At 40.8% G+C, this 64,117-nt stretch overlaps 2 protein-coding genes across 3 annotated transcripts in view; one reads left to right on the top strand and one right to left on the bottom strand.

Annotated features, from left to right (window-relative positions):
• Positions 1-4,745: 4,745 nt before the first annotated feature.
• Positions 4,746-55,176, top strand: LOC111960492 (complement C3-like). The gene is made up of 41 exons (XM_023982500.2): positions 4,746-4,915; positions 6,739-6,934; positions 8,916-9,084; positions 9,742-9,812; positions 11,908-11,996; positions 12,085-12,167; positions 15,303-15,390; positions 15,553-15,655; positions 15,821-15,941; positions 16,042-16,157; positions 16,351-16,503; positions 16,594-16,803; positions 18,041-18,235; positions 18,471-18,626; positions 23,055-23,184; positions 28,092-28,160; positions 28,533-28,727; positions 28,910-29,021; positions 29,134-29,216; positions 29,305-29,444; positions 29,662-29,874; positions 31,492-31,549; positions 31,787-31,873; positions 32,746-32,949; positions 33,639-33,714; positions 38,129-38,288; positions 39,780-39,881; positions 40,032-40,182; positions 40,385-40,548; positions 41,692-41,850; positions 42,155-42,214; positions 42,365-42,455; positions 42,672-42,720; positions 42,902-42,989; positions 46,280-46,369; positions 46,492-46,597; positions 46,922-47,011; positions 47,337-47,420; positions 49,071-49,154; positions 50,005-50,140; positions 54,860-55,176. The coding sequence occupies exons 1-41, from the start codon at positions 4,842-4,844 to the stop codon at positions 55,002-55,004; spliced, it is 4,950 nt and encodes a 1,649-aa protein (XP_023838268.2). The 5' UTR covers positions 4,746-4,841; the 3' UTR covers positions 55,005-55,176.
• Positions 55,177-57,099: 1,923 nt separating this feature from the next.
• Positions 57,100-64,117, bottom strand: part of LOC111960436 (nidogen-1) — a 58,432-nt gene continuing 51,414 nt past the window's right edge. For both annotated transcript variants that reach the window (XM_023982486.2, XM_023982473.2), the window contains 6 exons: positions 63,246-63,372; positions 61,224-61,395; positions 60,786-60,943; positions 60,295-60,418; positions 59,198-59,310; positions 57,100-57,637 (listed from right to left, as the gene is read on the bottom strand). In XM_023982486.2, the coding sequence (XP_023838254.1) occupies positions 57,519-57,637; positions 59,198-59,310; positions 60,295-60,418; positions 60,786-60,943; positions 61,224-61,395; positions 63,246-63,372 (813 nt within the window). In that variant the 3' untranslated portion in view covers positions 57,100-57,518. The remainder of the gene's footprint in view (positions 57,638-59,197; positions 59,311-60,294; positions 60,419-60,785; positions 60,944-61,223; positions 61,396-63,245; positions 63,373-64,117) is intronic.

Raw genomic sequence — 64,117 nt, 5'->3', positions numbered from 1 at the left:
GTGTGAGAGCTTTTCTTTGACATCTGTTGGAGAAAATTACTGATTTACAATTCATGAGGGTTGCATAATCACACATTTAAAGTTTTGGAAAGATCTGACTTTTTTAACCCTTCGAAACAGCACCTATGACCCCATTTTAAGGCACTTCCGGTTGGCACAGGAAGCTATAAGTAAATACATATCCTGATCGGGGTATGCTTTTACAGAATCCTGAGTTTTAAGTCTATACGTTAAGAACTGACTGATTTACACAGGGTTGAATGCACTATATATCACAAAATGCTGGTTTGTTATGGAAAAACACTTTTAGGGTGATTTTAATAACTTCCGGTTGCTCCAGGAAGCTTAGAATCAACACAGGTAGACCTAATAGTGGCCTGATGGATTGTCATCGAAGACAGGTTCATAAGACATTCATAACCCACATAGGCTTCAGGTTGAATTTAGGGTGCAGGCAATGGTTCCTATGGGGAGAGATGTCATTGTAAACTGTTTGATGTAAACACCTTCTTTTAACTGTTTAAGGGTTAATGCCACACGGTCATGGTTAGGCTTGCACAGATCGGGAGGACCTTATGAACGTTCCTGAGGTCAAATTGTGCTTCTAACCTTGACGGTTCTCTCTCTGTCTCCCAAAAGCAAAAAACTTGAAATTGAGGTCAAGGTTCATTTGGGTCCTTCTTCTTGTCATCGTCGCTGCGCTCAGACCGAGCGAGCTACGGTCAATTGGGGCATCTCCGTTGGTAGAGACAGACAGTGCCTGCAATAGTTACTTTTGTTTGAACTTTTAAAGAACCGTCAGACCTAGAGTTCTGAAACTTTAGAAACCTGTTCTAGAGCTCAGGTCGATAGTGCACGGTGAGTTATGTGGCTCTAGAATGTTCTCAGACCGATTAACAGCCTCGTACATTTGCAATGACTTCAATTCATTTTGACCATTACGAAAATGGCGACAGTTAGAAAAGTCCCAGAGTCGCAAGACTAGGTGCATTGAAACCGGCTCGGCCCATAGAGACGGACCCAACGTTTCTGTCTGACAGCTCATTCAAGCACCCCGTAGCAAGGCATGGAAAAAAATGGATTTTCAGCACCAATTAAGGTCTTGCTCGGGCACCGAATGACCTATTGAGCCGAAACTTGGGATTCGAGGTCGCCTCACATAGGGCTACACATAATGTCAGAACTGGACCCGCAGCTAGAACATAACTACGTATTATTTGTTTTATTATGGTTTAAATAGAAGGCGCTGTGAATTTTGGGCCTGCTCTGAAATATGTGATAGTTGGCTTCTAAACGTGTTGGAAAAAGTGGGTGTGGTGTCTGATGGTATGACATTCTGAAATCAACACCAACGAGCGATGGAGAGGAACCAGAATCACTGCCCGACCATCCCGAGTTCATCGGCCCAGTCAATTTCGCATTCCTGCAGTATTTTTGAGCACATCAAATTCGTGATGGTATATGCCCATTGAAACATATTGCAAATGCACGTTACATTTGCAATATGATGTGATGTTTTTCACCGTTGAATCATATTGCAAATGTAACGTGCATTTGCAATATGTTTCAACAGTGAAAAACATCACCAAATGCACATGATGAAATCAACACAACGAGCGATGGAGAGGAACCACTATCACTGCCCGGCCATCCCGAGTTCATCAGGCCAGTCAATTTTACATTTCTGCAGTATTTTTGAGCATGTCAAATTCGTGATGGTAATTGAAACATATTGAAACATATTGCAAATGCACAGTAATTGGTAATGGGTAATTGAAACACATTGAAACACATTGCAAATGCACAGTACATTTTTTGGCTATGTTTCATGTTTTATACTACGGCCCCAAATCAATGGGTGCTGGCCTGAGTGATTTATGGAGGTTTTCAAAAAAGTCAAAAAATATTCTGTTTTTTCTTCTCGAAAATATTCTATGTTTTTTCTTCTCGAAAATATTCTATGTTTCATGTTTTGGGTTACCATGCACGATTTTCAATACGGTTTTAAATGCTTCATTTTGGCCTTTTTTTTATTTTTTATGTTATTTTCGACTTTTGACTTCCTATGAAATCATATTGTCCTTATGGACAAGTACAAAAAAAATGATAATAATAAAATATGACAAAAGTATGTTCATACAGTTCTTATACATGTGAAATTGACATAAAAATCGAAAGAATTTCGAAAACGGTACAGAAAGCACTTTTTTAAAGGGGGTGATACGTTTTTTCAAATGTTTTCATATGTTTGACTTTTGACTTCCTATGATATCATATTGCAAATGCACAAAACATATGCCGTATGTACAAGTAAACATTTCAAAAAAAATTATGATAATAAAATTTGACAAAAGTTTGTTCATACAGTTCTTATACATGTGTAATTGACATAAAAATCGAAACAATTTCGAAAAACGGTCTAGAAAGCACTTTTTTAACCTTTTGGGGCCAGGGGTGCCGCTAGCGCCACTCCTCCCACATTCCACTGAAAAGGCAGAGCGGCAAATTCAAAAAAAACTTTTTTTTWAAATATTTAACTTTTACACATTAACAAGTCCAATACAGCATATGAAAGGCAGACATCTTGTGAATCTAACCACCATGTTCGATTTTTAAAATGTTTTACAGGGAAGACAAAATATGTAAATCTATTAGCTAACCACGTCAGCAAAAGAGAGCACTTTTCTAACTGCATCAGTTTTTTACTCCGTCACTAGCTATCACTAATTCGACCAAATGAAGATATATATAGCCACTAACCAAGAAACAACTTCATAAGATCACAGTCTGATAACATATTTATTGTATAGCATTTTTTTTTTTTGAAAAATGTGTATATTTATGGTTATAATCATAAATTACATTTCAGCTACAATCAGAAAGCAGCCATAACATTACAGACACCAACATCAAATACCTAATTACTCCTCATAAAACATTCTGAGAAAACATACTGTGCAGCAATGAAAAAACAGGATTCTTGTGATTCCAGACAATATATTCCGATTTATTAAATGTTTTTACATCGAAAAACTAAATGTAGCGCTAAATTAGCATAGCCACGCCAGACAGACACACTTGGGCGCGCGCGACCAGTTTGACATGCACGACAGATATATGAAATAACATTATAAATTTGGTCTTACTTTGGCGATCTTTCATCAGAATGTTGATCAAGTTGTCCTTAGTCCAGAAGAGTCGTTCAATCCCTTCAGAATGGCAACTTTCCATCTTCATTTAGCATGGGTACTCGTCGAGTGGCACGGAACTCTCCAACGTAAACAAAAGAAACATTACGGAACACGGCAAAACTCCCGAAAAAATTCAAATAATCTGATTAAACTATATTGAAAAAACATACATTACGATGACATGGTCTCATTTATCAAATCAAATCGAGCTGGAGATAGTTCACATCCGAAACGGCAGCAAAACAAAACATGATCTCTCCCAAGTCGCACGCCTTCTGACTTCCTGAAATTGACGGTCACGTCAAAGAAATAGGTCTATTTCACGTCAGAACAAGATAAACGCATGATTTCTCCTCTGACGTACTTCTGACACCCAGAGGAAGGCGTACGAGGTGTGTTTCGGGTCATTAAGTGGCATGACCATGTATAGGCAGAGCGTTGAAGCGAGCATAAACATCTTGCATTTTACTTCCTGGTCGGGGAAAGTGCTGCCAAAGGACTTGTGTTCCACTCAGAGAAAAAATTAAAACGKTTTTAGAAACTTGAGACTCTTTTCTATCCAATMCTATTAACAATATGCATATTGTAAGAGCAGAAATTGATTAAAAGGCCGTTTGAAAATTTGCGCATATTTTCCAGTTTTTCCAATACGCCCCCTATAGCCCAAACAGGTTAAGGGGTTGATAAGTTTTTGCAAAAATGTTAAAAATTTCAAAATGTTACTCTTGGGTCTTGACTTGTGTTACATTTGCAATATGAAAAGTTACGGTAAAGCCATCTATAGGATTTTTGGAGTGTTACAATTGGCATTTGCCATATGACATTTGCAATCAACTTTGGATGAAACGCGGCCGAATTGAGTGGTATTGTCCATCGTGTATATGTTTTGGATGGTGCCAAAGACTTCCCATTCTATTTTGTCCATTTCAGGGGGGTGTTCCCTTACATAAATGGGAGACATTAGGGATGTGAAAAAACATTTGTATTTTGTTGTACCTTGGGTAGGGTTATCTGAAAAAGATTGGGGGTATTTCCATTTGCCCATTACATAACAAACACTGTTTGCAGAGAGAGAGAAAAGCTGCCAGGAAATGTCATTGAAATGATCAATCAGTAACCCACACACACATCAGCTAAATCATAAAAAATGTACCAGTTATTGGTGGGCAAGAATGGCTCAAACATCTATTTGGTCAAAGTTAAGTAGAAACAGAAATTTTGCATCTATCAGAAACCTACTTAGCCTATTGTTTTTCATTAAAGAGTCTCTCAGTTGAACTCCTTCACACATTCATTTAATTTATCTAGCCAACCGGTTTCCCAAGTTCTCGTTTTTTTAAGATACCCACATGCCATCTTAAGCACTGACATGCATAGGTATAGACTTAACAGCAATAAATAAAGAATTACACACAGTTAAGAGGAGTCTCATTAATTAGGTGGCAGAAGTAGGATTTAAGGGGTGTCTTGTATCTCGCTGTCCTGGGAATTCCCAATTCTGCTAAGAACAAATACAGGGAGGGAGGGTGAGCATGTTGTCTGGCACCCGTCCCAATGTGGAGGGTCAAGAGCAGTTACGGTCAGGAAAATGCAACGATAAAAGCTTGAGCCTGGGTGCAGCAATTTAATTTGGATTTGAATCAGACTCACATGATGCGGGTGGAGCTGGTGTTGCTGGCCGCTGTGGCTCTGTCTCTCCCTATGCTGTCCAAGGGTGAAGTGCTGTGAGTACATCATAAATAAGATAGTTTTCAACGTGGTACAACATTTGGTCCCACAATTGTAAAGGCAATTCATCAGCCATCATTCCAAGAATTGTCAGGGTAAACTTATCATAGAAACATTGATAAATAATAAGTAGTACTTCTAAAAATTGTAGTATTAATAGCTAGGTTTCCATCCAATTGGCAACATTACGGATTTGTTGCGGATAAAATTGACTAGTTGTGGATAAATATCTGTGTGTAATGATGTAGTGCATTACAATGACGATAATAATAACAACAATAACAATAATGACGTAGTGCATTACACACAGAAGTTCAATGTGTTTCCATCGCATTTCCAACTTGCGTTAAATAGCAAATGTGCCTACTCTGATCTTGGCAAATGCGCTCTAGCCAACCGCTCGCAGATACAGTGTGGGTAGGCTAATCTAGTAGATGAGATTATTATGGATAAGAGCGAGAGAGAATATTTGTATTTGTCAAACGGCAGTCAAGCATCGATCAGCATATTACCAGAATAAGACCCTCAATATTTATTGGAAAGAAGTATCAAGATCACTGTGCACTTTTAACCACCCTGTGAAGTTCATCATAACTTCATAATTGAATCTGTAGCCTAATAAACTGAATGGTTTCCCAGATCGTAGTGGGAGGACCACACACCATATCATCGTGTGACTCACAAATGTAGCTCGATATGATGGTTATTATATCAATATTTGTGCATAAAGGAGTTTCCACAGATATTCTCGCATAATTAATTTTACAGACACAAAAAGATGACATGTCAAACAAACAAATTATCTGTCTGCATTTATAAAATTGTACCGAAATGTATAGTTTCCATCACAGCTGTCGTGATTATTTTTTAGTTGATGATTTTTACACTGTGGATGATACGTGGCTAGCGCCATACAATTTATTGTTTACCAGTTACTGTGCATGCTTTGTGGATTTATTCATGTTTTGTTTGCATGGTCACTGCGGGTACCATAATGTTATGACACACCAGTTGAATGTTGATCCCCTGCGATTACACCAAAAAGTACAATATATTATAAAAAAGGAGGGGGGGAATGCTGAAAGGGATTGTTCACCTTTTAAGTCAAATAGGAAGATCGGGATTTTACAACTTGATGTTAAGAAGGTTTTCAATAGTTGTTTATAATTCATTAAAAACATTTTTTTTATTGAAATATAATATTGGAATAGGAATATAACTAATAATATTAAATAACATTGGAATATAACATTTAATAACAATAATTTAACTAATTAACAAATCCATTCAGTGTAACATAGATATCTTATGCTCTGTTATTGCACAATTCTAATTTCTACATAAGCCTACTAGAACCTTGTTCAGGGGTAATACATTTCTGACACACAATGATGGTCTCTGCAGATTACAGTATTTTGCTATACTTTATGAATGGCGTGAGAAATGGGAACTAAAAAGGATTATTATGCTGCTCCAAACACAGCATGTTTCTGCAGACATATGCCCAATAAATACATATGCAAACAGATGCAAGTACACACACACGGATCAGATGTCAGTCATTCCATAACAAAAAGGTCTAGGCCGGGATTGAGTGCACTAGACAGCCAACAATATGCCTTTTAAAGGCATTTTCTCCAACATTCACGGAGATCACATTCATGGTAAATGCTGCGCATGTCAGCTCAACTGTAAATTACCTTTAAAGTCTGTTATAGTGTGACGTGCCTTGAATTAAATCCCGGCCTTAGTCAAGTACAAATCAATCTTCCACCCTCCATATTTTTCCTCTTCCTTTCTCCTCTCTTAACCACTGCAGGTATGTCATGTCTGCTCCTAACCCTCTACGGGTGGGTAGCATGGAGAGGGTCTTTGTTGAAGCTCAAGATTACTCAGGGGGTGATTTCAATGTCAAACTCACGGTGAAGAACTTCCCTGCAAAAGATAAACTGCTCGCATCTACAAGTGTGTCCCTGAATTTAGTTAACAAATACCAGGCACTTATGGACGTTAACGTAAGTCTTTATATATGTTTCCTTACCTAAATTAAATGTACAGTGGCTTCAAAGTATTCACACCCCTTGACCTTTTCCACATTTTGTTGTGTTACAGAGTGAATTAAAATTGATTATATTTAGATTTTTGTCACTGGTCCACACACAATACCCCATAATGTATTTTTTTTTTTACAAATTCAAAACTGAAAAGCTGAAATGTCCTGAGTCAATAAGTATTCAATCCCTTTGTTATGACAAGCCTATATAAGTTCAGGAGTAAACGTGCATGTATTACTCACATAATACATTGTATGCACTCACCATGTGTGCAATAAAACTGTTTAAAATGATTTTGAATGACTTCCTCATCTCTGTACCCCACACATACAATTATCTGTAAGGTCCCTCAGTCGAGCAGTGCATTTCAAATACAGATTCAACCACAAAGACCAATGAGGTTTTCCAATGGCTCGAAAAGAAGCAGACATTGAATGTCTCTTTGAGCATGGTGAAGTTACTACTTACACTTTGGATGGTCTATCAATACACCCAGTCACTAAAAAGATACAGGCGTCCTTCCTAACATAGTTGCCGAATAGGAAGGAAACCGCTCAGTGATTTCACCAGGAGGCCAATGGTGACTTTAAAAAAGAGTTTAATGGCTGTGATGGGAGAAAACTGAGGATGCATCAACAACATTGTAGTTCATCCACAATACTAACCTAATTGACAGAGTGAAAGAAGAAAGCCTGGACAAAATAAAAAAATATTCCAAAACATGCATCCTGTTTTCAACAAGGCACTGCAAAAAAATGTGGCATAGCAATCAAATCAAATGGAATTTTATTGGTCACATACACATATTTAGCAGATGTTATTGCAGGTGTAGCGAAATGCTTGTGTTTATAGCTCCAACAGTGCAGTAATATAAAAAAGTTCACAACAATACACACAATGCACACAAATCTAAAAGTAAAATAATGGAATTAAGAAATATAGATATTAGGACGTGTAATGTCGGAGGGGCATGGACTAAAATACAGTAGAATAGAATACAGTTTATACATATGAGATGAGTATAGCAAAAATATGTAAACATAATTAAAGTGACTAGTGTTCCATTATTGAAGTGGCCAGTGATTTCAAGTCTATGTATAGAGGGTAGCAGCCTTTAAGGTGTCCTGAATACAAAGTGTTGTGTTTGGGGCAAATCCAATACAACACATTACCGAGTACCACTCTCCATATTTTCAATTATAGTGGTGGCTGCATCATGTTATGGGTATGCTTGTAAGGACTGGGGAGTGTTTCAGGATTTAAAAAATTATGGAATGGAGCTAAGCACAGGCAAAATCCTAGAGGAAAACATGGTTCAGCCAGCTTTCCACCAGACTCTGGGAGACAAATTCACCTTTCAGCAGGAAAATAACCTAAAACACAAGGCCAACTATACACCGGAGTTGCGTACAGTACCAGGAAGACAGTGAATGTTCCTGAGTGGCCAAGTTACAGTTCTGACTTAAATCTACTTGAAAATACTTGTCTAGCAATGATCAACAACCAATTTGACAGAGCTTGAAGAATTTTGAAAATTATAATGGGCAAATGTCGCACAATCCAGGTGTGGAAAGCTCTTAGAGACTTACCCTGAAAGACTTACAGCTGTAATCGTTGCCAAATGTGCTCCTGGAAAGTATTGACTCAAGATTGTAAATACTTATGTCAATGAGATATTTCTGCATTTAATTTTCAATACATTTGCGAAAATGTCTAAAAACATTTTTTCACTTTGTCATAATGGGGTGTAGATGGGTGATATTTTTTTTTGTTAATCCATTTTGAATTCAGGCTGTATTACAAAATGTGGAATAAGTCAAAGGATATGAAGGCACTGTATCTGAGATCACTTCATGTAAGATATTAATTTCAGTATTTTACCTGTGGTCGTGTACTTCGCACAAAAAAATCCTCATCACTTCTGTTTTCTCAAACTTGTCAGATCTTGGAGGGACCTGACTTCTTTGATGAGGACTACACAGTGAACCAGTATGTGTACCTGCAAGCTGAGTTCCCAGGCCACAGTCTTGAAAAAGTAGTCCTGGTCTCCTTTCAAACCGGCTACATATTTGTACAAACGGACAAAACCATTTACACGCCAGAAAGTAAAGGTATGGCTGAGCCCACTGACCTAAAGCCTTCGAATTAGCATTGCTCGGCAATCACCTCTGCTCAGGGGCGGACTGTAACCAGAAATCGACCCTATTATTTCTAACGAACCGGACCATTTTTTTAAACTTGAGGCTACCATGTTTCTTTCTTGGGGCCCCCAATATTCGCCAGATAAAAAAAACTAGTTAGACAGGCCCACTGGGGTAAAAATGGACCGCCCCATCTGTCATTTGCCCGAAATGCCAGAAGGCCAGTCTACCCCTGTGAATCAGTTTGATTAATTTGGGGTCAGGTCGAAAGTCACATGAAACATTAATGGACATTTATCTTTTTTAATTTATTTTTWATTTCACCTTTATTTAACCATGTAGGCTAGTTGAGAACAAGTTCTCATTTGCAACTGCGACCTGGCCAAGATAAAGCAAAGCAGTTTGACACATACAACAACACAGAGTTACACATGGAATAAACAAACATACAATCAATAATACAGTAGAAAAATCTATATACAGCATGTGCAAATGAGGTATCTAGCTAGCTGGGAGATGAACATTGGGGTGATTTTGACCCAGAGTCAAAATTGTGTTACTCTAATTAATCCACAGATAAAACGGTGTTACACTATATGAACCTAACATCTTAAACTGCATTCTTAGTGTATTACAGAGTCTTTGCCTTAAACACCGGTCTAGAGCCTGTAACAGATATCATCAATGTGGAAATTATGGTAAGTTGTCCTTATAAAAAAATGAAACAGCATTGAGAATGCTTCCTTAGTCATGGTTGATGCATATGGCCAGTTGACAAAATAGGTATTTTCTGGCATTACTAATGTTTACTACTGTCAATCTTGAGTAGCAACAGATTAATTATCTGTGATCAGTCCATGTATTCTTTCACATATCATGTACAGTTAAAGTCGGAAGTTTACATACATCTTAGCCAAATACATTTAAACTCTGTTTTTCCCAATTCCTGACATTTAATCAGAGTAAAAATTCCCTGTCTTAAGTCAGTTAGGATCACCACTTTATTTTAAGAATGTGAAATGTCAGAATAATAGTAGAGAGAATGATTTATTTCAGCTTTTATTTCTTTCATCACATTCCCAGTGGGTCAGAGGTTTACATACACTCAATTAGTATTTGGTAGCATTGCCTTTAAATTGTTTAACTTGGGTCAAACGTTTCGGGTAGCCTTCCACAAGCTTCCCACAATAAGTTGGGTGAATTTTGGCCCATTCCTCCTGACAGAGCTGGTGTAACTGAGTCAGGTTTGTAGGCCTCCTTGCTCACACACGCTTTTTCAGTTCTACCCACAAATTTTCTATGGGATTGAAGTCAGGGCTTTGTGATGGCCACTCCAATACCTTGACTTTGTTGTCCTTAAGCCATTTTGCCCCAACTTTGGTAGTATGCTTGGGGTCATTGTCCATTTGGAAGACCCATTTGCAACCAAGCTTTAACTTCATGACTAAAGTCTTGAGACGTTGCTTCAATATAGCCACATCATTTTCCTGCCTCATGATGCCACCTATTTTGTGACGTTTTTAAWTTTTTAATTTTTTAATTTTACCTTTATTTAACTAGGCAAGTCAGTTAAGAACAAATTCTTATTTTCAATGATGGCCTAGGAACAGTGGGTTAACTGCCTTGTTCAGGGGCAGAACGACAGATAGTTACCTTGTCGGCTCGGGGATTCGATCTTGCAACCTTTCGGTTACTAGTACAACACTCTAACCACTAGGCTAACCACTCTAACCACTAAGTGCACCAGTCTCTCCTGCAGCAAAGCAACCCCACAACATCATGCTGCCACCCCCTTGCTTCACGGTTGGGATGGTGTGCTTCACGGTTGGGATGGTGTTCTTCGACTTGCAASCTTGCCCCTTTTTCCTCCTAACATAATGATGGTCATTATGGCCAAACAGATCTTCATCAGATCTTCATCTTCATCTTTCATCAGACCAGAGGACCAGAGGACATTTCTCCAAAAAGTACAATCTTTGTCCCCATGTGCAGTTGCAAACTGTAGTCTGGCTTTTTTTATGGTGGTTTTGGAGCAGTGGCTTCTTCCTTGCTGAGCGGCCTTTCAGGTTATGTAGATTATAGGACTTGTTTTACTGTGGATATAGATACTTTTGTACCTGTTTCCTCCAGCATCTTCACAAGGTSCTTTGCTGTTGTTCTGAGATTGATTTGCACTTTTCGTACCAAAGTACGTTCATCTCTAGGAGACAGAACGCGTCTCCTTCCTGAGCGGTATGACGGCTGCGTGGTCCTATGGTGTTTATACTTGCGTACTATTGTTTGAACGTGGTACCTTCAAGCATTTGGAAATTGCTCCCAAGGATGAACCAGACTTGTGGAGGTCTACAATTTTTTTAATGAGGTCTTGGCTGATTTCTTTTGATTTTCCCATGATGTCAAGCAAAGAGGCACTGAGTTTAAAGGTAGGCCTTGAAATACATCCACAGGACTACCTCCAATTGACTCAAATGATGTCAATTTGCCTATCAGAAGCTTCTAAAGCCATGACATAAATTTCTGGAATTTTCCAAGCTGTTTATAGGCACAGTCAACTTAGTGTATGCAAACTTCTGACCCACTGGAATTGTGATACATTGAATTATAAGTGAAATAATCTGTCTGTAAACAATTGCTGGAAAAATTACTTGTGTCATGCACAAAGTAGATGTCCTAACCGACTTGCCAAAACTATAGTTTGTTGAACAAGACATTTTTGGAGTGGTTGAAAAACGAGTTTTAATTACTCCAACCTAAGTGTATGTAAACTTCCGACTGTATATTGTTTACTTATAGAATCCTGATGGAATCACCTTAATGCAGAAAAATTACAAACCACAAAATGGAATGAAATCTGAAGCCTTCCCTGTCCCAGAGATCACCAGGTTTGTTTTTGTTATTCAATCATCCTAACACACTTATCAGGAAAACTTTTGCCTGTGAGCCTTCTGCTCTCATTCTCTCTTAATATAGCTATGGAAACTGGAAAGTGGTGGCCAACTTCAAGAATACCCCACATAAGAACTTCACTGCAGATTTCGAGGTGAAAGAATATGGTAAGAAGGGTATTCATTTGGGTAGTCTTTAATTAAAGGACAATTCCACCACTTTTCAACCTCATATTCATTATCTCCAGAACCATACTGTAACAGTCTACATATGTAAAAATGGCACATTTATATAATCTGTGGTTAAAAAGACAAGATGTTTTAATCTCTAATGATGCCATTATGTAGAACATTTTAGTTTATATATWTTTTTCAATAAAACCTAGAAATGCACCGTTTTCAATAAAAAGAAAGTGGTGGTGGAATTGCCCTTTAAGAACAGTCCTGGCTAGTCTAGGATTTGGAGTGTTTGTATATAATAAATAGCGCCTATATAAACTAAATGAACTAAACAAAAATATAAACGCAACTAGCAAACAATGTAAAAGWTTTTACAGAGTTACAATTCATGTAAGGAAATCAGTCAATTTAATTTTTATTTTWATTTTTTATTTCACCTTTATGTAACCAGGTAGGCCAGTTGAGAACAAGTTCTCATTGACAACTGCGACCTGGCCAAGATAAAGCAAAGCAGTGCGACAAAAAACAACAACACAGAGTTACACGTGGGATAAACAAAAGTACAGTCAATAACACCATAGAAAAATCTATATACAGTGTGTGCAAATGGSGTAAGGAGGTAAGGCAAKAAATAGGCCATAGTAGCGAAGTAATTACAATTTAGCAAATTAACACTGGAGTGATATATGTGCATATGATGATGTACAAGTAGAAATACTGGTGTGCAAAAGAGCAAAAAAAGTAAAGAAAAACAATATGGGAATGAGGTAGGTAGTTGGCTGGGCTATTTACAGATGGGCTGTGTACAGCTGCAGCGATCGGTAAGCTGCTCAGATAGCTGATGCTTAAAGTTAGTGAGGGAGATATAAGTCTCCAACTTCAGCGATTTTTGCAATTCGTTCCAGTCATTGGCAGCAGAGAACTGGAAGGAAAGGCGGCCAAAGGAGGTGTTGGCTTTGGGGATGACCAGTGAGATATAACTGCTGGAGAGCGTGCTACGGGTGGGTGGTGTTATTGTGACCAGTGAGCTGAGATAAGGCAGAGCTTTACCTAGCAAAGACTTATAGATGACCTGGAGCCAGTGGGTCTGGCAACGAATATGTAGCGAGGGCCAGCCGACGACAGCATACAGGTCGCAGTGGTGGGTGGTATATGGGGCTTTGGTTACAAAACAAATGGCACTGTCATAGACTGTATCCAGTTAGCTGATTAGAGTGTTGGAGGCTATTTTGTAAATGACATCGCCGAAGTTGAGGATCGGTAGGATAGTCAGTTTTATGAGGGTATGTTTGGCAGCGTGAGTGAAGGAGGCTTTGTTGCGAAATAGGAAGCAGATTCTAGATTTCATTTTGGATTGGAGATGCTTTATGTGAGTCTGGAAGGATAGTTTACAGTCTAACCAGACACCTAGGTATTTGTAGTTGTCCACATATTCTAAGTCAGAACCATCCAGAGTAGTGATGCTAGTCAGACGGGCAGGTGCGGGTAGCAATCGGTTGAAGAGCATGCATTTAGTTTTACTAGCGTTTAGGAGCAGTTGGAGGCCACGGAAGTGGAGTGTTGTATGGCATTGAAGCTCGTTTGGAGGTTGTTAACACAGTGTCCAAAGAAGGGCCAGATGTATACAGAATGGTGTCGTCTGCGTAGAGCTGGATCAAGGAATCACCTGCAGCCACAGCGACATCGTTGATATATAGAGAGAAAAGAGTCGGCCCGAGAATTGAACCCTGTGGTACCCCCATAGAGACTGCCAGAGGTCCGGACAACAGTCCCTCCGATTTGACACACTGAACTCTATCTGAGAAGTAGTTGATGAACCAGGCGAGGCAGTCATTTGAGAAACCAAGGCTGTTGAGTCTGCCGTTAAGAATACGGTGATTGACAGAGTCGAAAAGCCTTGGCCAGGTCGATGAAGACGGCTGCACAGTACTGTCTTTTATCGATGGTGGTTATGATATCGTTTAGGACCTTGAGTGTGGCTGAGGTGCACCCGTGACCAGCTCGGAAACCGGATTGCATATAAATTATCAGTGATTTGTTTGTTAACTTGGCTTTCGAAGACTTTAGAAAGGCAGGGCAGGATGGATATTGGTCTGTAACAGTTTGGGTCTAGAGTGTCACCCCCTTTGAAGAGGGGGATGACTACGGAAGCTTTCCAATCTTTAGAAATCTYGGCCGATACAAAAGAGAGGTACAGACTAAAAATATATTCATCAGTCCCTAATCTATGGATTTCACATGACTGGGAATGCAGATATGCATCTGTTGGTCACAGATACCTTAAAAAAAAGGTAGGGGTGTGGATTAGAAAACCGATGGTGAGTATGCAGGCCATGGAAGAACTGGCACATTTTCAGCTTCCAGGAATTGTGTAAAGACACTTGAGACATGGGGCCATGCATTATCATGCTGAAACATGAGTTGATGGTGGCGGATGAATGGCACAACAATGGGCCTCAGGATCTCGTCACGGTATCTCTGTGCGTTCAAAATGCAATCGCTAAGATGCAATTGCATTCGTTGTCCGTAGCTTATGTCTACCCATACCATAACGCCACTGCACTTTGGGTTGGGCAATTTGTTCACAACGTTGACATCAGCATACCGCTCGCCCACATGACGCCATACACGCTGTCTGCCATCTACCCAGTACAGTTGAATCGAGCATTTGCCCACTGAAGTCGGTTACGACGCCGAACTGCAATCAGGTTAGTACCCTGGTGAGGATTAGAACGCAGATGATTTTCCCTGAGACGGTTTCTGACAGTTTGTGCAGAAATTCTTCAGSAAACCCCCAGTTTCATCTCTCATTCCTACAGTGCAACGCTCCCTCAAAGCATTGTGTTCTGTGACAAAACTGCACATTTTAGAGTTACCTTTTATTGTCCCCAAAACAAGCTTCTTGATGTGCCACACCTGTCAGGTGGATGCATTGTCTTGGCAAAGGAGAAAAATGCTCACTAACAGGGATGTAAACACATTTTTGCACCACATTTTTGAGAAGTACACTTTGTGTGTTAACAAAATGTTGAGGATCTTTGATTTCAGCTCATGAAACATGAGACCAACACTTTACATGTTGCATTTATGTTTTAGTTCAGGATATTAATTYTTCCTATCTAGTTCTACCCAGCTTTGAAGTCAAATTGACAGTGAGCAAGTCCTTCTTCTACGTTGATGATGATGAGCTATCGGTCAACATTGATGCCAGGTTGGAGCCATTGTAGAATGTCAAAMTATATTTATTGTTGTTATTTCCATGGTAACTAGTAACTAGAACTGCTACTAAAAAAAATATCTCATTTACAGTACTCCTCTATACCCTCCCCCCTAATTCTCTGTGGTGGTATTGCTGTATGGTTTGGTTTTGAAGGTACCTGTTTGGGAAGCCTGTGACAGGATCGGGTTTTGTGGTGTTCGGGGTGATCCAAGAAGATGGCAGGACGAGTTTTCCCAGCTCTCTCCRGAGAGWGGAGGTTTGTGCATGTAATATGGGCGGGAGTTTATTTGGATAATTCGGTACACATATAGGTATTCACAAACATTCACCATGGGTAGTCTATGTTTGATGAGCTCTCTAGCTATAATATCACAAGAAGTCTGACAGACAGGCATCTTTGCTTTGTTTCTTACGAATGCAGCTTATTGAAGGAGTGGGCAAAGCGGTTCTGAAGATACAGCACATTAAAGAAACTTTCCCAGACATCAATAACCTTTTGCAGAAATCCCTYTACATATCAGTCAATGTGTTAACAGACACAGGTAAGTAGAGTGTCTGTGGTACGTGCATACYTTTGCATCTTATGAAGTGTGCGTTTGTGTTCAGTCTCAAAACAGGGAAGKTGTTGGTTTTATCCCTCAGGGAGTGAGATGGTGAAAGCAGAGAAAAAGGGAATCTTCATTGTCAAGTCACCGTATAGCATTCACTTCAAGAAGACCCCGCCGTACTTCAAACCAGGAATGCCTTATGACATCTCGGTACATTTAAGAACATTCAATCACTGTGTTCTACATGAACTCAATTACTATGCTATTCCAAAGTGTTGCCTAGTTATTTTAACCATGGAAACCAACCAAGTAACTGTGGTCCAGGGGTAGTATGGTATATTGGGCTTGCACTGTCTTTCCCACCTATTGGTCTAATTGTACCACTTTCAATTTGTACCATTAGGTGTATGTGACCAATCCAGATGATTCTCCAGCCAAAGGTATCGATGTGGAGGCTTTACACAACGACAAAACAGAGCAGGGGAGGACACATGACAATGGTATTGCCAAAATGACAATTAACACGGATGTGGGCACTGCTGAGCTGACCATCATGGCAAGTTCAAAACCCAAACTTGTTTTTTAATTGTGTCAAGAAGTGTTGACACCTTGTAGTCATTAATTTTGTTGCTCTATTTCGACACAGGTGAAGACMAACGTCAATGTACTTGGAGATGACAGGCAGGGCACACAGACGATGACTGYCAAGCCCTATAAATCAAAAGACAACTCACAGAACTACATTCACATAAACATCCATTCTGCAGAGGTCAAAATCGAAGATCGACTCAAAATAGACATAAGCCTCGGCAGCAGTCCTGCGGCCCAACATGACAAACATGAGATAACCTACCTGGTGTGTACCAGTCAACTTTAATCACTTAGACTTGTGCATTTGACCAAGCTGTGATGCATTGGTTGGCAACATTACAGGGTAAAAATGCTGCATGGTGTGTATCGTGTGGTATGTAAAAAAAGAAAAATAGATATATACACTACCGTTCAAATGTTTGGGGTCACTTAGAAATGTCCTTGTTTTTGAAAGAAAATCACATTTTTGGTCCATTAAAATAACATCAAATTGATCAGAAATACAGTGTAGACATTGTTAATGTTGTAAATTACTTTTGTAGCTGGAAATGCCYGATTTTATTGGAATATCTACATAGGCATACAGAGGCCCATTATCAGCAACCATCACTCCTGTGTTCCATTGGCACATTGTATTAACTAATCCAAGTTAATCATTTCAAAAGGCTAATTGATCACTAGAAAACCCTTTTGCAATTATGTTAGCACAGCTGAAAACTGTTGATCTGAATAAAGAAGCAAAAAATGTGGCCTTCTTTAGACTAGTTGAGCATCTGGAGCATCAGCATTTGTGGGTTCGATAACAGGCTTAAAATGGCCAGAAACAAAGACCTTTCTTCTGAAACTCGTCAGTCTATTCTTGTTCTGAGAAATGAAGGCTATTCCATGCGAGAAACTGCCAAGAAACTGAAGATCTCGTGCAACGCTGTGTACAATTCCCTTCACAGAACAGCGCAAACTGACTCTAACCAGAATAGAAAGAGGAGTGGGAGGCCCCGGTGCACAACTGAGCAAGAGGACAAGTACATTAGAGTGTCTAGTTTGAGAAACAGACGCCTCACAAGTCCTCAACTGGCAGCTTCAATAAATAGCACCTGCAAAACACCAGTCTCAACGTCAACAGTGAAGAGGCAACTCCGGGACGCTGGCCTTCTAGGCAGAGTTCCTCTATCCAGTGTCTGTGTTATTTTTATTGGCCAGTCTGAGATTTGGCTTTTTCTTTGCAACTCTGCCAAGAAGGCCAACACCCTAGAGTCGCCTCTTCACTGTTGACATTGAGACTGCTGTTTTGCGGGTACTATTTATTGAAGCTGCCAGTTGAGGACTAGACACTCTAATGTACTTGCCCTCTTGCTCAGTTGTGCATCGAGGCCTCCCACTCTGTTCTTTACTTAAACCAGGAACTCTCTGACTCCACCCATCACTGGCTGGCACTCTTTTCTAGTTAGTGCCAGTTTGTCCTCCCCATAGAGATGAATACTGACAAGTCTTTGTGTTCACAGATCTTGAGCAAAGGACATCTCATTTCCTCCAAAAGGTTAGAGTGGAGGAAGGGACAAGGACTGGTGACACATTCTCTGACGGTGAACAAGGATATGATCCCCTCCTTCCGGATTGTGGCATATTACCACGTGGGCCAGAAAGAGGTTGTGTCTGACTCTGTGTGGGTCGACGTCAAGGATACGTGCATGGGATCGGTAAGACTGTTGCCTCACTGTACAGAACCCATCGTCTAGTGGTTACACTCGGCTCTAGTCACATCTACCACTCTCCACCGGAAATCGGGGTTCAATCCCTGTGTCCAACCTTTCTACTGTTATACCCATTTGCCCATCTCCCCCTCTTAAAACTGTTGCCTTGCTGTGTTAGTATTTCTATGTGAGGTATTGCATTCAAGACTTCTCAAACATTACCTCCGTCTGTGTCCCACAGCTAAAAGTGGAGGCTGTCAGTCCCAGTGGCGGTCATGCACCTGGGGAAGAAGTCACCCTGTCTGTCATTGGTGATTCAGAGGCCAGGGTGGGACTTGTGGCCGTGGATAATGGGGTCTACATCTTGAATGACAAAAACCGACTTACTCAGACGAAGGTGAAGAACTGCAGACTGAACTTACCCTACTTCTGCCACCTAATTAATAAGACTCTGAGTCTTCTCATCTAAATTGTCCATAGTTGTTTATTTATTGATGTTAGTCCATACCTACAGTGGGGTCCGGAAATGATTGACATGCTTGAAAAAGATGCGCAATAACGACTGTATAAAAGAAATACTGAGTTCTATTGCATGTCCCAAAAAATTGGGAAATTATATTATTTTATACTAATACAATTGCTCAGAGAAAGAGATTTTGTTTAACAACTACAAAAAATAAGGTAGGGTTAAAAAATATTGACACCCCTAAATATTCTTATAAATAAAGTCATTAAAAGTTTAGTATTTGGTCCCATATACCTAGCACGCAATGACTACATCAAGCTTGTGACTCTACACACTTGTTGGATGCATTTGCAGTTCTTTTTGGTTGTGTTTCAGAATATTTTGTGCCCAATAGAAATGAATGGTAAATAGTGTATTGTGTCCTTTTAGAATAAAATGTGTTTTTAAACACGTCTACATTAATGTGGATGCCACCATGATTATGGACAGTCCTGAATGAATCGTGAATAATGATGATGAGATGGTCCAAGATGATACTCCTCAAGACATGCTGACCTCCCCTGTTATTGGAACTGCAAATGCAAGCTTGATGTAGTCATTGTGTACTAGCAATATGCGACCAAATGCAAAAAAAWTTGACAAAACTTTATTTATAAGAATCTTTAGGGGTGTCAGTAATTYTGACACCTACCCTTTTTTAGAATAAATAAATTACTTGTTAAACAATATCTCTTTCTCAGAGAAATGTATTAGAATAAAATAATAGAATTTCCCAATTTTGGAGTGTACAATAGTTGATTTATTATTTTATACAGTCATTGTTGCTAATCTTTATCAATGGTGTCAATAATTTCAGACCCCACGGAACGTATTTCATGTGGCTATAAAAAAAGTGACGTGGTTTAAAAAAAAGCCATGTGGGTACAGTGCATTCGGAAGGTATTCAGACCCCTTGACTTTTTCCACATTTTGCTATGTTACAGCCTTATTCTAAAATGGGTTAAATAGTTTTTTCCCCTCATCAATCTAAACACAATACCCCACAATGACAAAGCAAAAACACATTTTTAGAATTTTTTGCATATTTATATATAAAAATATTAAATATCACATTTACATAAGTATTCAGACCCTTTACTCAGTACTTTGTTGAAGCACCTTTGGCAGCGATTACAGGCTTGAGTCTTGTTGGGTATGTCACTATAAGCTTGGCACACCTGTATTTGGGGAGTTTATCCCATTCCTCTCTGCAGATCCTCTAAAGCTCTGTAAGGTTGGATGGGGAGAGTCGCTGCACAGCTATTTTCAGGTCTCTCCAGAGATTTTAGATCGGTTTCAAGTCCGGCCTCTGGCTGGGCCACTCAAGGACATTCAGAGACTTGTCCCGAAGCCACTCCTGCGTTGTCTTGCCTGTGTGCTTAGGGTCATTGTCCTGCTGGAAGGTGAACCTTCGCCCCAGTCTGAGGTCCTGAGCGCACTGGAGCAGGTTTTCATCAAGGGTCTCTTTGTAGTTTGCTCCGTTAATCTTTCCCTTGATCCTGACTAGTCTCCCAGTCCCTGCCGCTGAAAAACATCCCCACAGCATGATGCTGCCACCACCATGCTTCACCGTAGGGATGGTGCCAGCTTTCCTCCAGACGTGATGCTTGGCATTCAGGCCAAAGGGTTCAATCTTGGTTTCATCAGACCAGAGACTCTTGTTTCTCATGGTATGAGAGTCCTTTAGGTGACTTTTAGTAAACTCCAAGTGGGCTGTCATGTGCCTTTTACTGAGGAGTGGCTTCCGTCTGTCMACTCTACCATAAAGGTCTGCTTGGTGGAATGCTGCAGAGATGGTTGTCCTTCTGGAAGGTTCTCCCATCTCCACAGAGAAATTCTGGAGCACTGTCAATGACCATTGGGTTCTTGGTCATCTCCCGGACAAAGGCCCTTCTCCCCCGATTGCTCTCCCCCGATTGCTCAGAAGAGTCTTGGTGGTTCTAAACTTCTTCCATTTAAGAATGATGGAAGCCACTGTGTTCTTGGGGACCTTCAATGCTGCAGACATTTTTGGTACCCTTCCCCAGATCTGGCCTCGACACAATCCTGTCTCGAAGCTCTACGGACAATTCCTTCAAACKCATGGCTTGGTATTTGCTCTGACATGCACTGTCAACTATGGAATATTATGTAGATAGGTGTGTGTCTTTCCAAATCATGTTCAATCAATTACATTTACCACAGGTGGACATCTCAACATCTCAAGGATGAGCAATGGTAACAGGATTCACCTGAGCTCAATTTCGAGTCTCATAGCAAAGGGTCTGAATAGTTACAGAAGTTTACATACACTTAGGTTGGAGTCATTGAAACTCGTTTTTCAACCACTCCACAAATGTCTTGTTAACAAACTATAGTTTTGGCAAGTCGGTTAGGACATCTACTTTGTGCATGACACAAGTAATTTTTCCAACATTTGTTTACAGATAGATTATTTCACTTACAGTATAATTCACTGTATCACAATTCCATTGTGTCAGAAGTTTACATACACTAAGTTGACTGTGCCTTCAAACAGCTTGGAAAATTCCAGAAAATGATGTCATGGCTTTAGAAGCTTCTGATAGTCTAATTCACATCATTTGATGGTGTACCTGTGGTGTACCTGTGKATGTATTTCAAGGCCTGCCTTCAAACTCAGTGCAAATCAATCCAAGAACAACAGCAAAGGACCTTGTGAAGATGCTGGAGGAAACAGGTACAAAAGTATCTATATCCACAGTAAAACGAGTCCTATATCGACAACCTGAAAGAACGATCAGCAAGGAAGAAGCCACTGCTCCAAAACTGCCATAAAAAAGCCAGACTATGGTTTTGGAGAAATGTCCTCTGGTCTGATGAAACAGAAATAGAACTGTTTGGCCATAATGACCATCGTTATGTTTGGAGGAATAAGGGGGAGGCTTGCAAGCCAAAGAATACCATCCCAACCGTGAAGCACGGAGGTGGCAGCATCATGTTGTGGGGGAGCTTTGCTGCGGGAGGGACTGGTGCACTTCACAAAATAGATCTCACCATGAGGGAGGAAAATTGTGGCTATATTGAAGCAACATCTCAAGACATCAGTCAGGAAGTTAAAGCTTGGTCGCAAATGGGTCTTCCAAATGGACAATGACCCCAAGCATACTTCCAAAGTTGTGGCAAAATGGCTTAAGAACAACAAAGTCAAGGTATTGGAGTGGCCATCACAAAGCCCTGACCTCAATCCCATGGAAATTTGTGGGCAGAACTGAAAAAGTGTGTGCGAGCAAGGAGGCCTACAAACCTGACTCAGTTACAGCCGCTATGTAAGGAGGAATGTGCCAAAATTCACCAAACTTATTGTGGGAAGCTTGTGGAAGTCTACCTGAAACATTTGACCCAAGTTAAACAATTTCAAGGCAATGCTACCAAATGCGAATTGAGTGTATGTAATCTTCTGAACCACTGGGAATGTGATGAAAGAAATAAAAGCTGAAAGAAATCATTCTCTCTACTATTATTCTGACATTTCACATTCTTAAAATAAAGTGGTGATCCTAATTTTTACTAGGATTAAATGTCAGGAATTGTGAAAAACTGAGTTTAAATGTATTTGGCTAAGGTGTATGTAAACTTCCGACTTCAACTGTATGTAAATAAGTTATTTTATTTTTATACATTTGCAAAAAAATTATAATAATTCACTTTTCCATCATGTTGTGAGTAGATTGATGAGGATTTAGAAAAATTATCCTATTTAGGATTAAAACGTAACAAAATGTAACGTAATAAAATGTGGGAAAAAGGAATGGGCCAGAATACTTTCCGAWTGCACAAAATTCTGCTCAAATGAATTTACGAGGGAATTCAACTAGGAGAATCTTCAAATAAAAACAAATTGCTAAATGGGTTTTTGATAGATGCAACATTTCCATTTGTACTATGTCCTCTTAAACTGAAATACATTTGGACCAAACAGAAGATTGCGCCATACTTGCCCACCAACACTTGGGAATGTTTTCAGACTTAGCTGATTTGTGTGTATGTGTGTTTTTGGTTTTACTATCCTTGTGCGGACCATAAGCAGACCAGAAGTCCYCACAAGGATAGTAACATAGGAACGTTTGGACAAGTGTGGACATTTCGCCGGTCCCCAAAAGGGAAATGGCTATTTTAGGATTAGGGGTAAGGGTTAGAATTAGGGTTAGAGGTTTAGGTTTAAGTGTACGGTTGGGTTCGGGAAAATAGGATTTTGAATGCAAATCAATTGTTTTGTCCCCACAAGAATAGGTAAATGTGTGTGTGTGTGTGTGTGTGTGTGTGTACATGGCATTGGTATGTGCATGAATCCATCCTTAGATCTGGGACATAATAGAGAAACATGACACAGGCTGCACTGCAGGGAGTGGAAWRGACAGTATGGGSGTTTTCTACGAYGCTGGGCTGGTGTTTGCATYCAACASTGCAGRGGRCACCCCTCAGAGGACAGGTATGTGAAGCCCAAGTATAAGCCCTCTATATAAAAGCTGAAATACACATTCAGGCCTGCCTAGTCTTGCGTGGCCAGCCTTCCAAAGTCCTGTCTCGTTCACTTGACTATCGGAAGTCAGGCGAACTTCACATTTGGATTTTTAGTTTGAATGGGAACGGTCGGAGTCAATTGCATTCAGCGCTCGGATTCGATTGCCTTAGTAAAGGCAATTTTTCGTATTTTTTCTTGTTTTGTCCGTGTCTCTGTTTTAGTAGCCTATTTGTTTTAGTAGCATTTGTTTTGTATCTTATGCACGCTAGCTTGCTGCAAGTCAGAGGTATTTCTTTTTTTTAAACTCAATGTCTCTTTGGAACTGCACCCATTCAAAATGCTTTATTGGTTTGATAGAGGCAATGTGTCACTACCCACTGGGCACAAACTGGTTGAATCAACGTTGTTTCAACATAATTTGTCAACATATTGTGACATTGAAACTATGTGGAAAATAAATTGGATTTGAAAAAAGTCATAAACTTTTGGAAAAAGGGAAGGGAACTGTTGTTTTGAGGGTGAAATTTCAACCACAGGATTATGTCATCATGGTAACCAAATTTAATCATAGACAAACCTTTGTACCTTTAAAACAATGTCAGATCTTCAACGTTATATCCAGTATCAGAAAAAAACTATAGGCTGGGCAGGACCTCCAACTGGAGACTTGATCTATCAACAGCTGCYTTTTGGTCTCCCATCTAGGCTTTTAACCAAGCACTGCTTAGCTAGAAAAATCTCCACTTAAAAACTAAAGAGATTCACTGTTGCTATCCATATCAGGTATGAAGGTAAGACCCAGATGCAGACCACGTCAAATAAACAATAGTTTAATATTCCAACAGGGGCAGGYAATAGACAGGTCAAGGCAGGCAGGGGGCAGTAAACCAGAGGTGAGTTAACGGTACCGGGCGGCAGGCAGGCTCAGGATAAGGCAGAGGTCGGTAATCCAGAGGGGGTCAAATGTACAGGTCGGCAGGCAGGCTCTGGGTCAGGCAGAGTGGTCAGGGCTCGGAATCAGGACAGGCAAGGGTCAAAACTAGGAGGGCGAGAAAAGCGAGACTGGAAAAAGCAGGAGCTGAGACACAAAACGCTGGTTGACTTGAACAAACAAGACGAACTGGCAACAGACAAACAGAGAACACAGGTATAAATACACCGGGGATATATTGGGGAAGATGGGCAACACCTGGAGGGGGATGGAGACAATAACCCTCCTAGTCAACCAGGCACTGGAATCCCCTGCCCCGAGGTCGAACCTTCAGGAGACGCCTCACCATGTAAGCCGGTTGGCCATCGATAAGACTGGGCCTGGAAATGGGAGACAAAGGGCTGTAAGACATGGGTTTGTCTCTGGACACATAAAGGTGGAATGTATATATGAAGGTTACGGGGCAACAGAAGATGAACAGCAGAGGGGCTAATGATCTTGGAGATGGGGAACGGGACGATATTCCGGGGGGAGAGTTTGCGGAATTCCACCCGGAGGGGCAGATCCTGGGTGGATAGCCATACCTTCTACACGAGACGATACCGGGGAGCCGGGATCCGATGGCGATCCGCTTGTCATCGATACCTGGAGGTGGTCTTGAGGAAGGCCGACCGAGCTCTCCTCCAGGGACAATGACAGCAGCGGAAAAACATCTGGGCAGAAGGTATGTCGACCTCCTCTTCCTGCTCAGGGAAGAGCAGGGGCTGATACCGCAGGGAACAATAAAACTGTGATAGGCCCGTGGCAGAGCAGGGAAGGGTGTTGTGGGCATATTCCACCCACACCAGCTGCTGGCTCCAGGTGGTGAGTTTGGCGGAGACCAGGCAGTGCAAGGTGGTCTCGAGGTCCTGGTTGGCCGTTAGACTGGGGATGGAAGCCGGAGGACATTTCATCAAAAAGTATGATATTTGTCCCCATGTGCAGTTGCAAACCGTAGTCTGGTATTTTTATGGCGGTTTTGGAGCAGTGGCTTCTTCCTTGCTGAGCGGCCTTTCAGGTTATGTCGATATAGGACTTTACTGTGGATATAGAAACGTTGTACCTGTTTTCCTCCAGCATCTTCACACGGTCCTTTGCTGTTGTTCTGGATTGATTTGCACTTTTCGCACCAAAGTACGTTCATCTCTAGGAGACAGAACGCGTCTTCTTCCTGAGCGGTATGACGGCTGCGTGGTCCCATGGTGTTTACACTTGCGTACTATTGTTTGTACAGATGAACTGGTACCTTCAGGCGTTTGGAAATTGCTCCCAAGGATGAACCAGACGTGTGGTTCACCTCCTTCTGAGGTCTTGACTGATTTCTTTTGATTTCCCATGATGTCAAGCAAAGAGGCACTGAGTTTGAAGGTAGGCCTTGAAAGAACATCCACAGGTACACTTCCAATTGACTCAAATGATGTCAATTAGCCTATCAGAAGCTTCTAAAGCCATTACATAATTTTCTGGAATTTTCCAAGCTGTTTGAAGGCACAGTCAACTTAGTGTATTAAAATTCCGACCCACTGGAATTGTGATACAGTGAATTATAAGTGAAATAATCTGTCTGTAAACAATTGTTGGAAAATGTACTTGTTCATGCACAAAGTAGATGTCCTAACCGACCTGCCAAAACTGTAGTTTGTTAACAAAGACATTTGTGGAGTGGTTGAAAAACTAGTTTTAAGCGTATGTAAACTTTTTTGACTTCAACTGTATATACTGTCCCACATTTGACAGTGCATGTCAGAGCAAAAACCAAGCCATGAGATCGAAGGAGCTCTGAGACAGGATTGTGTCGAGGAACAGATCTGGGGAAGGGTGCCAAAACATTTCTTCAGCATTGAAAGTACCCAAGAATAAARTGGCCTCCATCGTCCTTGGAAGAAGTTTGGAACCACAAAGACTCTTCCTAAAGCTGGTCAGGGAGGTGACCAAGAACCCTATGGTYACTCTGACAGAGCTCTAGAGTTCCTCTGTGGAGATGGGAGAACCTTCCAGAAGGACAACCAACTCTGCAGCACTCCACCAATCAGGCCTTTATGGTAGAGTGGCCAGACAGAAGCCACTCCTCAGTAAAAGGCACTTGACAGCTTGCTTAGAGTTTGCTAAAAGGCACCTAAAGGACTCTCAGACYATGAGAAACAAGATTCTCTGGTCTGATGAAACCAAGATTGAACTCTTTGGCCTGAATTCCAAGCGTCACGTCTGGAGGAAACCTGGCACTACGGAGAAGCATGGTGGTGGCAGCATCATGCTGTGGGGATGTTTTCAGCAGGAGGGGCTGGGAGACTAGTCAGGCTCAAGGGAAAGATGAACTGAGTAAAGTACAGAGAGATCCTTGATTAAAACCTGCTCCAGAGTGCCCAGGACCTCAGACTGGGGTGAAGATTCACCTTCCAACAGGACAACGACCCTAAGTTCACAGCCAAGACAACACAGGAGTGGCTTCGGGACAAGTCTTTGAATGTCCTTGAGTGGCCCAGCCAGAGCTCGGACTTGAACCGGATCGAACATCTCTGGAGAGACCTGAAAATAGCTGTGCTTCGACGTTCCTCATCCAACCTGGCAGAGCTTGAGAGGATCTGTAGAGAAGAATGAGAGAACCTCCCCAAATACACGATAGCATGTATAGGTCGGCAGGTAGCCTGGTGGTTAGAGCGTTGGGCTAGTAACCGAAAGGTTGCTAGATTGAATCCCCGAGCTAACAAGGTAAAAATCGATCGTTCTGCCCCTGAACAAAGCAGTTAGCCCACTGTTCCTAGGCCGTCATTGTAAATAAGAATTTGTTCTTAACTGACTTGCCAAGTTAAATAAAGGTTAAATRGGTCTTTGGAGGTCTTCACATTGCTGTAATAATCTGTGCAGAATCTCAAACGGCATTAATCACTTGGACCATGTTCTTTTAGTGTAATCTCAACTACAATACAAGTGATTTGGTTCTGCTATTAGATGAAGCACAGTGATGACGCATTAATCCTTTGTATAAATAAACAAAATATCTGACTTTGTATTCCCATTTGAACTTTGCTGTGCTTGTAAATGGTTGAAAGTGTGGTGATAGACATTTGGGTGACAACTAAACCAAAAATCTGTTTTTCCATTAGAATATGGTTATGCTTTTAGATGGTTGAAAGCATAGTGATAACACATTAGAAATTCAATAACTGTCGGCTGTTTTTTGAGTGGGTGAATATAGGTTGTAATTTCATTGATCAATGCTAGCAATTTACTTCGAACTGCACACAGAGACATACAAATGGTATCCTTGAGTTAATCTGAAAATTGACAATCTTGCAATCTCTTTAACCTGATCTGAATGTGTGCAAAATATGTGTTGGCCGAATATTGGATGTTGTGTGTCTCCCAAAACCATTGGCAGTCAGCTTACTTCTACTTCTGACCTCATAAGGGTTGATACCTTGGTTGGCCACGCAGATATCATTTCTAGACACTTTGTAAAAGTCTTACAACGTAGCAAAAAGATGCCAATGACTACTAAGCGTTTGTTTTCGGACACACAGAACACCTGCTCACTCATTCGTACATTGATACATCACACTCTTTCTCCTCATTGTGGCCTCCTTTCACTCTCATGTTTTTGTTTAGCCTGGCTTTGTTTTGACTACTGTTTTTTTTCTACAATTGTAAAGTGACTTTGGTTCTTTGCAAAGCGCTATATAATTATATAATATTAATACTTAAGTTATAAAATACACTATTGGCAATATCACATTTTAGCCAGTTATCAGCTGGTGTATCATATTTTACTTCACCATAGTATCTTCATTCTCACTGTGGAATTTGGTTGATGTAGGCCTAAAACATTTGTCCTTAATATTGCCTTGTCAAATCTCCCAGGCAGGTTTTGTGCATTGAAATCCGTCTTCTTCTTTGTGTGCTTTAGTCTCCAGCTGCCCTGTCAACTCAAGGAGACGACGAGCAGTGACTATAAATGATGTCGTAACCACACTGGGTAGGACAAGAGTTTCTCTGCTTGTGATGCCTGATCTTAAAACTGGATGTTTTTGTTTTAACCATGTACATATGTATTTATTTATTAGTAGAACTTAGTACTTCTTTCTTACCAAACAGACATCTGTTGCAAGGATGTCAAATAGTGTTTTATTGTTTATGTTTTCAACCTCTGGGAATGAGAACCAATTACGAAATAGGAAGACAGCTGTCCAGATTGGCCACTAAACAAACTTCAAATGATGTTCAGGGTTTTTTGTCTTTCATTGAATTATATTCCTTTAACTCTCAGCACTTGATTTCCCTAAAGGTTTTGCAGATCACTCTGCGATAATGCAGAATCTCACTGATAATGCACTTCTCTCTGTCCTAGCGAGCCAGTACACAGGCCTGGAGAGACAGTGCTGCATGGACGGTATGAGGAAGAACATTCTAGATTACACGTGCGAGCGGCGTGCCCAATACATCAGCGATGGAACAGAGTGTGTGGAAGCCTTCCTGAAGTGTTGTAGAGAAATGGCCACCAAACGTGAAGAGGCCAAGACTGACCAGCTCATATTAGCCCGCAGTAAGTGAAACAACTGTAGTGGACTGGAATTGTCAATTCWAAAATTGCACACTATGTAAATCCAGTGTGATAAACAAAACCAGAGTGTGAATGTATAAAATATTCTGGTATTCCCTTCTGTGTAAAAGGGAAATACATTAACAGTGATGGGAACTGTCTGAATTTCTGTCACTCTTGGTAAGGTGAAGAAGAGGATTTCGAAAGTTTTAACAASATCATTTCCCGTTCCTTCTTCCCTGAGAGTTGGCTATGGAAGGAGGAGAGTCTGCCGCAGTGTCCTGACAATAAGCAGTGGTAAGAGCAGTATTTATTGAGATTGTTCAATGCACTACAGTAAAATGCATTCTAATGCATATTCCTTTTCCCATGTAATGAAAATCCTACATATTTTCTTTTTACCATTTAGTCCTATGCATAACATAAAAAGGACCTTACCGGATTCCATCACCAGCTGGCAGATCACTGCCATTGGCCTGTCCAAAACACATGGTACTCTCACTTATTTGTACCCTTCTTGCTATATTGGTGGCTACTCTTTCTACATCTTCTATCTTATGGCAACTCTCTTGCTCAATAGGAATCTGTGTGTCTGAACCGCTCAAAATAATTGTTTGGAAGAACTTCTTCCTTGATCTGAAGCTGCCCTACTCTGCCGTACGCAATGAGCAGCTGGAAATCAAAGCCATTCTTCACAACTACAGGAAGGACTCTATAACCGTAAGCTTATTGTCATTTAAAGGCAGGCACGCAACCGTGTTGAGTTGAACCTGCAGATACAGGTAGTATACAGAGTAAACCCAAATATTTCATTCTAAAATCAGTATGACTTCTTCTGTGCCTTATTATTATTATTATTATTATTATACCATTCAGTGTGGTATTTATCTGATTAGATGCACGGTGATGTGACTACCCCTCTCCACCTTAATGGCAGGTCCGTGTAGAACTGAGGGAGACATCAGACGTGTGCAGCTCTGCCAGCAAGAAGGGGAGGTATATTGTTACTGTTATGGTGGACCCCGAGTCCACACGAAGTGTCCCCTTTGTCATCATCCCCATGAAGCTGGGCCTCCATACCATCGAGGTGAAGGCCTCCGTCCGAGATTGGGGTGGTCGGGACGGTGTTAAGAAGGAGCTACGTGTGGTGGTAAGGCAAACCATTGCTTCTGACCTTTCCCAAACTATCCGAGGTGCAGGTTGGCTTTATTTGGTGCCATCCATGTAASCAACTACACTGTAAGAAGAACACTAAATAATTAGTGTTGCTAGAGAAAAGGACTTTCACTTGTCACTGAAATCACTTGACTTTATGATAAGATGGCAGAGTAGAAAGCTCCCAATATCTGACACAATGGGTCTGCCTGTCCAGGCCCTTGTGGATCTTCAGTTACGTGTAGAAGAGGGGGATGTTGGACATACAGGAATGCTCTTGTTTTCTCATCAGTGATTTACTGCTTCCACCAATGTCTCTTTTACCCCTTTTTTGTGATATCCAATTGGTAGTTACAATCTTGTCTCATCGCTGAAACTCCCCAACGGGCTGGGGAGAGGCGAAGGTCGAGTCATGCATCCTCCGAAACATGAACCGCCAAGCCATGCTGCTTCTTAACACACTGCTCGCTTAACCCGAAAGCCAGCCGCACCATTCAACTCATAACTATAAAATTTGATAARATTTGATTTGATTTGATTTGATAAATGTGGTCAGCTTGCAGGCGCCTGACCCGTCACAAGGAGATCCTCCGGCCAAACCCTCCCCTAACCTGGACGGCACTGGGCCAATTGTGTGCTGCCCTATGGAGTTCCCAGCTGGCTGTGACACAGCCTGGGATCGAACCCAGACTGTAGAGGCGCCTTAGCACTGCAATGCAGTGGCTTTGACCGCTCCGCCACTCGGGAGGCACACCCCGATGTCTCCTTGTTCAGTTTGTTGTAGGTTGGGGTGGGGTCGGAGGACAATGGCCTGTATAAATTGAAGTCTGACAATTGTCTTTTGTATTCAACAATATAATTGCCAGTATCCATAATCACTGTCGCCCGCCCTGGTCCACTTGATGACAATATTGAGTGTAGAATCTGCCTGTAGTTTGTTCAGGGACAGATTTTAGTTTTTTGTTTTGTTTATTCTGCTCCCACCAGACTTTACCTCGTCTTCCACAAGGTATTCATGGGTTTGAATTTAATCTCTTCAAGACAGGTGGAGTGGGTGTCACTTGTGGTGGGTAAAAACACAATCTGGTAGAGCTGAACATTTTCTGGTCAATAGAAAAGTCAATAATAGGTGTTTTGGAACAAAATATGAATCTTGATTAAGAAGGAAGATTTCAGCTGGTGTGAGGTGCTTTTGGAAGAGGTTGACTTTTGGCTCGTCTGGTGTTGTACTGGTGCCTCAAAACCTGTCAGCAAATACAGTGAGCTCTCCTTTAAAAACATACCTAATGGGACTCCTTGTACTAAGATCCGATGGTCCATGAGACCATTGTCCTAATTTTTGATACGAAAGTAAGGTGGCGGTTCTTGAACCTTGCGGCGGATGTTGAATCTTGAATCTTTGGTAACTGGAAAGCCCAGCTATTTTACTATGATTCCAGACCATTCCCATAAGAAGTAGGCCTATGTGCTGTTAAAGTAAATACTTTATCGCCCCTATTTGGAAAACCTAGGCCACCAGGTGAATTGTTGTAATTCAAGCAAAAAACATATATGCTGAGTTGATTAATAAGTAAATGAGCAAATTACCGTGTTTTCATTCTAACAATGACAGCCCGAAGGGGTGCTGACAAGGCTTGAGGTGAAGAAGGAACTGGATCCCGCCAAACACGGTGAGTGTATGGTAGCATACACAGATGTAGATCATCTATAGTTCCAGTGACAGTATTACCATTCGTTGCACTGATGAGTATCATATACATTTTCCTCTCTTAATATGCAAGTCAAATTGTATGGCTCTACCTGTAGGTGAGATTGAATGGAAAAACTCGTAACAACTGTTTACATTATTTGCTCGCTCTGTCTTTGTCGCTGTCTCTCTCTGTCTCTGTCTTTCTCCGGGTTAAAAGGGGGAACGGATACTGTGCGCGTTCGGAGTGGTGCACTGGTTAACCAGATTCCAAATACACCTGCCAGAACACACATAAGTGTGACAGGTGAGACGGAATGATCTGACACACATGGACCATTTAGAAATGTACTACGAATACGTGTTAACAACATTAGTTGAATAAGATAGTTGCCCTCGGCTCACTAGCTTCGTATTGGTTCACAAAGCTAGAGGACCACTGAGTAGCAAATGCCACGGCTATTAAGATCATCAGTAGGTCTATAGAATAAAACATTGTGTGGACCTTCGGAAGCTTACACTCTTCGAAAAAGCCTCTGGGGAAAGGGTTCTAACCTGGAACCAAAAGGGTTCTAACCTCGAACCAAAAAGGGTTATTTTATGGTGACAGCCGAAGAACCCTTTTAGGTTCTAGATAGCGCCTTTTTTCAAGAGAGTGTAGTGTAGGGATAAGTCGAGATCAGTAATAATGCTGTTGTAGTGTAGGGATAAGTTGAGATCAGTAATAATGATGTTGTAGTGTAGGGATAAGTTGAGATCAGTAATAATAGATCTGTAATAATGCTGTTGTAGTGTAGGGATAAGTTTGAGATTCAGTAAATAATGATGTTGTAGTGTAGGGATAAGTTGAGATCAGTAATAATGCTGTTTAAGTTGAGATCAGTAATAATACTGTTGTAGTGTAGGGATAATTTGAGATCTGTAATAATGCTGTTGTAGTGTAGGGATAAGTCCAGATCAGTAATAATGCTGTTGTAGTGTAGGTCTATTAGATCCATGGTATTCTTTATAGGTTAAGTTAAATAAAGGCAAAAAAATAAACAAAAATAAACTGTCTTTGTCATGTTGTCACTGACCATTGACTAAGTCATATTCCAGTTATTATTATGTGTAATTGTATGCATTTATAATGTTTTAACGTCTGCATTTATATATGTTTTACTCTCTGCATCTTTTCAGGTGAGCAGTTGGCCAGCACGATAGAGGCAGCTATCAGTGGTTCACCCCTGGGCGACCTCCTTCGCCAACCAGGTGGCTGTGGGGAGCAAAACATGATAGGCATGACTTTACCTCTCATCGCCACTTATTACCTGGACACGACCAAACAGTGGGATAAGGTGGGATTAGAACGCAGAAATCAAGCAGTCAACTACATTCAAAGAGGTGAGAAAGTTGATGAATTCCACATTTTAGTTTTGGATTTACAGTTGCACACCTCCCAGAGAGGATAGCATTGATTGGAAGTAAACACATTAAAGTTATGCTATAGGCCTAATATTACAGTGCAGCTTTAACAATTAATGTTTTTGTTTCTCACATTTGATTTGTGGTTAACAAGCACACAAAAAGCAATTGTTCGATTTTTGCATTTAAAAAAAAAATTCTGCTTGAACAGATCAGGCGTGGGTTTCCTAGCCTTTGTAGCGAATTTGGTACTTTATCTTTCGACAGTCAGTGATGTAGGGGTAAATTAAAATAGGTGGGTAAATGCTGATCGTCGTTCGGGATGAGTAACGCTCCCTATATTTTCAAAATAAGTGTGTTTACTTCCACTGCACAACCCAGACTGAACGCTACTCGTACAAATCTTTTTTTTTTTCATTTGTTGACGTTTGTTTGTAAAACGCACAGAAGATTGCCCGTTAAACATAGATTTTTTAAATCATTGTTACTCTCTCGCTGCTTTGTGACTGAGTTGTGGAGTGAAATAACATAACATGTTAGCTACAAAGGCTTTGGGAAACTCGCCACACTGCCTGTGGTGTTATCAGTACAAGTTCTTTCTTATTGGCACAAAACTAATCGGCTTTGATTATCTTCCCGGTTCATGGTTTTCTTTTGTTATTGTCAAGGTTATGATCAGCAACTGGCGTATCGGAAAAGCGATGGATCATATGCTGCCTTTGATCATGAGCGTAGTGGTACCTGGTGAGCTACACCTTCCCCCACTCCCTCTCAATACCAGGGACACAACATTAGATGTACAACATGTAGGCCTAGGTCTACTGTATGTTAAAGCAACAGTCTGTGATTGGTGCGTCCATTTTTTAAACAAAATTATTGCCATTGCCATTGATTCTTCAAGAATTTAACAGCTGTTTTACCCCATTAGAACCCAAAATATAAGCACCATTTTACTAAAATGTTTGTAAAAATGTTTACAGTTTTTGATCTCATGAATGGTCAGTCCTTGCATCCACTGTATGTAACGTCATTTGGGTCTTTGCGTGTCAAAAAGATACACGTCAAATAACACTATTTGCATCTTTAACTGAATTGTACAGTACCCCCGTGAATTATTGGCACCCTAGGTAAATATGAACAAAAAAGGATGTGAAAAAATTTCATTTTTGTTCATCAGATTGATTTTATACTCTAAATATCATATGACTATAACCTCGAATTGTTAAACCTCTACAATTGTTAAAAGAAAAAAGAATTGTCATCAAGAAATTATTATTTTATTCAAAAACATGCGTGTCACCATTATTGGCAGCCCTAGAAATTCTTATGACCATGAAGGTAACCTGAGTCTTTGGGAACTCTTAAGTGGTCCATGAATTCCTGTTTCACTGGGGTATGAATATGAGGTGACACACAGGCTAAACTCCCTTAGTCATCCATCAATATGGGAAAGGCCAGAGTACACATAAATGAAATGAGACAAAAGGTTGTTGACCTTAACAAATCAGGCAATGGCTATAAAATAGATAGCTAAATGCCTGAAAATACCCATCTCCACTATTAGAGAAATTTAAAACGACTGGATCTGTGATGAACCTCCCTGGAAGAGGACGCAAGTGTATTTTGCCCCCACGCACCGTGAGAAAGATAGTTCAAGTGGCACAACAATCTCCAAAGATCACAGTTGGAGAATTGGAGAAGTTGGTTTCATCAAGTCTCCAAAACTACAATTAGACGCCACCTTCATGCCAACAAATTATTTGTAARGGTTGCCAGAAGAACACCACTGCTGTCACCAAACCACACATTTAAGCACCTGGAGTTTGCTAAATGTCATTGGAACCACGTTTGATTGGAACCAGGTTCTATGTTCAGATGAGAGTAAAACAGAGCTTTTTGGCAACAAACACCAGAGGTGGGTTTGGTGTAAAAAGAGCAATGGTCATGCAGAAAATAACCTAATCCCCACTGTGAAGTAAAGTGGTGGATCTGTGATGTTGTGAGACTGTTTGACTTCCAAAGGCCCTGGGAACCTTGTTAGGAGACATGGCATCATGGACTCCATCGAGTACCAGGAGATTTTAGTCCACAACCTGTCTGCCTCTGCCAGGAGTCGAAAACTTGGTCGTCGTTGGGTCTTCCAGCAGGACAACGATCCAAAGCATACCTCCAAATCCACACAAAAAGGGTTCACTGACCATAGAATTAAGCTTTTGCAATGGCCATCCCGGTCCCTTGACCTAAACCCCATTGAAAGCCTGTGGGGTGAGCTGAACAGGAGAGTCCACAAGTGAGGACCAAGGACTCTGAAGGATCTGGAGAGTTTTTCTATGGAGGAATGGTCTCAAATCCCATTCTGTGTGTTCTCCCACCTCATCAAACATTATAGAAGACGACTCAGAGCTGTTATCTTGGCAAAGGAAGGGTGCACAAAGGACTAAATGCAGGGGTGCCAATAATTGCATGTTTTTGAATAAAAGTATTATTTCTTGATGATGATTTCTTGATTTAAAAAAAAAAACTCAATTAAAGGTTAGATTCATGTGATATTTTGGTGTAAAATTAAGCTGATTAACAACAAAGACATTGTTCGCAGCCTTTTTGGTTCATATTTACCTAGGGTGCCAATAATTCAGGAGGGCACTGTATATGTTGACTTAAGACAATAAGACCTCATAATGGTGAGAAAAGACCAGAAGCAGCTTACACTTTGAGGAATCCACTTTAAGGAATCACAAATTCAGGCAATTTACGGTGCCTTCAGAAAGTATTCATACCCCTTGACATATTCCCCATTTATTTTTGTTACAGCCTGGATTTAAAATAGATTTTTTTTTWWATTCTCACCCATATACACATAATACCCCATAGTGAATTGTTTTATTTTTCTTATTTTAACACATTTATTGAAAATGAAATACAGACATATCAAATTTACATAAGTATTCACACCCCAGAGTCAAATCTTGCCATAGATTTTCAAGTAGATTTAAGTAAAAACTTTAACTCGGCCACTCAGGAACATTCACTGTCTTCTTGGTAAGTAACTTCCAGTGTAGATTTGGCCTAGTGTTTTAGGCTATTGTCCTGCTGAAAAGTGATTTCCCAGTGTCTGATGGAAAGCAGACTGAACCATGTGAACCAAACTCCCCGGTCTTTAACGACTACCAGCATACCTTTAACAAGATGCAGCSACCACTATGCTTGAACATTTGGAGAGTGGTACTCAGTATGTGTTGCGTTGGATTTGTCCCCAAAACAACACTTTGTATTCAGGACACCTTAGAGGCTGCTGCCCTATGTACATAGACTTGAAATCACTGGCCACAATTGCTTTGCCAATTTTTCTGCATTATTACTTTAGTGCCTTTTTGCAAACATGATGCATGTTTTGAATATTTTCTATGTTGTCCAGGCTTCCTTCTTTTCACTTTGTCAATTAGATTAGTATTGTGGAGTAATTACAATGTTGTTGATCCATCCTCAGTTTTTTCCCATCACAGCCATTCATTTTTATATATGTTTACCTTTAACTAGGCATTAAACTCTGTAACTCTTTTAAAAGTCACCATTGGCCCCATGGTGAAATCCCTGAGCGGTACAAAGATGAGGTAGTCATTCAAAAATCCTGTTAAACACTATTATTGCCCGCAGAGTGCATGCAACTTATTATGTTAAGCACATTTTTACTCCTGATTTTATTTAGGCTTGCCATCACAAAGGGGTTGAATACTTACAATCAAATTAAATGTATTTATAAAGCCCTTTTTACATCAGCAGATGTCATAAAGTGCTTATACAGAAACCCAGTCTAAAACCCCAAACAGCAGGCAATGCAGATGTACTGTAGAAGCACGGTGGCTAGGAAGGTCAGATTGTTCTTCAAGATGTTCAAACATTCATAGATGACCAGCAGGGTCAAATAATAATCACAGCGGTTGTAGAGGGTGCAACAGGTCAGCACCATAGGGTGTAAACGTCAGCTGGCTTTTCATAGCTGAGCATTCAGAGGTAGAGAGAGAGAGACGAAAAAAGCAGGTCCTGGCACATAGACTATTGCAGCATAGATACTGGAGGCTGAGACAGGGGTAGTTGTGGACAGGGCCAACCAGGCAGGATATAACCCCACCCACATTGCCAAAGCACAGCCCCCACACCACTAGAGGGATATCAACAGACCACCAACTTACTACCCTGAGACAAGGCTGAGTATACTGTAGCCCACGAAGATCTCCTCCACCGCACAAGCCCATGGGGGTGCAAAACCAGACAGGAAGATCACGTCAGTGACTCAACCCCTTCCTAGGGACTGCATGGAAGAGCACTAGTAAGCCAGTGACTCAGCCCCTGTAATCGGGTCAGAGGCAGAGAATCAGAGTGGATAGAAGGGAGCCGGCCAGGCAGAGAAAGCAAGGGTGGTTCGTCACTCCAGTGCCTTGCCGTTCACATTCGCACCCCTGGGCCAGACTACACTCAGTCATAAGACCTACTGAAGAGATGAGTCTTCAGTAAAGACTTAAAAGTCGAGACGAAGTCTGCGTCTCTCACATGGATAGGCAGACCATTCCATAAAAATGGAGCTCTATAGGAGAAAGCCCTGCCTCCAACTTTTCTTATAAATTCTAGAGACAATAAGGAGGCCTGCGTCTTGTGACCATACATGTAGGTATGTACGGCAGGACCAAATCGGAAAGATAGGTAGTAGCAAGTGGCGCAGCGGTCTAAGGCACTGCATCTCAGTGCAAGAGGCGTCACTACAGTCCCTGGTTTGATGCCAGGCTGTATCACATCCGGCTGTGATTGGCAGTCCCATAGGGCGGCGCACAATTGGTCCAGTGTTGTCCGGGTTTGGTCGGGGTAGGCCGTCATTGTAAATAAGAATCCATGTAATGCTTTGTAGGTCAGCAGAAAAACATTGACCTCACTGACTAAAGATGTTTCAACTTTCAGTTTTTTATTCATTTGTAAAAAAATAAAGTAAAACATAATTCCACTTTGACATTATGGGGTATTGTGTGTAGACAAGTGACTCCCCCCCCCCCCCATGGAAAAAGTCAAGGGGTGTGAATACTTTCTGAAGGCACTGTACAAGTTGACATTTCATTCATGGCAGGGTAAATGATACCTAACTGTACCTAAATCTCATCCTTCCATCTAGGTTAACAGCTTATGTTGCTAAGGTATTTGCCATGTCAAACTCGTTAATCGTTATTTCGGAAGATGTCCTGTGCAGTGCAGTCAAGTGGCTTGTCATGGAAAGACAGCGGCCCAATGGCATTTTCGAGGAAACTGGCAAACTCCTACATCCCACCATGATGGTACTGTTTGTGTTGCTGGCAGAAATATAATGAAATACATTTATTAAACTATTTAATTTATTTAATTGTATTAATCATATTATTTTGCAAAACTGATTTATCTAAAACTAATACATCGCACTCCTATCCTTGACAATATTTACATTACCATTGCCTTACAGGAATTAACCTATCTCTTATGTTCAGAGTATCCATGTAAATGTAACAAGAATTATAAAAGAAATACTGAACAAAATATAAACACAAATGCAAGAATTTAAACAATTTTACTGAGTTAGAGTTCATATAAGGAATCAGTCAATTGAAATAAATAAATTAGGCCCTAATCTATGGATTTGACATGACTAGAATTGCAGATATGCGTCTGCATCTGGTCACAGATACCTTCAAATAAAAGGTAAGGGCRTGGATCAGAAAACCAGTCAGTATCTGGTGTGACCACCCGTTTCCTCACAGCGTGACACATCTCCTTCACATAGAGTTGATCAGGCTGTTGATTGTGGCCTGTGGAATGTTGTCCCACTCCTCTTCAATGGCTGTGTGAAGTTGCTGGATATTGGCGGGAACTGGAACACGCTGCCATACACGTCGATCCAGAGCATCCCAAACATGCTCAATGGGTGACATTTCTGGTATGCAGGCCATGGAAGAACTGGGACATTTTCAGCTTTCAGGAATTGTGTACAGAATCTTGCACCATGGGGCCGTGCTTTATCATGCTGAAACATAAGGTGATGGCGGCGGATGAAGGGCACGGCAATGGGCCTCAGGATCTCGTCACGGTATCTCTGTGCATTTAAATTGCCATTGATAAAATGCAATTGTGTTCGTTGTCCGTGGCTTATGCCTGCCCATACCATAACCACCATGGGCACTCTGTTCACAATGTTGACATCAGCAAACCGCTCGCCCACATGACGCAATACACGTGGTCTGCGGTTGTGAGGCCGGTTGGACGTACTGACAAATTCTCTAAAACAAAGTTGGAGGCAGCTTATGGTAGAGAAATTAACATTCAATTCTCCGATGGACATTCCTGCAGTCAGCATGCCAATTGCATGCTCACTCAAAAAAGATCTGTGGCATTGTGTTGTGTGACAAAACTGCACATTTTAGTGGCCTTATATTGTCCCCATCACAAGGTGCACCTGTGTAAGGATCATGCTGTTTAATCAGCTTCTTGATATGCCACACCTGTCATGTGGATTATCTTGGCGAAGGAGAAATGCTCACTAACAGGAATGTAAAATTTGGCACAACATTTTTGAAAAATAAGCTTTTTGTGTGTATGGAACATTTCTGGGATCTTTTATTTCAGCTCATGAAACATGGTACCAACACTTTACATGTTGCCATTATATTTCTGTTCAGTGTATTTCTCAGTTGTATCTTGAGTTTTTGAGTCTGTAAAATATTGAGAACATAAAATATTAAACCAAAAACCCAGACACCAACTTAGATATGGTAATTTCTGTCTGTGCCTATCTACAGGGAGATGTACTGGGGAAAGACGTGGATGACACCTTGACAGCATTTGTGCTCATAACCATGCAGGAAGCATACACAATTTGCAAAAATTATGATGGTATCAGTGTAAGTGGAATTTACACATTCTCATGTCTTCCTATTACTTCTCTCATACCCATGTTTTCTATGGCCATGCATAGTCAAATAACAAAGGCATTGAGTAGTTTTTGAATGCCTTTTAAGATACTTAAAAGGCCTCTCTTCCTCTCTCTCCAGAACCTGCCAGAGAGCATTGAAAAGGCTAAGCAATACCTAGAATTTCGGAATCAACACCTGACCAACCCTTATTCAGTGGCTATGACCTCATACGCCCTGGCTAACGAGGGCAAGCTCAACCAGGCTATCCTATTCAAACACTCATCTACAGGTGACCGTATAAATCCTCCTTTATAGTAGGAAATATTGAGTAATTGAACCCTATGATGGACAGTATTATGTAGCCTAACCCATTTTTGACTTTTATAGCCCGGTACTCTCTGCATCAAAAAGCTACATTTTGCCAGTGTAGCAGATGTTTTTGTACATTTTGGTTTTGTTAATAATGAATCATGTTTGTGTTTCCCCCACAGACCGGACCCACTGGCCTGTTTCAGAGAATCGCCTTCTCACACTGGAGGCCACAGCTTACGCCCTGTTGGCCCTGGTGAAGGCCGGTGCCATTGAGGAAGCTGGTCCCATCGTCAGGTGGCTCAAAAGCCAGGGTTTTCAAAGAGGAGGTGATTCATCCACTCAGGTACAGCCAGACCCATGTGACAAGTAACATCACGCATCCAACAAGGGCAAACAGGCTGGCTAACTAACCTTGGCTAAGACGGGSTAATGTCCATACATCATTTGAAACAGGCTGCTTCGGGGTCATGCAACATTATAATTCAATATAAGGAAATATGCCGTGTGGGGATGCACCATGTTATAGAAATCTGCATTTAGGATAAAACAAAACAGCACTCAAGAGCCACATACATTGAGGTCTGAAATGATTGACACTCTTGATAAAGCTGAGCAATGATGACTGTAAAATAAATCATTCAAATAGTGAGTTATATTGTATTCTCAAAATGTTTTGGAAATGACATTATTTCCTACTAATACAATTGCTCAGAGAAAGAGATTTTGTTTAACTATTCATTTTTTTTCTCAAAAAGATAGGGATCAAAATGATTAGAAAGGTAGGGGTCATAACGGGAGGTTAGCATGTCTTGGCGGTATGATCTTAGACCCTTTGTAACTTTCTCACTCATCGTCATTCATGATTCRTCCAGGATTATCCGTAATCATGGTAGCATCCCCATTAATGTAGAAGTGTTTAGAAACATATTCTATTATTATTTACAATAAAAGTGACTCCAAAATAACACAATACATTATTTACCATTCATTTCTATTAGGCACAAAATAATCTGAAACACAACCAAAACTAACTGAAAATGGTTCCAACAAGTTTGTAGTGTACTAGGAATATGGGACCAAATACTAAAATGTATTTATAAGAATCTTTAGGGGTGTCAATAATTTTGACCCCTTCCCTTTTCAGAAAATAAAGTACTACTTGTAAAAAAAAAGATATATCTTTCCCTGAGCAATTCTATTATACTGAACAAAAAATATAAATGCAACATACAACAATGGAAAGGATTTTACTGAGTTACAGTTCACAGAAGGAAATCAGTCAATTGAAATAACTTCATTAGGCCCTAATCTATCGACTTTACATGACTGGGATTTTTTTCCAGGATACAATATAGCTCAGTATTTTAGTTATTTATTTTATACATCGTTATTGCTAATCTTTATCAAGGGTATCATTCATTTCGGACCCGACTGTATACAGGCTTGGTACACTTTCAACCCCCTCCTTCTGTTTCTTCCAAAACAGTCCACTATCATGGTGTTYCAGGCTGTGGCAGAGTACATGACGAAAGCAGGAAAAGTAAAAGACATTGATCTGAATGTGGACATTGATATCTCAGGGAGAACTAAAGTCATCAAGTGGTCATTTAGCAAGAGTAACGCCCTACTCACACGCACCGACAAGGTAAGGACGTACGCGCACATAAGCCTCTTTGTAACACGTGAGAAGTGCGAGCCTATTGTCCGTGAGCCTAGAACACAGTCGAGACAAACTTTTGGGTCACTCGAATCACATTTCTCAGTCAGAATGTTGTGGTGTGAACATGGTTCCCTGAGGAAAGGAACAAGGCAACCTGCATCACAGAGGGGGAAGGAGAAATGTTTGTTAGAGAAAGTGAATTAAGAGAATAGTTGATCATRGTGAGAGACGGAGGAAGGCTATTTTGTCTGTTAGGCAGGTCTTAAATGAACGTTTGTATTCTGTATAGGTCCAGCTGCATGAGAACTTCACAGTAACTGCCAAAGGAACTGGTCAGGGGGAATTATTGGTAAGAAGGAGGGGGGGGGGGGTTAAATTGCACTGGATTTAAATTAGCCTAATTAGTGTGTGAAGACATTTGATTGATAACATAAAGATAAAATTTGTACCCGGGGATAACCAAGTAACACCAACCCTCTCCTTGCCTATCCATGTCAAGGTTACAACCTTATACTATGCCATGCCCAAGGAGGAGAACCAAGACTGCAAAAACTTTGTGCTTGATGTGAAACTAATAAAGCAGGCTACAGGTAGGCTACTTGTYATGGCTATTGTATTTTAACTTGTTTCCACTCAACTGACGTTTTGTTTGTTTTGTTTTATTCATTGAAATGTGGAAGAGAGCCACTAGTGGCAGATTTCAGTTTGGTGGTTGTTGATATYGGCATGACTGAAGTGGCCCCACTGTGTATGATGATGTCATATTGCTAAATCTACCTTCAAAGTGACATCTCTTGTCTTTAAAGTTGCACTCAACGGAGCTACAGAGACATATATGCTCCACATTGACGTGTTGTAAGTAAAAGAMAAACCTGATTACTCGGGCTATACTGTAATCACCATCGTACTTTGCCGTAGGCCAATATTATTGTTAGATTTTATTCTTATCCAGTGAGGAAAAGGAAACACAGTACATGCAAAAATGAAATCATATAAAATCAAGTCTTTCTTATGGACACTCCTATTCTCTCCCAAGGTTTAAATCTGACAGAAATGCCACCATGACCATTTTAGACATCAGCTTGCTGACTGGCTTTGTAGTTGACWTTGAGGATCTKAAACAGGTGAGTTATCAATGTTGATATAGCAGWTGGCTTATGGTGCATCGCTACTGCCTTTCTGAGACCTAGAAGTACTGTTGCCCGGGCATGGATCCAGAAAACGTATTGTCATGTACTGGGTCATTAGTATTGACTGTGCTTCTTGCAGATAGCTTCGACTCCAGGTTTTCTAGGAGGTTTCTTCAGGACGCCTGGATTCATTGGATGTCAGAGAGGGATCACAGTGCTCCTTTTGGCTGGACAATTTCTGTGATACATACATAGCAAAACAGCTTGCAGATATGCCATCTTAATTTGATCACTCCATTGTTGCAGAGAAATGCAAATTGTACTGTTTTTGAGGTTTAAAGGCTTCTAAAGTTTCCACAAATCATGCTGTGAGAAACATGGTCAAATTAAGATAGCAGATCTGTATGTACTCTTATCCTTAATAGTCTTTCATTGGCCTAATTGTAATATTTCCCTGTAAAATTAATTAGGTCTATACTTGCAAACATTTAAAAAAGGTTTTAGTTTAAGATTAAGCATCAGCCAATTAAAATCGTTAATTCTTAGGGATAGCCCCCTTTTTTTCAATTTTCGCCTAAAATGACATCCACAAATMTAACTGCCTGTAGCTCAGGCCCTGAAGCAAGGGTATGCATATTCTTCGTACCATTTGAAAGGAAACACTTTGAAGTTTGTGGAAATGTGAATTGAATGTAGGAGAAAATAACACAATAGATCTRGTGGAAGAAAATACAAAGAAAAAAACAACCGTTTTTTGTTGTATTTTTTTTTCTACCACCATCTTTGAAATGCAACAGAGGTCCCAAATCTATCCATCACTCTGGTTGTAATTCCGATGGTGTCCACAAGAGGGCAGCAGTGTATGTGCAAAGTTTCAGACTGATAACTTGAAGTATGAGCAAGCTACATGACATTTAGTGTGAAGTCATCGTTAGCAGCAAAATTGTGCAATAGATACGGGGTTGCCCAGCTCATTGGCTATCTAGATAGCTTTGTTTGACCCCGATTTGGTGCTTTTGACAAAGTTACAGTCAATCAAGTGAAGACCGCCTGTGTCATCGGCGCGCCATGAAGGTGTCGCTCTCTGACCAAATTTGGTGTCCTATAGGATATACTACACTCCTAATGATATAGTGAAGTCTGGTTACATTCTAGGATCTCTGACGAATAAATACGAACGTAATTTGACTGGCTGAAACAACGTTTAGGGTTAGATTTTCACAGATTCCTTTCTTTGCAAATTGAACGAGTGGAAATACAAAATTGATTGTGCATGCTATATGGACCTTTTTAGGATATGAAAAAKGATTTTATCTAATGAAACGACACTTCATGTTATCTCTGGGAYCCTTGGGATGATAAATCAGAGCAASATTTCAGAATGTAAGTAGACATTTCACCGTCAGAGGTGATTTTATCAAACCTGTCGCGGTKAAAAAAGTGTTTGTTGTTTTGAGCACTCCTCAAACAATAGCATGGCATTTTTTCGCAGTAATAGCTACTGTAAATTGGACAGTGCAGTTATATTAACAAWAATTTAAGCTTTCAGCCGATATAAGACACTTATATGTTCCGACATTTGTTGTTTCTCTAAAATCTGAGATCAGGACACACGGCGCTACATGATTTACAATTGTCCCGTTGATGGAACGCCTATCCCTAATTAACGTAGTTGCACTTGATCAAAGGCTTCATGTTAGCTGTTTCCATTACATAACCTGGCAAATTTAGCMCTATGCTAACCTCACTATGTGAACATGATTATATCCGGTWAAAATTCCATATTAGGCTATTAAAATTGGCGATGTAGTTGGACGTGATAGAACACTTTTGCTTAACAGCAGTCAAACGGCAAAATCGGCTAATCAGTTACCAACTTTTTGGACGGTTAGCTCACCTGGTGAGGTTAGCATAGKGCTAACRTATGCCAGGTTATCTGATGGGACCAGCTACAATGTAGCGTTCTATCATGTGACACTACGTCAACGATTTTAATTGGCTGGTGCTTAAACTTAACCTTGAATTGAAACTTTCTGAATGTTCTCAAGTATGGTCCTACATATTTCCATTTCACACAATATAAACATGTRGCTAGCTATACATACAGATGAGAGGAGGCTGGTGGCAGGAGCTATAGTAGGATGGGCTCATTGTAATGGCTGGAATGGTATCAAACACATCAAACATATGGAAACCACATGTTTGTCTCCGTTCCAATTATTCCATTCCAGCCATTACAATGAACCCGTCCTCCTATAGCTYCTCCCACCAGCCTCCTCTGATACAGATAGAAACAACTGAGTGTKGCAGAATATGSACAAAATGCATAAAACTGTTMAACWTTACATTCAGTGTCACCAGATTATATAAACCATTAAATTGTGTCTATAGACTTCTGCAACCATACTGTCTGCACTAAAGTCCCTTTGTAGCAGTTAAGTACCTTACTCTTTTAGTTTTCCATTAAAATAGGCAAAAAGAAGAAAAAAGTGTTTGCATTTTAGCAACAACAAAAAATATTCCTGAGAAATAATTTTGCTAGGACTGTCTGAGAGTGGTCTGAGTGAGGGGCCGAATAGAAGGGATATGTATCCTGAAAACTAGCTGTTRTTATTGGCTGAGAGGTCATGCAAAAACTGATTACAAGGTCCTGTTTCAACCAGCAAYAATCAGGAATAACACAGATCAATTTGCTTCACATTCAATTTGCTTTACAATGTTAGTTTCATCAGCTGTTGCACAATAGAATACAAAAACACAGGCAAAACAGAATTGTGACTGCACTGGGCCTCACACATGTGATTACACCTTTGGCGGAATTGTTACTGAGGATATTATAAACATGTTATTTTTATATACCGGTAGTAGTCGATAACTGGACACAAAAGTTAGTGTTCGCAGTTCTGGTGGATTCTTTATTCTGAAGAATCTCAGCCAGAACTTCTTCCATCACTACTACCGCCACAGAGTAACAGCGCCATCTATTGGATTGATAGTAGAACTACAGCTTGTAGGAGATAAATGCGACATTAATTAGACAGCTTAACTTTTGGTTTAAAAAATATCAAAAGCGTGTCTTTTWCTAGTGTCTAATTTTTCAACCCATTACAACTGCTTAAATACCGGTCTGATGTAGTTATGGCAATACTCTTAAACCTTCAGGCTGCATGAACACACAGCATTGCCTAAGTACACAGTTTATTTTCATTTTCCGCTTTTTTTKTGTGTGGATAATACCATAAACATTAATGGTTCAAAGTTCACTCTTGTGTTTCTGCTTGCAGTTGTCAACCGGGACGGAAAGGTACATTCAGAAGTTTGAAATGGACAAAAAGTTGTCTGAGAGGGGCTCCCTCATCATCTATCTTGACCAGGTATCTGTTTGTGACATGCCACGCTGGTATTGACATGGCTTTCTTCTTCTCAGTGACATGTATACAAGGACGTAACTTAATTTTATTATTAACCTTTCACTATATCTCCGGTATTCTTTAAGGTTTCTAATACACTAGCAGACAAGGTGGCGTTCAGAATACACAAGGTACAAGATGTAGGTCTGCTTCAACCAGTCGGGGTCACCGTTTATGAATACTATGCTCAAGGTATGCTTTATTTTTAGAGGGGAAATGAACCAGACCTGGTTTAAATAKAATTCACATTTCTTTAAAATACTTAACCTGTGCTTGATTCAGCTTGKCTGGTGGAATGGAACAAATGGAATAGTCCCAAAAGTATAAACCCTGCCCATCTGGCATTCCAGGCAGGCTCAATCAAACACTCAAAGTATTTGAAAGAAAACATATACTATTAGAACCCAGGTCTGATAAGCACAGACACTCACATGTGCCTCATAGACTACAATGCATTCACTAGAAATGCCAACGCACAGAAGAAATTGTCTTGAATAGGGACTTTTGTCATTTTAGAGAACCGCTGTGTGAAGTTCTACCACCCAAAGAAGAAGGATGGAACCCTGAACAGGCTTTGTCAGGATGATGTGTGCCATTGTGCTGAAGGTACCACGCCTCGGTGGCCAAMTTGCTGCCAAAAAGTAGTTGCAGTTATAGGATCAGCTTACCCTAAAATCCCAAATATCATGTTCCATTTTCACATGGAATGATCATTTTGCCTGTACAATAATATGTTAATGTAGCCTGGGTAACAGTCTGTTTCTGCCATCATTCCACTCCAGAGTACAAGGAGTGGAATGTTTGCACAAAACAGGTTCTGAATTTCAGCCTAATGTTAATATACTGAATGCCAAAGTAATACTGTCCTCACTATATAGATTGGCTGGTTACTTTGACATTTTCATACTCACACATGACCTTTCTTTCATAGAGAGCTGTAGCTTCCAGAAGAAACATGGAGACGTGAGTGAAGTGAAATTGTTGGACAAAGCCTGCGAAGCTGGAATGGATTATGGTAAGTCTCTAGTCTTTTGAGACAGACAATTGTGTTCAGTAGTATGGCACAATGATGCAAAGTGCTTTGCAATGGAAYATTTGTATTTTCTCCCTACTGGACACAACTCAGGTATTATTAAAGTGAACAAAATTATAAACTCAGCAAAAAAAGAAACGGCCCTTTTTCAGGACCCTGTCTTTCAAAGATAATTCGTAAAAATCCAAATAACTTCACAGATCTTCATAGTAAACGGTTTAACACTGTTTCCCATGCTTGTTCAATGAACCATAAACAATTAATCAACATGCACCTTTGGAACAGTCGTTAAGACACTAACAGCTTACAGATGGTAGGCAATTAAGGTCACAGTTATGAAAACTTAGGACACTAAAGAGGCCTTTCTACTGACTCTGAAAAACACCAAAAGAAAGATGCCCAGGGTCTCTGCTCATCTGTGTGAACGTGCGTTAGGCATGCTCCAAGGAGGCATGACAACTGCAGATGTGGCCAGGGCAATGAATTGCAAGGTCTGTACTGTGAGACGCCTAAGACAGCGCTACAGGGAGACAGGAGGGACAGCTGATCGCCCTCGCAGTGGCAGACCACGTGTAGCAACACCTGCACAGGATCGGTACATCCAAACATCACACCTGCAGGACAAGTACAGGATGGCGACAACAACTGCCCGAGTTACACCAGGAATGCACAATCCCTCCATCAGTGTTCAGACTGTCCGCAATARGCTGAGAGAGGCTGGACTGAGGGCTTGTAGGGCTGTGGTAAGGCAGACATCACTGGCAACAACTTCGCCTATGGGCACAAATCCATTGTCGCTGGACCAGTCAGGACTGGCAAAAAGTGCTCTTCACTGATGAGTCATGGTTTTGTCTCACCAGGGGTGATGGTTGGATTCGCGTTTATCGTCGAAGGAATGAGCATTACACTGAGGCTTGTACTCTGGAGTGAGATCGATTTGGAGGTGGAGGGTCCGTCATGGTCTGAGGCGGTGTGTCACAGCATCATCGACTGAGCTTGTTGTCATTGCAGGCAATCTCAACGCTGTGCGTTACAGGGAAGACATCCTCCTCCCTAATGTGGTACCCTTCCTGCAGGCTTATCCTGACATGACCCTCCAGCATGACAATGCCACCAGCCACCCTGCTCGTTCTGTGCGTGATTTCCTGCAAGATAGGAATGTCAGTGTTCTGCCATGGCCATCGAAGAGCCCGGCTCTCAATCCCAATGAGCACATCTGGGACCTGTTGGATCGGAGGGTGAGGGCTAGGGCCATTCCCCCCAGAAATGTCCAGCAACTTGCAGGTGCCTTGGTGGAAGAGTGGGGTAACATCTCACAGCAAGAACTGGCAAATCTGGTGCAGTCCATGAGGAGGAGATGCACTGCAGTACTTAATGCAGCTGGTGGCCACACCAGATACTGACTGTTACTTTTGATTTTGATCCCCCCTTTGTTCAGGGACACATTATTCTACTTCTGTTAGTCACATGTCTGTGGAACTTGTTCAGTTTATGTCTCAGTTGTTGAATCTTGTTATGTTCATACAAATATTTACACATGTTAAGTTTGCTGAAAATAAATGCAGTTTACAGTGAGGACGTTTTTTGCTGAGTTTATGTTTACTTATTCATATGACTGTCTTTTTTTCACAGTTTTCAAAGCCTCCTTGGTTAACGCAACACTGGAGTCCTACACTGATACATACCTAATGGAAATAAAAATGATTATCAAACAAGGTAGGATAAGTCCTTAATGTTTATTCCGGAGTTCCCAAACGATAATCAYTCACTGCTGGATTATATTGAGTAGGACTATGTGTATCAACAGTGACAGTTGATATTTTGTTAACATTTTCAAATGCTCCTCTCACTTTAACACAAATGTGTCATTCCACAAATAGAGTGCCTATTGGGTAGTGTAATTTGTCAAATATATATATTTTGAATTTTTCACCTAATTTTCACATTCTGTTCAACTTCATAAAAAAACATGTTTCCCCATCTCAAGAGGTTTAATTAAGAGGAATTACTATAAAAAAGTGACAGGGTTGATCGTAACAGTGTTGACAATTTCATCTTGAATCAACCATAACTTCCCTTCTGACAGGGGAAATCTTCAGAAATGACTTTCCCAAAGCAACAAAGTAAATAGGGCTTCACAATGATGGTGAAAACTTGTGAAAATCTTGGGGTTATGTGGGATAAAATTTTCCCGAAGTTGACATGATGTGGGACATGCCAAAATGGGGATTTTCAGAGAAAACAAATCCCTTACTTGAATAAAAACACACTGCTATTGGAATTATTAACATGGTTTAGTTAAAGCATAGATATTTGTGATCCAAATGGTAAATCAAGTGTTTTATCAACATTTACACACAATGTCTGAAGTACATAAAAGGCAATGTATTCGTAGAGTGACCCAAATATTCCCTAGAAACACAATATAGTTATATTCCCTAGAAACACAATATAGTTTTGCACACAAATGCAAATGTTTTTGTTTTGCAAGCCGCTCTTTTTCCAGAAAGTTTAAAACCAAGTTCTTTAGAAATGAGATCAACGTTAATGTTCAATTTGTCTTTAGGCACTGACCTTCTGTTGGAGGGGGAAAAGCGCTTGTTCCTGGCCCACCCCTCCTGTAGAGAGACACTGGATCTGGAAAAAGGCAAGAGCTACCTGCTCATTGGAGACACTGCAGGTCTTATCCAGAGTGGTGACAGGTAAGAAATGTCTCATCATTTCATTACGCTAGTTTCAAACGAGTTTAAGAGAAATCTTGCCTACGACTCATATTTTTGCAAAGAGCAACTTTCATGATTTTTTTTTTTWACGAAAACCAGATGTTTTAGGCTCAGTTATAGTGAAACACGTCTATTCTGGTCTTCATTTTGACTGTTCGTTGCAAAAGTGATATATTTAGGTATTTTAGTAGTAAATATATCTATTTTCGCCACTAGCAGTACCATTGGGAATCGTAATGTAAAGTGACWCCACGTCATCTCAAGGGAGGGGTTCCGTATGAAATACCCCCCCTTCTAGATGTGCTGGGTGGTACCACCTCAAGTCTTACTATAAAAGCAGGTGAAAGCCCACCTTATTTGGTAATGGTCTTGGTAAGTGGAGTGTGCCAATATATTTTGCATGATGCATCCTTGACTAGACTACTGAAGTTACACAAAATTCAAAAGGCAGTAAGGCACATTTCCCCATATGGACAACAATTCAAAGTTTTTGCTTACCGTTGTCACGCCCTGACCGCAGAGAGCCTTTTTATTTCTCGATCTTGTTAGGTCAGGGTGTGATTTGGGTGGGCATTCTATGTTCTATATTTCTTTGTTTTTGGCCGAGTGTGGTTCCCAATCAGAGGCAGCTGTCTATCGTTGTCTCTGATTAGGAATCATACTTAGGCAACCTGTTTTGCCACCTTAGTTGTGGGATGTTGTCTTCGTTTAATGCATGTATAGCCTTACGGAGCTTCACGTTCGTTTTTGTTTTGTTTATTGTTTTGTTAAAATGTACGCTAAAAGTAAAATGTACGCTCACCACGCTGGACCTTGGTCCGGTCATTTTCAAGACGACGCTCGTGACAACCGTTTCATACACATCTATGTATTTTACAAAAAAACATGTAAGCTATGAGGATTATACATTTATATTTGTAGCTACATCCTAAGAAGAAATAGATGCCAATGGTGGTCATGTCAACTTGTTGTATTTTTTCCCCAACCAATGACTGATTGGTGGCGCAGTCTGCTTAAACAGTTGGCTCATACTGTAGTTGAATGGTTGTGAGCTCTAATCAATATGTATAACTTTTTTAATTTAACCTTTATTTAACTAGGCAAGTCAGTTATGAACAAATTATTATTTACAATGACGGTCTAGGAATAGTGGGTTAACTGCCTTGTTCAGGGGCAGAACGAGAGATTTTTACCTTGTCAGCTTGGAGATTTGATCTAGCAACCTTTCAGTTATTGGCCCAACGCTCTAACCACGGCAGGTAGCCTATAACAGGGGGCACTGTACTACATTCCTTTTCGACACATTTATTATATTACAGACACCTTAATGCACACTTATGTGAGCTAAACTTAAAAATTAAAAAATGTATAACATTTTCCTTCAAGTATGTTTTGGAGTACTAAAGTTACAAGAAAAACGCTTAAATACATGTAATTTTGTCCTTGAAACATTTAATTGAAATACTATTAGTAGAAATACTACTAATTCCATTCATTCCTATGGAGGACTGCTCCTACTTGGGAGTGTCAATATGGCCGACCGGTGGCTTCAAAGCCTCTCAATGGCTAGTAGATAGCATCAGAAATCAAGGGTTTATATACGTTATTGGTTCTAATTCCACATGAGGCAGATATCTACATACAGCTCTGGAAAAAAATAAAAGAGACCACTGTAAAATTATCAGTTTCTCTGGTTTTACTATTTATAGSTATGTGTTTGGGTAAAATGAAGATTTTAGTTTTATTCTATAAACTACTGACAACATTTCTCCCAAATTCCAAATAAAAATATTGTCATTTAGAGCATTTATTTGCAGAAAATGACAACTGGTCAAAATAACAAAAAAGATGCAGTATTGTCAGACCTCGAATAATGCAAAGAAAATAAGTTCATATTCCTTTTTAAACAACACAATAGTAATGTTTTAACTTAGGAAGAGTTCAGGAAACTATATTTGGTGGAATAACCCTGATTTTCAATCACAGCTTTCATGTGTCTTGGCATGCTCTCCACCAGTCTTTCACGTTGATGTTGGGTGACTTTATGCCACTCCTGGCGCAAAAATTCAAGCAGCTCGGCTTTGAGGTTTTCTATGGGGTTCAGGTCTTGAGATTGGGCTGGCCATGACAGGGTCTTGATTTGGTGGTCCTCCATCCACACTTTGATTGACCTGGCTGTGTGGCACAGAGCATTGTCCTGCTGGAAAAAACAATCCTCAGAGTTGGGGAACATTGTCAGAACAGAAGGAAGCAAGTTTTCTTCCAGAACAACCTTGTACGTGGCTTGATTCATGCGTCTTTCACAAAGACATCTGGATTCGCACCAGGGTCTGTAGTGACACCTCTAGCACTGAGATGCAGTACCTTAGACTGCTGCGCCACTCAGCAGCCCCCACACCGCATCGTTCACCTGGAATGCTTCTCCAACAGTCTTGAAGGAGTTCCGACATATGCTAAGCACTTGTTGGCTGCTTTTCCTTCACTCTGCGGTTGAAGTCGGGGGATTGTGGAGGCCAGGTCATCCGATGCAGCAGTCCATCAATCCCCTTCTTGATAAAATAGCCCTTACACAGCCTGGAGGTGTGTTGGGTCATTGTCCTGTTGAAAACAAATGATAGTCCCACTAAGCCCAAACCAGTTGGGATGGCGTATCACTGCAGAATGCTGTGGTGGCCATGGTGACAGTGTCACCAGCAAAGCACTCCCACACCATAACACTTCCTCCTCCATGCTTTACGGTGGGAAATACACATGCGGAGATCATCCGTTCACCCACACTGCGTCTCACAAAGACATGAAGTTGGAACCAAAAGTCCCAAATTTGGACTCCAGACCAAAGGATACATTTCCACCAGTCTAATGTTCATTGCTTGTGTTTCTTGGCCCAAGCAAGTCTCTTCTTCTTATTGGTGTCCTTTAGTGATGGTTTCTTTGCAGCAATTTGACCACGAAGGCCTGATTCACACAATCTCGTCTGAACAGTTGATGTTGAAATATGTCTGTTACTTAAACTCTGTGAAGCATTTATTTGGGCTGCAATTTCTGAGGCTGGTAAGTCTAATGAATGTATCCTCTGCAGCAGAAGTAACTCTGTCTTCCATTCCTGTGGAGGTCCTCATGAGAGCCAGTTTCATCATAGCACTTGATGGTTTTTGTGCGACTGCACTTGAAGAAACTTTAAAAGTTCAGGGTTGACTGACCTTCATGTCTTAAAGTAATGATGGACTGTCATTTCTCTTTGCTTATTTGAGCTGTTCTTGCCATAACATGGACTTGGTCTTTTACCAAATAGGGCTTTGTTCTGTATACCCCCCTACCTTGTCACAACCCAACTGATTGGCTTTAGAAGGAAATAAATTCCATAAATTTACTTTTAAGAAGGCACACCTGTTAATTGAAATGCATTCAAGGTGACTACCTCATGAAGCTGGTTGAGAGAATGCCAAGAGTGTGCAAAGCTATCATCAAGCCAAAGGGTGGCTACAAGGAAGAATCTCAAATATAAAATATCTTTTGATTTGTTTGTTTGATTTGTTAGATTTTTTGGTTACTACATGATTCCATATGTGTTATTTCATAGTTGATGTCTGCACTATTATTCTACAATGTAGAAAAATAGTAAAAATAATGTATTTACAATATTCATCCTGTGCCCACACACTTCTAATTCTGAAAAGTGCAAATATACCTGTGAGAGGGGTCGCCCTGGTAGTAGTTGAAGGTTTTTATAAAGTACCCAAAACCAATCTGAGTTAATTTGACAATTGGAAAAAGAGCTACTGTGTAAATACTGCAATGCGGGTTGGATTGAATTGAACCCCTCGTCTTCATTTTCAAGGTGATGATTGCACTTTTCTTCCCAACATAATCCCGCAATAAATGTGAGTCCATATTTCACTGTGAGCTAACTGTCCAGAGCCGTATTTGCTCGTGATGCACATCATTTTATTATCAGAGTGTGCCAGTGGACTGGTAAGTGTATATATGAACCACAACTTCTCATTTGAATGCTTTTTTTTTTTTTTAAAGGGGTTGGGCAAGGCTGAAATTGAGCTTGAAAGTTACTCCCTGATGTTAAATCAGATTTTGGAATCAGATTCCTGATTATCCCTTCAAGTGTAGATCAGATGAAACAAACAATGGCATGCAGCATAAGCTTTAAAGGAGTAGTTCAGTATTTTACTACTTGCTGTTAGATGGTTCCTCACCCATAAATCAGTCTATGGGCCAGGAAAAACTGTAATCCATGGTTCTGTTTTCGTTAAACAGCCATTACAAACTTCAACTAACTTTAGCCACCGCTAGCTAACAATCAATGGAAGTGATGGGGGGGGGATGTGAGCATGTTATTTTTTGAATGGCCAAATCACCTTTAAGTAACATCAAGCCGAATATGGAGTTGATTTTAATTGATTTCAGGTGATTTGGAGAAACAAAAATGTTTACATGCCCCCATCAATATCAATGATTTTTCTGCGAGCAGTGGCTAAAGATTGTAGTGGCTGTTTAAAGACAATTGAACCATGGATTACAGTTTCTCCTGACCCATAGACTACTTTCATCTAACATCAAGTTGTAAAATCCTAAACTACTCCTTTTAAGTAAAAGCTATAAATGAGCTATTTCATTAACTGTAACTATATTTCTGTCACGCTACTAGACCGCAAACCCTGCTAAGAGCTATGTCTTTGTTTCTAGATTCGAGTACGTATTGGGTGAGCGGACATGGATCGAATACTGGCCCACAAGTGCTGAGTGCAATATCCGGGGTCCGATCAGGAAAAGATGTTTGGAAATCAATGACTTTGTTAGCGTAATGGAAAACGAAGGATGTGTAAACTAGAGTGAACATGTGTTATTCTGTTGTTTTCATTTTGTCACGGTTAAATTTTTCCCTTGCAAAAGAATGTCTTTGCACCAACTGTAGCTTTAATTAGTGCTGTACTTGTCAATTTAAAATGCTTTGTTTGTTGTACTGGAAGATGATAAAAACATGAATAAAGATGTTAATCCAATTTTCTGGGTTGACACCAGTTTCAGTCCAGGGGTTAAACCAGGGTCATCCATGTCCCTACCTGTCCCATGCGGTCCTGTGTGGCTCAGTAGGCAAAGCAATTGACTTGCACCGTCTGGGCATACCCATACGAAAACGTATGCATGCACCAGTTAAGAGTAAAGACATATATCCATGAAGATAAATCTACAAAGAAATAATGGCCTGGCTGGTTGGTGTTGTAATGCAATGCAGTACTTTTTCAAACCAACTTTTAAATAGATCCAAAAAACAAACTCTACCAGTAGGTGGCCCACTTCCACAGGCCGAATGGTGTCTCTGCACTGCTMAGTGGACGTTTACGTGCTGACCRAACCGGACGCGTGCACGTTGCTTTTGTTCAACCACACCAGAAGCGATCAGAACACGCAGGTTGAAATATCAAAACGAAAAGCATTAAACATTTATGGCAATTTAGCTAGCTAGCTTGCTGTTGCTAGCTAATTTGTCCTGGGATATAAACATTGGGTTGTTATTTTACCTGAAATGCACAAAGTCCTCTACTCCGACAATTAATCCACAGATAAAACGGTAAACCGAATTCCTTTCTCGTCATCCCTCCTCCTTCCTCAGGCTTCTTCTTTACTTCTTCGGACTTTATATGGCGGTTGGCAACCAACTTTACAGTGCATTACTACAACCGACTGGAGTGTGGACGTCAGTTCATCTTTCAATCACCCACGTGGGTATATGCTGCTAAACACCAATGACGAGATGGGAGAGGCCGGGAGAGTCTAAAATAGAAACTATTTCTATTTTAGCGCCTGGCAACGCAGACACTCGTGTGCAGTGTTGGAGCAATGATTGAATAACGTGTGTACATTTATTTTACAATACTCGCTCACGCGATGCGACCGGTGTGGTCAGCATGTTAGGAAAAAAAATAACTTAAAAAAAATCCCATTAATACTATGTACTTGAGCTTGTGTCCTCAAAAGTGAGTACACCTCAGCATATTTTTTACCAGAAAGGTGAGTACCAGACATTTCTAACACTATGCAACATTAGCAGTTATTGTTTATGGCCATCTCATGATAAAATAATTACATTTGGGTATGCCTGTTTAGGCAGAAATCACATTTTTTCCCCTATCATATAAGACGATAAGTGGCCAACTATTGTTAGTGTTTGCTCTGAGATTGGAAGTTTAGGGGTTCAATCCCCTGTCGAGTCATACCAAAGACTTACAAAATGGGGCCGATGCCCCTGCTTGGCACTCAGTATTAAGGAGATGGATTTATGGTATAGCCCTTTGATAGACTAGCGTTCTGTCCATGGGTGTACTTGTACATCAAGCTGCCTCACGCTACAGAGACAGAAGATGGGCATCTGCCCTATTGGCCATTCTGGCTCGGACAAGGTTTACTTACATAAGCCATGGCCAGAGATTTTGCGTTCGCCACAGTTCATTTTGAGATCTTTTAGAAATATAATAAAATGTATTTACAAATGACAATGTGTATTTTCACAAACCACAAACTGGTATTATAGTTACTGTACGCTTTTAAAAAAGACAAATAGCTTCCTGATAACTAACATGTTACTGTACTAACAAAGAAAAAAGGCCATGTACACAACTTGTAAAAATGTTAATAGGACAGCTGCACATAATGTAAATGTCCTTGTTTTTTCCTCATAGTCACCGCACAGCTGCACACACAGTACACGCATTAACCTTACGTAACACTCCTATGGTGGGCTGTCAACCCTCTCAAGGGGAGAATGAGCTCATCAAAAGGCGATGGGCCAACTTCTCTCCAGATAGGCTTGTGGCAGCCAAACACCAACAACCTGGCGTTACGCCCAACAATCTGTACACCTTCACAGTAATAATCAGCTATAACTGGTCATCAAGAGCACCAATCGAAACGTGTACTTCAGATAATACGTCTATATTTCAGGTATTTATTTACAATACAAAAAAATACAATGTGACTTTTTATCAAATGGATCAGAAAATAATGGCAAAATAATTTTGGAGATTTCAAATACACACCGTAACAAGGTCAAAGGACTAGATAGGTGTAAGCAATAGGATAGCAACCCCACCTAACTAACCAGAGAACTACAGTAGAGATCGCTATCATATCCTTACAAACTACCCAATACTCTCAGATCTGCCAGAGGGGAATCAACAAGAAACTGAGCAGTACAGGCCTAGCAATCTGAATGGATTTGGGCCACAGAGTAACCGCCAACCGGATACAGCTTATCATTCTTCCTATAAAGAGGAAGTTGGAAGGTACATGTGTCACAACCCCTTTGTGCAGTTAGGAGGATAATCTACTATTCTCTCTTCAGTCCTCACAAGTTCCTCTCCACACAGCTTCCGTCCACCACGTCTGGGCACCGGCAGGTGAAGCCGCCGCGGCGAGGTAGACAAAGGTGTGAACAGCCTCCGTTGTTCGAGCAGTAGTTATACGCTGCGGGAGACATTTGGATAACATTACCATCACTTACAGGAGTTTCTAGTTATTTGGCACAATTGCACTTTAAATTGTACTTTGAAATCAAATGCACACTACATGTGGTCTGAATAAATAGAGCAAATCCCACCAAAAGCAGCAGTAGGTACAGTTGAAGTCGGAAGTTTACATACACCTTAGTCAAATACATTTAAACTCAGTTTTTCACAATTCCTGACATTTAATCAGAGTAAAATTTTCTGTTTTAGGACAGTTAGGATCACCACTTTATTTTAAGAATGCGAAATGTCAGAATAATAGTAGAGTGATTTATTTCAGCTTTTATTTCTTTCATCACATTCCCAGTGGGTCAGAAGTTTACATACACTCAATTAGTATTTGGTAGCATTGCCTTTAAATTGTTTAACTTGGTTCAAACATTTTGGGTAGCCTTCCACAAGCTTCCCACAATAAGTTGGGTGAATTTTGGCCCATTCCTCCTGACAGAGCTGGTGTAACTGAGTCAGGTTTGTAGGCCTCCTTGCTCGCACACGCTTTTTCAGTTCTGCCCACAAATTTTCTATGGGATTGAGGTCAAGGCGTTGTGATGGCCACTCCAATACCTTGACTTTGTTGTCTTAAGCCATTTTGCCACAGCTTTGGAAGTATGCTTGGGGTCATTGTCCATTTGGAAGACCCATTTGCGACCAAGCTTTAACTTCTTGACTGAACGCATCTCCTTCCTGAGCGGTATGACGGCTGCATGGTCCCATGGTGTATATACTTGCGTACTATTGTTTGTACAGATGAACGTGGTACCTTCAGGCATTTGGAAATTGCTCCCAAGGATGAACCAGACTTGTGGAGGTCTACAATGTTTTTTCTGAGGACTTGGCTGATTTCTTTTGATTTTCCCGTGATGTCAAGCAAAGTGGCACTGAGTTTGAAGCTAGGCCTTGAAATACATCCACAGGTACACCTCCAATTGACTCAAATTATGTCAATTAACCTACCAGAAGCTTCTAAAGCCATGACATAATTTTCTGAAATTTTCCAGGCACAGTCAACTTAGTGTATGTAAACTTCTGACCGACTGAAATTGTGATACAGTGAATTATAAGTGAAATAATCTGTCTGTAAACAATTGTTGGAAAAATTACTTGTGTCATGCACAAAGTAGATGTGCTAACCGACTTGCCAAAACTATAGTTTGTTAAAAAGAAATTTGTGGAGTGGTTGAAAAAGGAGTTAAAGACTCCAACCTAAGTGTACATAAACTGTAGCCAATATGCTGTAATAATGTATTAGGCCTACAGCACAAACCTCATTCTTACAGAACAGTTTATTAGATTGTTACATTTTTTAAGTCATGTTTATTTTATATCTGACAGGTCGATCTCGGCTTACTTTTTGACTACGAAAGTGATCTTGACTCAGAAAGGGTTGGTGACCCTCGACTATCCCCAAATGGCACCCTATTCCCTATACAGTGTACTCATTTTGACCAGAGCCAATAGGATGCCATTTGGGATGCAAACCAAGGCTATTGAGAGAGTGAGGAAGTGTGAGGAGGCTTACCTTGTGGGCATTGAGTTGGGGTCGTGGCAATGCCATACACTCGCGAACGCTTCTGTGGCAGAAACTCGTCCGTTTCTCTGTCCGTTGTGCGGTCCACGGCTACCACCGCCTCCCTGGCAACAGCAAACAACATTATCAAAACAGTCTCTAAACAGTCGCTGCTGCCTAAACATTGGCATTAAACAAACTTAAGACATTTATGAGACACTCGTGTTTTTAAATAAACAGTACGGTTTCAAATGGCTAATGAAGAAACACCTCGTACTCATAACTATGAAGTCTACTACCATTCTTTTGAAGGCTTACTCTTTTGACTAGCATGAAAATCTAAATTCTACATGACAAGAATCCTTTCTATCATTCATTGCCAAGGTTTTTTATTTATTTTCATTAATCTTTTGAAAATGGGGCAATATACTGGCCTGGTGTATACAAATCTGAGCATTGTAAGTAATGGGAAATGTATGCATGCTCGTGAAATAGGTGTGTATGAATAACTTAATTAAGCAAATGAAATTGTATTCGTCATGTACACAGCTTATGAAAGGTCATGTACACAGTATGAAAGGTGCAGTGAAATGCTTAGTTACACATCATGAAATATATTTAGGCAAAAATGACAGACAGTAGCTGACAATTAGCAAATTAGAACTCAAATTATTGATCATGGAATTTATTTTTATATGATTTAAATATATATGGATATGTAGCCTGTAGGTCTAGACCTACAGTATTTCTATTTTAATGCAGTCATCTCTGTTTTCTGTTCTTCATCTTTTTATCCTTCCCTATGTTTGTAACAATTGCAAAGACATTGGCGACTTTATATTTGTAGTCAACTTCGTTCTGCAGTTATCGTCAGTCACACAGAATAAAAATGTTTAGGCCTATCTGTCTCTATGTATAGCAGAGATTTTATGTGTATAGTAGGAGAATCTACAGAAGGGCTGTCAGTAAATAACAAGCATTTTCAAGTGCAACTTTAGTAACAATAGTTTTGGGAAACAGCTTGGAGATTTAACGATGCTCCTACGAAGGTTCAACCAATGAACTTAGCCTTAAGATGCTTTTGGGAAACCGGGCCCAGGTGATCATACCTTCTCCAGTCAGTGTAGTAAAGGTTCCTCCCATGGGATACGATGGCGAAGGGATACTGAATCCCCTCCACAATAGTCCTACGGTTCCTACCGTTGGGGTCCATACACTGTACCTTACGAGTACCTGTAAAGGTAAAAGAGAACATGCAGCTGTCAAACCAACATCCCTGCTGCTAGCACCATGCTCCAACTGAGTCATCTGAACTGCCTCAGTAGAGTGGGATTTTCTCATGGATTGCTACATAGCATGTTTAGCTCACGATATCAATAGTGTTAGCATGTTTAGTGTAGTGTCTTTACCAGAAACGATAGGGTTAGCATGTTTAGCATAGTTTATTACCAGCACCACTAGTGTTAGCATTTTTAGCATACTTTCTCAACAACATCAATAGTGTAAGCACGTTTAGCATAGCTTTTTACAGATAGTGTTAGCATGTTTTTCGTAACTTCTTACCAGCATCGATAGTGTTATGTTTAGCATAGCCTCTTACCAGCATCGGCCCAGCACAGCTGCTGGCTCTCAGGGTCGTATGTCAGGCCGTTGGGCAGCCCCAGGTCGTCCTTAACCAAGACTGTCCTGTCGGTTCCGTCCATGTTAGACATCTCGATTTTGGGCCCGTCTCTATTCCAGTCTGCCCAGTAGAGTCGTCTGGACAACAAGCCAGAGAAAACATGTTCCTGGCACGATGCTTAGAACCATATTTTTAAACCAACAGCTTTAAAAGGAACACAGCACTGGTGATTTGTGTTGTCAAACCTACATTATGCTATTGAAACCATGAAAAGGATAACCTGCCAGATTCGCTAGCGAAATCGTTCCAGGCCTTAGCGGTTAAGGACAATATATCTTCAGCACAAAGAACTAACTGCTTATTTAATCACACATTTTCATCAAAGGAATCACTCAGACATTGTCCAAAAACACGTACCCATAGGAGGGGTCAGCGACGATGGGCCGAGGGTTGACCAGGTCGGTGTCGAAGAGGACACGGCGCTGGCTTCCGTCCAGTTTGGCCACCTCAATCCTGTCCTTCATGGAGTCCGTCCAGAACATTAGTCGGGCCAGGTAGTCGATAGCCAAACCCTCTGGACTCTCCAGGTCTAAGGAAGAGAGGAGGAGGACATCATTACGCCTAGATCAGACAGAAACTGCTGATTTTCTATGGGAGTCATCAGGGATGGAACTTAAGGAGTTGGGGCACTGGCCAGCTGGGGTAGTAGACTGCAATTCCTACAAGCCCGGGTCCAAAATCTTTCAGAAGAGAACATTTCAATAGACAGCAAGCTAGTTGGTCACATTTTCTACAAGCCCAATATAAAAAATACTATCCTTAGGCAAGCTTTATTTCCATCCCTGGGGGACACTACATTGTCAAAAGTATGTGGACACCTGCTCGTTGAACATCTCATTCCAAAATCATGGGCATTAATATGGTGTTGGTCCCTCCTTTGCTGCTATAAAAGCCTCCACTCTTCTGGGAAGGCTTTCCACTAGATTTTGGAACATTGCTGCAGAGACTTGCTTCCATTCAGCCACAAGAGCATTAGTGAGGTCGGGCACTGATGTTGGGCAATTAGAGATGGCTCACAGTCAGCGTTTCAATTCATCCCAAAGGTGTTTGATGGGGTTGAGGTCAGGGCTCTGTGCAGGCCAGTCAAGTTCTTCCACACAGATCTCAACATATCATTTTGGCTCTTGCTCTGTGTATGGAGGCATTGTCATGCTGAAACAGGAAAGGGCCTTCCCCAAACTGTTACCACAAAGTTGGAAGCACAGAATCATCTAGCATGTCATTGTATGCTGTAGCGTTAAGATTTCCCTTCACTGGAACTAAGGGGCCTAGCCCGAACCATGAAAAATAGCCCCAGACCATTATTCCTCCTCCACCAAACTTTACAGTGGGCACTATGCATTCGGGCAGGTATTTGTCCGTCGGACTGCCAGATGGTGAAGCGTGATTCATCACTCCAGAGAACACGTTTCCACTGCTCCAGAGTCCAATGGCGGATAGCTTTACACCACTCCAGTCAACGCTTGGCATTGCACATGGTGATCTTAGGCTTGTGTGCATCTGCTTGGCCATGGAAACCCATTTCATGAAGCTCCCGACGAACAGTTCTTGTGATGACGTTGCTTCCAGAGGCTGTTTGGAACTCGCTAGTGAGTGTTACGTGCTTCAGCACTCGGCAGTCCTGTTCTGTGAGCTTGTGTGGCCTACCACTTTACGGCTGAGCCGTTGTTGCTACTAGAGCTGTCCGGGGCAGCTCTAGCAGGGCAGAAATTTGACAAACGTACTTGTTGGAATGGTGGCATCCTATAACGGTGCCACATTGAAAGTCATTGTAAGGCTCTTCTGTAAGGCCATTCTACTGCCAATGTTTGTCAATGGAGATTACTTGGCCGTGTGCTCGATTTTATACACCTGTCAGCAAAGGGTGTGGCTGAAATAGCCGAATCCACTAATTTGAAGGGGTGTCCACATACTTTTGGATATATAGTGAACATTGAAAGACTACCAAAACAATGGATGGCAATCTGCCATTTGTCCGTGTTGTTTCACACATGTCAAAAGATTAAATGAATGGAACTTTTGATGGATAGACAAATCGCAGATGTGTTTTTGTTTACACATTATACCCACATGTAAAGCCTTTATAAAGATAAATTAAGAGAAATAAAACATGATAAATGAAAAGTTAACTATTACCATTCTTGATGGATTTCATGGACCATGCTAGCTAGGTTTGAAATGATCTCAGACCAGTGTACCGCTCACCTGTTGTGACGAGAGAGTGTCTCCTCCCTCCAGACTGGCCTGAGACCTGTGTACTAAAGCTGTTGTGACGAGAGACATGGTTTCTGCTCCCTACAGGCTGACCTCAGACCTGTTGTGACAAGAGAGATGGTGTCTCTTCTCTCCAGACTGGCCTGAGACCTGTGTACTGCTCACCTGTTGTGACGAGAGAAATTATGTCTCCTCCTTCCAGGCTGGCCTTGCTGATGGAGGGCCCTGTAATGTCCGTCCAGTACACCATCTTCTCCACACAGTCGTAGGCCACGGCGATCGCCACTCTGTCCTGGGAGCAACACATAAAGACAGAGGGTTTTATTGATTAATGGTTTATTTAGATCGGGACAGATACAAACACATTGTCACATTGAAAAGACCAATCATCCAATGCACTTTGCACCATAGTAGTGTGTGTAGCTGGCCTGGCACTAAAAAAAATCAAATGCCCTTCTTTTTTCCCTTCTTAACTGCTAATTGGAAACCATGCAAATGTCAGAATATAGGATGTCACACACACTCAATAGAGCCCCTGTTCACAGCAAGAGAACAATTTATAATGTAATAAATTGTTTAACTAGATTGTCACATTTATGTTGCAAGCAGAACAGGAACTACTTTAACAGTGATAATATCTCACCCCGTTCATTTCACAGATGGGGTTCAACCAAATGACATAAGAAGTACATAATGTAACATTACATTTCAAAATGGCAGAATGCGGCTCGCCAAACAATTGAAGCTTTTATGGGGAAGAATCCCTCTGTATGTCCAGTTACATGTTCTGCCAGACCATTCCACGCTCGTGAGAAGAAAGAAGAAAAGCCTGAGGACGAGTATGGATGGTCAACTCACACAATCAGGAGATTGTTCAAGTGGCATTTGGGACATTCCAGAGAGTGGGTGCGTGGACCCACAACACCCATCAACGCACTCTCAGTCCGGTTAAAGGAAACATCTGATATGCGAGCAAGAGATTAGCAAATCCCCCTCTTTTCATTCAACCTAAGACTGGGGGTCTGAGAAGAAAGCTC

The sequence above is a fragment of the Salvelinus sp. IW2-2015 genome, linkage group LG1, assembly GCF_002910315.2.
Source record: "Salvelinus sp. IW2-2015 linkage group LG1, ASM291031v2, whole genome shotgun sequence".
NCBI lineage: Eukaryota > Metazoa > Chordata > Actinopteri > Salmoniformes > Salmonidae > Salvelinus > Salvelinus sp. IW2-2015.
This window is presented reverse-complemented; position numbering and strand designations above follow the sequence as displayed.